Source organism: Falco cherrug, chromosome 7 (assembly GCF_023634085.1).
Source record: "Falco cherrug isolate bFalChe1 chromosome 7, bFalChe1.pri, whole genome shotgun sequence".
NCBI lineage: Eukaryota > Metazoa > Chordata > Aves > Falconiformes > Falconidae > Falco > Falco cherrug.
The window spans coordinates 73,509,623-73,581,711 of record NC_073703.1 but is presented as its reverse complement, the minus strand read 5'-3'; positions in this window follow the sequence as shown (position 1 = coordinate 73,581,711).

Genomic DNA, 72,089 nt, shown 5'->3' with positions numbered 1-72,089 from the left:
AAACACACCCCATGCACAACTCCACCGGGGAAGGTGCCAGACAGGAGTTCTCCTGGTAGTTTTTACACTACCTTGGTAGGCACCTGAAAGGCACCACAAAAGTTGTTCTACCTGCTTTCTGGGCTGAGATGGGGAACCGCTGAATTTTTGGACTCGGCTGGTGACAAAATGTTCCGAACACACCCCATGCACAACTCCACCGGGGAAGGTGCCAGACAGGAGTTCTCCTGGTAGTTTTTACATTGCTCCGGTAGGCATCTGAAAGACACCACAAAAGTTGTTCTACCTGCTTTCTGGGCTGAGATGGGGAACCGCTGAATTTTGGACTCGGCCGGTGACAAAATGTTCCAAACACACCCCATGCACAACTCCACCGGGGAAGGTGCCAGACAGGAGTTCTCTTAATAGTTTTTACACTACCTTGGTAGGCACCTGAAAGGCACCACAAAAGTTGTTCTACCTGCTTTCTGGGCTGAGATGGGGAACCGCTGAATTTTGGACTCGGCTGGTGACAAAATGTTCCAAACACACCCCATGCACAACTCCACCGGGGAAGGTGCCAGACAGGAGTTCTCCTGGTAGTTTTTACACTACCTTGGTAGGCATCTGAAAGACACCACAAAAGTTGTTCTACCTGCTTTCTGGGCTGAGATGGGGAACCGCTGAATTTTGGAGTCGGCTGGTGACAAAATGTTCCAAACACACCCCATGCACAACTCCACCGGGGAAGGTGCCAGACAGGAGTTCTCCTGGTAGTTTTTACATTGCTCCGGTAGGCATCTGAAAGACACCACAAAAGTTGTTCTACCTGCTTTCTGGGCTGAGATGGGGAACCGCTGAATTTTGGACTCGGCTGGTGACAAAATATTCCAAACACACCCCCTGCACAACTCCACCGGGGAAGGTGCCAGACAGGAGTTCTCCTGGTAGTTTTTAAATTGCTCCGGTAGGCATCTGAAAGACACCACAAAAGTTGTTCTACCTGCTTTCTGGGCTGAGATGGGGAATCGCTGAATTTTGGAGTCGGCCGGTGACAATATGTTCCAAACACACCCCCTGCACAACTCCACCGGGGAAGGTTCCAGACAGGAGTTCTCTTAGTAGTTTTTACACTACCTTGGTAGGCAGCTGAAAGGCACCACAAAAGTTGTTCTACCTGCTTTCTGGGCTGAGATGGGGAACCGCTGAATTTTGGACTCTGCTGGTGACAAAATGTTCCAAAGACACCCCATGCACAACTCCACTAGCGAAGGTGCCAGGGACGAGCTCTGTTGGTAGTTTTTACATTGCTCCGGTAGGCATCAAAAGGACACCACAGAAGTTGTTCTACCTGCTTTCTGGCCTGAGATGGGGAATCGCTGAATTTTGGACTCGGCCGGTGACAAAATGTTCCAAAGACACCCCCTGCACAACTCCACCGGGGAAGGTGCCAGGCAGGAGTTCTCTTGGTAGTTTTTACACTACCTTGGTAGGCATTTGAAAGGCACCACAAAAGTTGTTCTACCTGCTTTCTGGGCTGAGATGGGGAACCGCTGAATTTTGGACTCGGCCAGTGACAAAATGTTCCAAACACACCCCATGCACAACTCCACCGGGGAAGGTGCCAGGCAGGAGTTCTCTTGGTAGTTTTTACACTACCTTGGTAGGCAGCTGAAAGACACCACAAAAGTTGTTCTACCTGCTTTCTGGGCTGAGATGGGGAACCGCTGAATTTTTGGACTCGGCTGGTGACAAAATATTCCGAACACACCCCATGCACAACTCCACCGGGGAAGGTGCCAGACAGGAGTTCTCCTGGTAGTTTTTACATTGCTCCGGTAGGCATCTGAAAGACACCACAAAAGTTGTTCTACCTGCTTTCTGGGCTGAGATGGGGAACCGCTGAATTTTGGACTCGGCCAGTGACAAAATGTTCCAAAGACACCCCATGCACAACTCCACCGGGGAAGGTGCCAGACAGGAGTTCTCTTAGTAGTTTTTACACTACCTTGGTAGGCACCTGAAAGGCACCACAAAAGTTGTTCTACCTGCTTTCTGGGCTGAGATGGGGAAACGCTGAATTTTGGACTCGGCCGGTGACAAAATGTTCCAAACACACCCCATGCACAACTCCACCGGGGAAGGTGCCAGGCAGGAGTTCTCTTGGTAGTTTTTACACTACCTTGGTAGGCAGCTGAAAGACACCACAAAAGTTGTTCTACCTGCTTTCTGGGCTGAGATGGGGAACCGCTGAATTTTTGGACTCGGCTGGTGACAAAATGTTCCGAACACACCCCATGCACAACTCCACCGGGGAAGGTGCCAGACAGGAGTTCTCCTGGTAGTTTTTACATTGCTCCGGTAGGCATCTGAAAGGCACCACAAAAGTTGTTCTACCTGCTTTCTGGGCTGAGATGGGGAACCGCTGAATTTTGGACTCGGCCGGTGACAAAATGTTCCAAACACACCCCATGCACAACTCCACCGGGGAAGGTGCCAGACAGGAGTTCTCTTAATAGTTTTTACACTACCTTGGTAGGCATTTGAAAGGCACCACAAAAGTTGTTCTACCTGCTTTCTGGGCTGAGATGGGGAAACGCTGAATTTTGGAGTCGGCTGGTGACAAAATGTTCCAAACACACCCCCTGCACAACTCCACCGGGGAAGGTGCCAGACAGGAGTTCTCCTGGTAGTTTTTACATTGCTCCGGTAGGCATCTGAAAGACACTACAAAAGTTGTTCTACCTGCTTTCTGGGCTGAGATGGGGAACCGCTGAATTTTGGACTCGGCTGGTGACAAAATGTTCCAAACACACCCCCTGCACAACTCCACCGGGGAAGGTGCCAGACAGGAGTTCTCCTGGTAGTTTTTAAATTGCTCCGGTAGGCATCTGAAAGACACCACAAAAGTTGTTCTACCTGCTTTCTGGGCTGAGATGGGGAATCGCTGAATTTTGGAGTCGGCCGGTGACAAAATGTTCCAAACACACCCCATGCACAACTCCACTAGCGAAGGTGCCAGGGACGAGCTCTGTTGGTAGTTTTTACATTGCTCCGGTAGGCAGCTGAAAGACACCACAAAAGTTGTTCTACCTGCTTTCTGGGCTGAGATGGGGAACCGCTGAATTTTGGACTCGGCCGGTGACAAAATGTTCCAAAGACACCCCATGCACAACTCCACCGGGGAAGGTGCCAGACAGGAGTTCTCTTAGTAGTTTTTACACTACATTGGTAGGCACCTGAAAGGCACCACAAAAGTTGTTCTACCTGCTTTCTGGGCTGAGATGGGGAACCGCTGAATTTTGGACTCGGCCGGTGACAAAATGTTCCAAAGACACCCCATGCACAACTCCACCGGGGAAGGTGCCAGGCAGGAGTTCTCTTGGTAGTTTTTACACTACCTTGGTAGGCAGCTGAAAGACACCACAAAAGTTGTTCTACCTGCTTTCTGGGCTGAGATGGGGAACCGCTGAATTTTTGGACTCGGCTGGTGACAAAATGTTCCGAACACACCCCATGCACAACTCCACCGGGGAAGGTGCCAGACAGGAGTTCTCCTGGTAGTTTTTACATTGCTCCGGTAGGCATCTGAAAGACACCACAAAAGTTGTTCTACCTGCTTTCTGGGCTGAGATGGGGAACCGCTGAATTTTGGACTCGGCCGGTGACAAAATGTTCCAAACACACCCCATGCACAACTCCACCGGGGAAGGTGCCAGACAGGAGTTCTCTTAATAGTTTTTACACTACCTTGGTAGGCAGCTGAAAGGCACCACAAAAGTTGTTCTACCTGCTTTCTGGGCTGAGATGGGGAATCGCTGAATTTTGGAGTCGGCTGGTGACAAAATGTTCCAAACACACCCCCTGCACAACTCCACCGGGGAAGGTGCCAGACAGGAGTTCTCCTGGTAGTTTTTACATTGCTCCGGTAGGCATCTGAAAGACACCACAAAAGTTGTTCTATCTGCTTTCTGGGCTGAGATGGGGAATCGCTGAATTTTGGACTCGGCCGGTGACAAAATGTTCCAAAGACACCCCATGCACAACTCCACCGGGGAATGTGCCAGACAAGCGTTCTCTTGATAGTTTTTACACTACCTTGGTAGGCATCTGAAAGACACCACAAAAGTTGTTCTACCTGCTTTCTGGGCTGAGATGGGGAAACGCTGAATTTTGGAGTCGGCTGGTGACAAAATGTTCCAAACACACCCCATGCACAACTCCACCGGGGAAGGTGCCAGACAGGAGTTCTCCTGGTAGTTTTTACATTGCTCCGGTAGGCATCTGAAAGACACTACAAAAGTTGTTCTACCTGCTTTCTGGGCTGAGATGGGGAACCGCTGAATTTTGGACTCGGCTGGTGACAAAATGTTCCAAACACACCCCCTGCACAACTCCACCGGGGAAGGTGCCAGACAGGAGTTCTCCTGGTAGTTTTTAAATTGCTCCGGTAGGCATCTGAAAGACACCACAAAAGTTGTTCTACCTGCTTTCTGGGCTGAGATGGGGAACCGCTGAATTTTGGAGTCGGCTGGTGACAAAATGTTCCAAACACACCCCATGCACAACTCCACTAGCGAAGGTGCCAGCGACGAGCTCTGCTGGTAGTTTTTACATTGCTCCGGTAGGCAGCTGAAAGACACCACAAAAGTTGTTCTACCTGCTTTCTGGGCTGAGATGGGGAACCGCTGAATTTTGGACTCGGCCGGTGACAAAATGTTCCAAACACACCCCCTGCACAACTCCACCGGGGAAGGTGCCAGACAGGAGTTCTCCTGGTAGTTTTTAAATTGCTCCGGTAGGCATCTGAAAGACACCACAAAAGTTGTTCTACCTGCTTTCTGGGCTGAGATGGGGAACCGCTGAATTTTGGAGTCGGCCGGTGACAAAATGTTCCAAACACACCCCATGCACAACTCCACTAGCGAAGGTGCCAGGGACGAGCTCTGCTGGTAGTTTTTACATTGCTCCGGTAGGCAGCTGAAAGACACCACAAAAGTTGTTCTACCTGCTTTGTGGGCTGAGATGGGGAATCGCTGAATTTTGGACTCGGCCGGTGACAAAATGTTCCAAACACACCCCCTGCACAACTCCACCGGGGAAGGTGCCAGACAGGAGTTCTCTTGGTAGTTTTTACACTACCTTGGTAGGCATTTGAAAGGCACCACAAAAGTTGTTCTACCTGCTTTCTGGGCTGAGATGGGGATCCGCTGAATTTTGGAGTCGGCTGGTGACAAAATGTTCCAAACACACCCCATGCACAACTCCACCGGGGAAGGTGCCAGACAGGAGTTCTCCTGGTAGTTTTTACATTGCTCCGGTAGGCATCTGAAAGACACCACAAAAGTTGTTCTATCTGCTTTCTGGGCTGAGATGGGGAACCGCTGAATTTTGGAGTCGGCCGGTGACAAAATGTTCCAAACACACCCCCTGCACAACTCCACCGGGGAAGGTTCCAGACAGGAGTTCTCTTAGTAGTTTTTACACTACCTTGGTAGGCATCTGAAAGACACCACAAAAGTTGTTCTACCTGCTTTCTGGGCTGAGATGGGGAAACGCTGAATTTTGGAGTCGGCTGGTGACAAAATGTTCCAAACACACCCCATGCACAACTCCACCGGGGAAGGTGCCAGACAGGAGTTCTCCTGGTAGTTTTTACATTGCTCCGGTAGGCATCTGAAAGACACTACAAAAGTTGTTCTACCTGCTTTCTGGGCTGAGATGGGGAACCGCTGAATTTTGGACTCGGCTGGTGACAAAATGTTCCAAACACACCCCCTGCACAACTCCACCGGGGAAGGTGCCAGACAGGAGTTCTCCTGGTAGTTTTTAAATTGCTCCGGTAGGCATCTGAAAGACACCACAAAAGTTGTTCTACCTGCTTTCTGGGCTGAGATGGGGAACCGCTGAATTTTGGAGTCGGCTGGTGACAAAATGTTCCAAACACACCCCATGCACAACTCCACTAGCGAAGGTGCCAGGGACGAGCTCTGCTGGTAGTTTTTACATTGCTCCGGTAGGCAGCTGAAAGACACCACAAAAGTTGTTCTACCTGCTTTCTGGGCTGAGATGGGGAACCGCTGAATTTTGGACTCGGCCGGTGACAAAATGTTCCAAACACACCCCCTGCACAACTCCACCGGGGAAGGTGCCAGACAGGAGTTCTCCTGGTAGTTTTTAAATTGCTCCGGTAGGCATCTGAAAGACACCACAAAAGTTGTTCTACCTGCTTTCTGGGCTGAGATGGGGAACCGCTGAATTTTGGAGTCGGCCGGTGACAAAATGTTCCAAACACACCCCATGCACAACTCCACTAGCGAAGGTGCCAGACAGGAGTTCTCCTGGTAGTTTTTACATTGCTCCGGTAGGCAGCTGAAAGACACCACAAAAGTTGTTCTACCTGCTTTGTGGGCTGAGATGGGGAATCGCTGAATTTTGGACTCGGCCGGTGACAAAATGTTCCAAACACACCCCCTGCACAACTCCACCGGGGAAGGTGCCAGACAGGAGTTCTCTTGGTAGTTTTTACACTACCTTGGTAGGCATTTGAAAGGCACCACAAAAGTTGTTCTACCTGCTTTCTGGGCTGAGATGGGGATCCGCTGAATTTTGGAGTCGGCTGGTGACAAAATGTTCCAAACACACCCCATGCACAACTCCACCGGGGAAGGTGCCAGACAGGAGTTCTCCTGGTAGTTTTTACATTGCTCCGGTAGGCATCTGAAAGACACCACAAAAGTTGTTCTATCTGCTTTCTGGGCTGAGATGGGGAACCGCTGAATTTTGGACTGGGCCAGTGACAAAATGTTCCAAAGACACCCCATGCACAACTCCACCGGGGAAGGTGCCAGACAGGAGTTCTCTTAGTAGTTTTTACACTACCTTGGTAGGCACCTGAAAGGCACCACAAAAGTTGTTCTACCTGCTTTCTGGGCTGAGATGGGGAACCGCTGAATTTTGGAGTCGCCCGGTGACAAAATGTTCCAAACACACCCCCTGCACAACTCCACCGGGGAAGGTGCCAGGCAGGAGTTCTCTTGGTAGTTTTTACACTACCTTGGTAGGCAGCTGAAAGGCACCACAAAAGTTGTTCTACCTGCTTTCTGGGCTGAGATGGGGAAACGCTGAATTTTGGACTCGGCTGGTGACAAAATGTTCCAAACACACCCCCTGCACAACTCCACCGGGGAAGGTGCCAGACAGGAGTTCTCCTGGTAGTTTTTACATTGCTCCGGTAGGCAGCTGAAAGACACTACAAAAGTTGTTCTACCTGCTTTCTGGGCTGAGATGGGGAACAGCTGAATTTTGGACTCGGCCGGTGACAAAATGTTCCAAACACACCCCCTGCACAACTCCACCGGGGAAGGTGCCAGACAGGAGTTCTCCTGGTAGTTTTTACATTGCTCCGGTAGGCATCTGAAAGGCACCACAAAAGTTGTTCTACCTGCTTTCTGGGCTGAGATGGGGAACCGCTGAATTTTGGACTCGGGCGGTGACAAAATGTTCCAAACAGACCCCATGCACAACTCCACCGGGGAAGGTGCCAGACAGGAGTTCTCCTGGTAGTTTTTACATTGCTCCGGTAGGCATCTGAAAGACACCACAAAAGTTGTTCTACCTGCTTTCTGGGCTGAGATGGGGAATCGCTGAATTTTGGACTCGGCTGGTGAAAAAATGTTCCAAAGACACCCCATGCACAACTCCACCGGGGAAGGTGCCAGACAGGAGTTCTCTTAGTATTTTTTACACTACCTTGGTAGGCATCTAAAAGACACCACAAAAGTTGTTCTACCTGCTTTCTGGGCTGAGATGGGGAAACGCTGAATTTTGGACTCGGCTGGTGACAAAATGTTCCAAACACATCCCCTGCACAACTCCACCGGGGAAGGTGCCAGACAGGAGTTCTCCTGGTAGTTTTTACATTGCTCCGGTAGGCATCTGAAAGACACCACAAAAGTTGTTCTACCTGCTTTCTGGGCTGAGATGGGGAACCGCTGAATTTTGGACTCGGCTGGTGACAAAATGTTCCAAACACACCCCCTGCACAACTCCACCGGGGAAGGTGCCAGACAGGAGTTCTCCTGGTAGATTTTACACTACCTTGGTAGGGAGCTGAAAGGCAGCACAAAAGTTGTTCTACCTGCTTTCTGGGCTGAGATGGGGAATCGCTGAATTTTGGACTCGGCCGGTGACAAAATGTTCCAAACACACCCCATGCACAACTCCACCGGGGAAGGTGCCAGACAGGAGTTCTCCTGGTAGTTTTTACACTACCTTGGTAGGCACCTGAAAGGCACCACAAAAGTTGTTCTACCTGCTTTCTGGGCTGAGATGGGGAATCGCTGAATTTTGGACTCGGCCGGTGACAAAATGTTCCAAAGACACCCCATGCACAACTCCACCGGGGAAGGTGCCAGACAGGAGTTCTCCTGGTAGTTTTTACATTGCTCCGCTAGGCATCTGAAAGACACCACAAAAGTTGTTCTACCTGCTTTCTGGGCTGAGATGGGGAACCGCTGAATTTTGGAGTCGGCCGGTGACAAAATGTTCCAAACACACCCCATGCACAACTCCACTAGCGAAGGTGCCAGACAGGAGTTCTCCTGGTAGTTTTTACACTACCTTGGTAGGCACCTGAAAGGCACCACAAAAGTTGTTCTACCTGCTTTCTGGGCTGAGATGGGGAACCGCTGAATTTTGGACTCGGCCGGTGACAAAATGTTCCAAACACACCCCATGCACAACTCCACCGGGGAAGGTGCCAGGCAGGAGTTCTCTTGGTAGTTTTTACACTACCTTGGTAGGCATTTGAAAGGCACCACAAAAGTTGTTCTACCTGCTTTCTGGGCTGAGATGGGGAACCGCTGAATTTTGGACTCGGCCAGAGACAAAATGTTCCAAACACACCCCCTGCACAACTCCACCGGGGAAGGTGCCAGACAGGAGTTCTCCTGGTAGTTTTTACATTGCTCCGGTAGGCATCTGAAAGACACCACAAAAGTTGTTCTACCTGCTTTCTGGGCTGAGATGGGGAACCGCTGAATTTTGGACTCGGCCGGTGACAAAATGTTCCAAACACACCCCCTGCAAAACTCCACCGGGGAAGGTGCCAGACAAGCGTTCTCTTGATAGTTTTTACACTACCTTGGTAGGCATCTAAAAGACACCACAAAAGTTGTTCTACCTGCTTTCTGGGCTGAGATGGGGAACAGCTGAATTTTGGACTCGGCCGGTGACAAAATGTTCCAAAGACACCCCCTGCACAACTATACCGGGGAAGGTGCCAGACAGGAGTTCTCCTGGTAGTTTTTACATTGCTCCGGTAGGCATCTAAAAGACACCACAAAAGATGTTCTACCTGCTTTCTGGGCTGAGATGGGGAACAGCTGAATTTTGGACTCGGCCGGTGACAAAATGTTCCAAACACACCCCCTGCACAACTCCACCGGGGAAGGTGCCAGACAGGAGTTCTCCTGGTAGTTTTTACACTACCTTGGTAGGCACCTGAAAGGCACCACAAAAGTTGTTCTACCTGCTTTCTGGGCTGAGATGGGGAATCGCTGAATTTTGGACTCGGCCGGTGACAAAATGTTCCAAAGACACCCCATGCACAACTCCACCGGGGAAGGTGCCAGGCAGGAGTTCTCCTGGTAGTTTTTACATTGCTCCGGTAGGCATCTGAAAGACACCACAAAAGTTGTTCTACCTGCTTTCTGGGCTGAGATGGGGAACCGCTGAATTTTGGACTCGGCCGGTGACAAAATGTTCCAAACACACCCCCTGCACAACTCCACCGGGGAAGGTGCCAGACAGGAGTTCTCTTAGTAGTTTTTACACTACCTTGGTAGGCATTTGAAAGGCACCACAAAAGTTGTTCTACCTGCTTTCTGGGCTGAGATGGGGAACCGCTGAATTTTGGACTCGGCCGGTGACAAAATGTTCCAAACACACCCCATGCACAACTCCACTAGCGAAGGTGCCAGACAGGAGTTCTCCTGGTAGTTTTTACACTACCTTGGTAGGCACCTGAAAGGCACCACAAAAGTTGTTCTACCTGCTTTCTGGGCTGAGATGGGGAACCGCTGAATTTTGGACTCGGCCGGTGACAAAATGTTCCAAACACACCCCATGCACAACTCCACCGGGGAAGGTGCCAGGCAGGAGTTCTCTTGGTAGTTTTTACACTACCTTGGTAGGCATTTGAAAGACACCAAAAAAGTTGTTCTACCTGCTTTCTGGGCTGAGATGGGGAACCGCTGAATTTTTGGACTCGGCTGGTGACAAAATATTCCGAACACACCCCATGCACAACTCCACCGGGGAAGGTGCCAGACAGGAGTTCTCCTGGTAGTTTTTACATTGCTCCGGTAGGCAGCTGAAAGACACCACAAAAGTTGTTCTACCTGCTTTCTGGGCTGAGATGGGGAAACGCTGAATTTTGGAGTCGCCCGGTGACAAAATGTTCCAAAGACACCCCCTGCACAACTATACCGGGGAAGGTGCCAGACAGGAGTTCTCCTGGTAGTTTTTATATTGCTCCGGTAGGCATCTAAAAGACACCACAAAAGATGTTCTACCTGCTTTCTGGGCTGAGATGGGGAACCGCTGAATTTTGGACTCGGCCGGTGACAAAATGTTCCAAACACACCCCCTGCACAACTCCACCGGGGAAGGTGCCAGACAGGAGTTCTCTTAGTAGTTTTTACACTACCTTGGTAGGCAGCTGAAAGGCACCACAAAAGTTGTTCTACCTGCTTTCTGGGCTGAGATGGGGAATCGCTGAATTTTGGACTCGGCCGGTGACAAAATGTTCCAAAGACACCCCCTGCACAACTCCACCGGGGAAGGTGCCAGGCAGGAGTTCTCCTGGTAGTTTTTACATTGCTCCGGTAGGCATCTGAAAGACACCACAAAAGTTGTTCTACCTGCTTTCTGGGCTGAGATGGGGAACCGCTGAATTTTGGACTCGGCCGTGGTGACAAAATGTTCCAAACACCACCCCCTGCACAACTCACCGGGGAAGGTGCCAGACAGGAGTTCTCTTAGTAGTTTTTACACTACCTTTGGTAGGCACCTGAAAGGCACCACAAAAGTTGTTCTACCTGCTTTCTGGGCTGAGATGGGGAACCGCTGAATTTTGGACTCGGCCGGTGACAAAATGTTCCAAACACACCCCATGCACAACTCCACCGGGGAAGGTGCCAGGCAGGAGTTCTCTTGGTAGTTTTTACACTACCTTGGTAGGCATTTGAAAGGCACCACAAAAGTTGTTCTACCTGCTTTCTGGGCTGAGATGGGGAACCGCTGAATTTTTGGGCTCGGCTGGTGACAAAATATTCCGAACACACCCCATGCACAACTCCACCGGGGAAGGTGCCAGACAGGAGTTCTCCTGTAGTTTTTACATTGCTCCGGTAGGCAGCTGAAAGACACCACAAAAGTTTGTTCTACCTGCTTTCTGGGCTGAGATGGGGAAACGCTGAATTTTGGACTCGGCCGGTGACAAAATGTTCCAAACACACCCCATGCACAACTCCACCGGGGAAGGTGCCAGACAGGAGTTCTCTTAATAGTTTTTACACTACCTTTGGTAGGCAGCTAAAAGGCACCACAAAAGTTGTTCTACCTCTTTCTGGGCTGAGATGGGGAAACGCTGAATTTTGGACTCGGCCGGTGACAAAATGTTCCAAAACACACCCCATGCACAACTCCACTAGCGAAGGTGCCAGGGACGAGCTCTGTTGGTAGTTTTTACATTGCTCCGGTAGGCATCAAAAGGACACCACAAAAGTTGTTCTACCTGCTTTCTGGGCTGAGATGGGGAACCGCTGAATTTTGGACTCGGCCGGTGACAAAATGTTCCAAACACACCCCATGCACAACTCCACCGGGGAAGGTGCCAGACAGGAGTTCTCTTTGTAGTTTTTACACTACCTTGGTAGGCAGCTGAAAGACACCACAAAAGTTGTTCTACCTCTTTCTGGGCTGAGATGGGGAACCGCTGAATTCTTGGACTCGGCTGGTGACAAAATGTTCCGAACACACCCCATGCACAAACTCCACCGGGGGGAAGGTGCCAGACAGGAGTTCTCCTGGTAGTTTTTACATTGCTCCGGTAGGCATCTGAAAGACACCACAAAAGTTGTTCTACCTGCTTTCTGGGCTGAGATGGGGAACCGCTGAATTTTGACTCGGCCGGTGACAAAAATGTTCCAAACACACCCCCTGCACAACTCCACCGGGGAAGGTGCCAGACAGGAGTTCTCTTAATAGTTTTTACACTACCTTGGTAGGCATTTGAAAGGCACCACAAAAGTTGTTCTACCTGCTTTCTGGGCTGAGATGGGGAACCGCTGAATTTTGGACTCGGCCGGTGACAAAATGTTCCAAACACACCCCATGCACAACTCCACTAGCGAAGGTGCCAGGCAGGAGTTCTCTTGGTAGTTTTTACACTACCTTGGTAGGCACCTGAAAGGCACCACAAAAGTTGTTCTACCTGCTTTCTGGGCTGAGATGGGGAACCGCTGAATTTTGGACTCGGCCCGGTGACAAAATGTTCCAAACACACCCCATGCACAACTCCACCGGGGAAGGGTGCCAGGCAGGAGTTCTCTTGGTAGTTTTTACACTACCTTGGTAGGCATTTGAAAGGCACCACAAAAGTTGTTCTACCTGCTTTCTGGGCTGAGATGGGGAACCGCTGAATTTTTGGGCTCGGCTGGTGACAAAATGTTCCAAACACACCCCATGCACAACTCCACCGGGAAGGTGCCAGACAGGAGTTCTCCTGGTAGTTTTTACATTGCTCCGGTAGGCATCTGGAAAGACACCACAAAAGTTGTTCTACCTGCTTTCTGGGCTGAGATGGGGAACCGCTTGAATTTTGGACTCGGCCAGTGACAAAATGTTCCAAAGACACCCCATGCACAACTCCACCGGGGAAGGTGCCAGACAGGAGTTCTCTTAGTAGTTTTTACACTACCTTGGTAGGCACCTGAAAGGCACCACAAAAGTTGTTTCTACCTGCTTTCTGGGCTGAGATGGGAAACGCTGAATTTTGGACTCGGCTGGTGACAAAATGTTCCAAACACACCCCCTGCACAACTCCACCGGGGAAGGTGCCCAGACAGGAGTTCTCTTGGTAGTTTTTACACTACCTTGGTAGGCATTTGAAAGGCACCACAAAAGTTGTTCTACCTGCTTTCTGGGCTGAGATGGGGAACCGCTGAATTTTGACTCGGCCGGTGACAAAATGTTCCAAACACACCCCATGCACAACTCCACCGGGGAAGGTGCCAGACAGGAGTTCTCTTAATAGTTTTTTACACTACCTTGGTAGGCAGCTAAAAGGCACCACAAAAGTTGTTCTACCTGCTTTCTGGGCTGAGATGGGGAACCGCTGAATTTTGGAGTCGGCCTGGTGACAAAATGTTCCAAACACACCCCATGCACAACTCCACTAGCGAAGGTGCCAGGGACGAGCTCTGTTGGTAGTTTTTACATTGCTCCGGTAGGCATCAAAAGGACACCACAAAAGTTGTTCTACCTGCTTTCTGGGCTGAGATGGGGAATCGCTGAATTTTGGACTCGGCCGGTGACAAAATGTTCCAAACACACCCCATGCACAACTCCACCGGGGAAGGTGCCAGGCAGGAGTTTCTCTTGGTAGTTTTTACACTACCTTGGTAGGCATTTGAAAGGCACCACAAAAGTTGTTTCTACCTGCTTTCTGGGCTGAGATGGGGAACCGCTGAATTTTGGACTCGGCTGGTGACAAAATGTTCCAAAGGACACCCCATGCACAACTCCACCGGGGAAGGTGCCAGACAGGAGTTCTCCTGGTAGTTTTTACATTGCTCCGGTAGGCATCTGAAAGACACCACAAAAGTTGTTCTACCTGCTTTCTGGGCTGAGATGGGGAACCGCTGAATTTTGGACTCGGCCAGTGACAAAATGTTCCAAAGACACCCCATGCACAACTCCACCGGGGAAGGTGCCAGACAGGAGTTCTCTTAGTAGTTTTTACACTACCTTGGTAGGCACCTGAAAGGCACCACAAAAGTTGTTCTACCTGCTTTCTGGGCTGAGATGGGGAACCGCTGAATTTTGGACTCGGCTGGTGACAAAATGTTCCAAACACACCCCATGCACAACTCCACCGGGGAAGGTGCCAGGCAGGAGTTCTCTTCGTAATTTTACACTACCTTGGTAGGCATTTGAAAGGCACCACAAAAGTTGTTCTACCTGCTTTCTGGGCTGAGATGGGGAACCGCTGAATTTTGGACTCGGCCAGAGACAAAATGTTCCAAACACACCCCCCTGCACAACTCCACCGGGGAAGGTGCCAGACAGGAGTTCTCCTGGTAGTTTTTACATTGCTCCGGTAGGCATCTGAAAGACACCACAAAAGTTGTTCTACCTGCTTTCTGGGCTGAGATGGGGAATCGCTGAATTTTGGACTCGGCCGGTGACAAAATGTTCCAAAGACACCCCCTGCACAACTCCACCGGGGAAGGTGCCAGACAAGCGTTCTCTTGATAGTTTTTACCCTACCTTGGTAGGCATCTAAAAGACACCACAAAAGTTGTTCTACCTGCTTTCTGGGCTGAGATGGGGAACAGCTGAATTTTGGAGTCGGCCGGTGACAAAATGTTCCAAACACACCCCATGCACAACTCCACCGGGGAAGGTGCCAGACAGGAGTTCTCCTGGTAGTTTTTACATTGCTCCGGTAGGCATCTAAAAGACACCACAAAAGATGTTCTACCTGCTTTCTGGGCTGAGATGGGGAACCGCTGAATTTTGGACTCGGCCGGTGACAAAATGTTCCAAACACACCCCCTGCACAACTCCACCGGGGAAGGTGCCAGACAGGAGTTCTCCTGGTAGTTTTTACATTACCTTGGTAGGCACCTGAAAGGCACCACAAAAGTTGTTCTACCTGCTTTCTGGGCTAGAGATGGGGAATCGCTGAATTTTGGACTCGGCCGGTGACAAAATGTTCCAAAGACACCCCATGCACAACTCCACCGGGGAAGGTGCCAGACAGGAGTTCTCCTGGTAGTTTTTACATTGCTCCGGTAGGCATCTGAAAGACACCACAAAAGTTGTTCTACCTGCTTTCTGGGCTGAGATGGGGAACCGCTGAATTTTGGACTCGGCCGGTGACAAAATGTTCCAAACACACCCCATGCACAACTCCACCGGGGAAGGTGCCAGGCAGGAGTTCTCTTGGTAGTTTTTACACTACCTTGGTAGGCATTTGAAAGGCACCACAAAAGTTGTTCTACCTGCTTTCTGGGCTGAGATGGGGAACCGCTGAATTTTTGGGCTCGGCTGGTGACAAAATATTCCGAACACACCCCATGCACAACTCCACCGGGGAAGGTGCCAGACAGGAGTTCTCCTGTAGTTTTTACATTGCTCCGGTAGGCATCTGAAAGACACCACAAAAGTTGTTCTACCTGCTTTCTGGGCTGAGATGGGGAACCGCTGAATTTTGGAGTCGGCCGGTGACAAAATGTTCCAAAGACACCCCCTGCACAACTATACCGGGGAAGGTGCCAGACAGGAGTTCTCCTGGTAGTTTTTACATTGCTCCGGTAGGCATCTAAAAGACACCACAAAAGATGTTCTACCTGCTTTCTGGGCTGAGATGGGGAACCGCTGAATTTTGGACTCGGCCGGTGACAAAATGTTCCAAACACACCCCCTGCACAACTCCACCGGGGAAGGTGCCAGACAGGAGTTCTCCTGGTAGTTTTTACACTACCTTGGTAGGCAGCTGAAAGGCACCACAAAAGTTGTTCTACCTGCTTTCTGGGCTGAGATGGGGAATCGCTGAATTTTGGACTCGGCCGGTGACAAAATGTTCCAAAGACACCCCATGCACAACTCCACCGGGGAAGGTGCCAGGCAGGAGTTCTCCTGGTAGTTTTTACACTACCTTGGTAGGCAGCTGAAAGGCACCACAAAAGTTGTTCTACCTGCTTTCTGGGCTGAGATGGGGAACCGCTGAATTTTGGACTCGGCCGGTGACAAAATGTTCCAAACACACCCCATGCACAACTCCACCGGGGAAGGTGCCAGGCAGGAGTTCTCTTGGTAGTTTTTACACGACCTTGGTAGGCATTTGAAAGGCACCACAAAAGTTGTTCTACCTGCTTTCTGGGCTGAGATGGGGAACCGCTGAATTTTTGGACTCGGCTGGTGACAAAATGTTCCGAACACACCCCATGCACAACTCCACCGGGGAAGGTGCCAGACAGGAGTTCTCCTGTAGTTTTTACATTGCTCTGGTAGGCAGCTGAAAGGCACCACAAAAGTTGTTCTACCTGCTTTCTGGGCTGAGATGGGGAAACGCTGAATTTTGGACTCGGCCGGTGACAAAATGTTCCAAACACACCCCATGCACAACTCCACCGGGGAAGGTGCCAGACAGGAGTTCTCTTAATAGTTTTTACACTACCTTGGTAGGCAGCTAAAAGGCACCACAAAAGTTGTTCTACCTGCTTTCTGGGCTGAGATGGGGAACCGCTGAATTTTGGAGTCGGCCGGTGACAAAATGTTCCAAACACACCCCATGCACAACTCCACTAGCGAAGGTGCCAGGGACGAGCTCTGTTGGTAGTTTTTACATTGCTCCGGTAGGCATCAAAAGGACACCACAAAAGTTGTTCTACCTGCTTTCTGGGCTGAGATGGGGAATCGCTGAATTTTGGACTCGGCCGGTGACAAAATGTTCCAAACACACCCCATGCACAACTCCACCGGGGAAGGTGCCAGGCAGGAGTTCTCTTGGTAGTTTTTACACTACCTTGGTAGGCATTTGAAAGGCACCACAAAAGTTGTTCTACCTGCTTTCTGGGCTGAGATAGGGAACCGCTGAATTTTGGACTCGGCTGGTGACAAAATGTTCCAAACACACCCCCTGCACAACTCCACCGGGGAAGGTGCCAGACAGGAGTTCTCCTGGTAGTTTTTACATTGCTCCGGTAGGCATCTGAAAGACACCACAAAAGTTGTTCTACCTGCTTTCTGGGCTGAGATGGGGAACCGCTGAATTTTGGACTCGGCCAGTGACAAAATGTTCCAAAGACACCCCATGCACAACTCCACCGGGGAAGGTGCCAGACAGGAGTTCTCTTAGTAGTTTTTACACTACCTTGGTAGGCACCTGAAAGGCACCACAAAAGTTGTTCTACCTGCTTTCTGGGCTGAGATGGGGAACCGCTGAATTTTGGAGTCGCCCGGTGACAAAATGTTCCAAAGACACCCCATGCACAACTCCACCGGGGAAGGTGCCAGGCAGGAGTTCTCTTGGTAGTTTTTACACTACCTTGGTAGGCAGCTGAAAGGCACCACAAAAGTTGTTCTACCTGCTTTCTGGGCTGAGATGGGGAACCGCTGAATTTTTGGACTCGGCTGGTGACAAAATGTTCCGAACACACCCCATGCACAACTCCACCGGGGAAGGTGCCAGACAGGAGTTCTCTTGGTAGTTTTTACATTGCTCCGGTAGGCATCTGAAAGACACCACAAAAGTTGTTCTATCTGCTTTCTGGGCTGAGATGGGGAATCGCTGAATTTTGGAGTCGGCTGGTGACAAAATGTTCCAAAGACACCCCATGCACAACTCCACCGGGGAATGTGCCAGACAAGCGTTCTCTTGATAGTTTTTACACTACCTTGGTAGGCATCTGAAAGACACCACAAAAGTTGTTCTACCTGCTTTCTGGGCTGAGATGGGGAAACGCTGAATTTTGGACTCGGCTGGTGACAAAATGTTCCAAACACACCCCCTGCACAACTCCACCGGGGAAGGTGCCAGACAGGAGTTCTCCTGGTAGTTTTTACATTGCTCCGGTAGGCATCTGAAAGACACCACAAAAGTTGTTCTACCTGCTTTCTGGGCTGAGATGGGGAACAGCTGAATTTTGGAGTCGGCTGGTGACAAAATGTTCCAAACACACCCCATGCACAACTCCACCGGGGAAGGTGCCAGGCAGGAGTTCTCCTGGTAGTTTTTACATTGCTCTGGTAGGCATCTGAAAGACACCACAAAAGTTGTTCCCACAAAAGTTGTTCTACCTGCTTTCTGGGCTGAGATGGGGAACCGCTGAATTTTGGACTCGGCCGGTGACAAAATGTTCCAAACACACCCCATGCACAACTCCACCGGGGAAGGTGCCAGACAGGAGTTCTCTTAGTAGTTTTTACACTACCTTGGTAGGCATCTGAAAGACACCACAAAAGTTGTTCTACCTGCTTTCTGGGCTGAGATGGGGAACCGCTGAATTTTGGACTCGGCCGGTGACAAAATGTTCCAAACACACCCCATGCACAACTCCACCGGGGAAGGTGCCAGACAGGAGTTCTCTTAGTAGTTTTTACACTACCTTGGTAGGCATCTGAAAGACACCACAAAAGTTGTTCTACCTGCTTTCTGGGCTGAGATGGGGAACAGCTGAATTTTGGAGTCGGCCGGTGACAAAATGTTCCAAAGACACCCCCTGCACAACTATACCGGGGAAGGTGCCAGACAGGAGTTCTCCTGGTAGTTTTTACATTGCTCCGGTAGGCATCTAAAAGACACCACAAAAGATGTTCTACCTGCTTTCTGGGCTGAGATGGGGAACCGCTGAATTTTGGAGTCGGCCGGTGACAAAATGTTCCAAACACACCCCATGCACAACTCCACCGGGGAAGGTGCCAGACAGGAGTTCTCCTGGTAGTTTTTACACTACCTTGGTAGGCACCTGAAAGGCACCACAAAAGTTGTTCTACCTGCTTTCTGGGCTGAGATGGGGAATCGCTGAATTTTGGACTCGGCCGGCGACAAAATGTTCCAAAGACACCCCATGCACAACTCCACCGGGGAAGGTGCCAGGCAGGAGTTCTCCTGGTAGTTTTTACATTGCTCCGGTAGGCATCTGAAAGACACCACAAAAGTTGTTCTACCTGCTTTCTGGGCTGAGATGGGGAACCGCTGAATTTTGGACTCGGCCGGTGACAAAATGTTCCAAACACACCCCCTGCACAACTCCACCGGGGAAGGTGCCAGACAGGAGTTCTCTTAGTAGTTTTTACACTACCTTGGTAGGCAGCTGAAAGGCACCACAAAAGTTGTTCTACCTGCTTTCTGGGCTGAGATGGGGAACCGCTGAATTTTGGACTCGGCCGGTGACAAAATGTTCCAAACACACCCCCTGCACAACTCCACCGGGGAAGGTGCCAGACAGGAGTTCTCTTAGTAGTTTTTACACTACCTTGGTAGGCATCTGAAAGACACCAAAAAAGTTGTTCTACCTGCTTTCTGGGCTGAGATGGGGAACCGCTGAATTTTGGACTCGGCTGGTGACAAAATGTTCCAAACACACCCCATGCACAACTCCACCGGGGAAGGTGCCAGACGGGAGTTCTCCTGGTAGTTTTTACATTGCTCCGGTAGGCATCTGAAAGACACCACAAAAGTTGTTCTATCTGCTTTCTGGGCTGAGATGGGGAATCGCTGAATTTTGGACTCGGCCGGTGAAAAAATGTTCCAAGGACACCCCATGCACAACTCCACCGGGGAAGGTGCCAGACAGGAGTTCTCCTGTAGTTTTTACATTGCTCTGGTAGGCATCTAAAAGACACCACAAAAGATGTTCTACCTGCTTTCTGGGCTGAGATGGGGAACCGCTGAATTTTGGACTCGGCCGGTGACAAAATGTTCCAAACACACCCCCTGCACAACTCCACCGGGGAAGGTGCCAGACAGGAGTTCTCCTGGTAGTTTTTACATTGCTCCGGTAGGCATCTGAAAGACACCACAAAAGTTGTTCTACCTGCTTTCTGGGCTGAGATGGGGAACAGCTGAATTTTGGAGTCGGCTGGTGACAAAATGTTCCAAACACACCCCATGCACAACTCCACCGGGGAAGGTGCCAGGCAGGAGTTCTCCTGGTAGTTTTTACATTGCTCTGGTAGGCATCTGAAAGACACCACAAAAGTTGTTCTACCTGCTTTCTGGGCTGAGATGGGGAACCCCTGAATTTTGGAGTCGGCTGGTGACAAAATGTTCCAAAGACACCCCCTGCACAACTCCACCGGGGAAGGTGCCAGACAAGAGTTCTCTTGAGAGTTTTTACACTACCTTGGTAGGCATCTGAAAGACACCACAAAAGTTGTTCTACCTGCTTTCTGGGCTGAGATGGGGAACCGCTGAATTTTGGACTCGGCCGGTGACAAAATGTTCCAAACACACCCCATGCACAACTCCACCGGGGAAGGTGCCAGACAGGAGTTCTCTTAGTAGTTTTTACACTACCTTGGTAGGCATCTGAAAGACACCACAAAAGTTGTTCTACCTGCTTTCTGGGCTGAGATGGGGAAACGCTGAATTTTGGACTCGGCTGGTGACAAAATGTTCCAAACACACCCCCTGCACAACTCCACCGGGGAAGGTGCCAGACGGGAGTTCTCCTGGTAGTTTTTACATTGCTCCGGTAGGCATCTGAAAGACACCACAAAAGTTGTTCTACCTGCTTTCTGGGCTGAGATGGGGAACCGCTGAATTTTGGAGTCGCCCGGTGACAAAATGTTCCAAACACACCCCCTGCACAACTCCACCGGGGAAGGTGCCAGACAGGAGTTCTCTTAGTAGTTTTTACACTACCTTGGTAGGCATCTGAAAGACACCAAAAAAGTTGTTCTACCTGCTTTCTGGGCTGAGATGGGGAACCGCTGAATTTTGGACTCGGCCGGTGACAAAATGTTCCAAACACACCCCATGCACAACTCCACTAGCGAAGGTGCCAGACGGGAGTTCTCCTGGTAGTTTTTACATTGCTCCGGTAGGCATCTGAAAGACACCACAAAAGTTGTTCTATCTGCTTTCTGGGCTGAGATGGGGAATCACTGAATTTTGGACTCGGCCGGTGAAAAAATGTTCCAAAGACACCCCATGCACAACTCCACCGGGGAAGGTGCCAGACAGGAGTTCTCTTAATAGTTTTTACACTACCTTGGTAGGCATCTAAAAGACACCACAAAAGTTGTTCTACCTGCTTTCTGGGCTGAGATGGGGAACCGCTGAATTTTGGACTCGGCCGGTGACAAAATGTTCCAAACACACCCCCTGCACAACTCCACCGGGGAAGGTGCCAGACAGGAGTTCTCTTGGTAGTTTTTACACTACCTTGGTAGGCACCTGAAAGGCACCACAAAAGTTGTTCTACCTGCTTTCTGGGCTGAGATGGGGAACCGCTGAATTTTGGACTCGGCCGGTGACAAAATGTTCCAAACACACCCCATGCACAACTCCACCGGGGAAGGTGCCAGGCAGGAGTTCTCTTGGTAGTTTTTACACTACCTTGGTAGGCATTTGAAAGGCACCACAAAAGTTGTTCTACCTGCTTTCTGGGCTGAGATGGGGAACCGCTGAATTTTGGACTCGGCCAGAGACAAAATGTTCCAAACACACCCCCTGCACAACTCCACCGGGGAAGGTGCCAGACAGGAGTTCTCCTGGTAGTTTTTACATTGCTCCGGTAGGCATCTGAAAGACACCACAAAAGTTGTTCTACCTGCTTTCTGGGCTGAGATGGGGAATCGCTGAATTTTGGACTCGGCCGGTGACAAAATGTTCCAAACACACCCCCTGCAAAACTCCACCGGGGAAGGTGCCAGACAAGCGTTCTCTTGATAGTTTTTACACTACCTTGGTAGGCATCTAAAAGACACCACAAAAGTTGTTCTACCTGCTTTCTGGGCTGAGATGGGGAACAGCTGAATTTTGGAGTCGGCCGGTGACAAAATGTTCCAAAGACACCCCCTGCACAACTATACCGGGGAAGGTGCCAGACAGGAGTTCTCCTGGTAGTTTTTACATTGCTCCGGTAGGCATCTAAAAGACACCACAAAAGATGTTCTACCTGCTTTCTGGGCTGAGATGGGGAACCGCTGAATTTTGGAGTCGGCCGGTGACAAAATGTTCCAAACACACCCCATGCACAACTCCACCGGGGAAGGTGCCAGACAGGAGTTCTCCTGGTAGTTTTTACACTACCTTGGTAGGCACCTGAAAGGCACCACAAAAGTTGTTCTACCTGCTTTCTGGGCTGAGATGGGGAATCGCTGAATTTTGGACTCGGCCGGCGACAAAATGTTCCAAAGACACCCCATGCACAACTCCACCGGGGAAGGTGCCAGGCAGGAGTTCTCCTGGTAGTTTTTACATTGCTCCGGTAGGCATCTGAAAGACACCACAAAAGTTGTTCTACCTGCTTTCTGGGCTGAGATGGGGAACCGCTGAATTTTGGACTCGGCCGGTGACAAAATGTTCCAAACACACCCCATGCACAACTCCACCGGGGAAGGTGCCAGACAGGAGTTCTCTTAGTAGTTTTTACACTACCTTGGTAGGCAGCTGAAAGGCACCACAAAAGTTGTTCTACCTGCTTTCTGGGCTGAGATGGGGAACCGCTGAATTTTGGACTCGGCCGGTGACAAAATGTTCCAAACACACCCCCTGCACAACTCCACCGGGGAAGGTGCCAGACAGGAGTTCTCTTAGTAGTTTTTACACTACCTTGGTAGGCATCTGAAAGACACCAAAAAAGTTGTTCTACCTGCTTTCTGGGCTGAGATGGGGAACCGCTGAATTTTGGACTCGGCTGGTGACAAAATGTTCCAAACACACCCCATGCACAACTCCACCGGGGAAGGTGCCAGACGGGAGTTCTCCTGGTAGTTTTTACATTGCTCCGGTAGGCATCTGAAAGACACCACAAAAGTTGTTCTATCTGCTTTCTGGGCTGAGATGGGGAATCGCTGAATTTTGGACTCGGCCGGTGAAAAAATGTTCCAAGGACACCCCATGCACAACTCCACCGGGGAAGGTGCCAGACAGGAGTTCTCCTGTAGTTTTTACATTGCTCTGGTAGGCATCTAAAAGACACCACAAAAGTTGTTCTACCTGCTTTCTGGGCTGAGATGGGGAACCGCTGAATTTTGGAGTCGGCCGGTGACAAAATGTTCCAAACACACCCCCTGCACAACTCCACCGGGGAAGGTGCCAGACAGGAGTTCTCTTAGTAGTTTTTACACTACCTTGGTAGGCACCTGAAAGGCACCACAAAAGTTGTTCTACCTGCTTTCTGGGCTGAGACGGGGAACCGCTGAATTTTGGACTCGGCCGGTGACAAAATGTTCCAAACACACCCCATGCACAACTCCACCGGGGAAGGTGCCAGGCAGGAGTTCTCTTGGTAGTTTTTACACTACCTTGGTAGGCATTTGAAAGGCACCACAAAAGTTGTTCTACCTGCTTTCTGGGCTGAGATGGGGAACCGCTGAATTTTGGACTCGGCCAGAGACAAAATGTTCCAAACACACCCCCTGCACAACTCCACCGGGGAAGGTGCCAGACAGGAGTTCTCCTGGTAGTTTTTACATTGCTCCGGTAGGCATCTGAAAGACACCACAAAAGTTGTTCTACCTGCTTTCTGGGCTGAGATGGGGAATCGCTGAATTTTGGACTCGGCCGGTGACAAAATGTTCCAAACACACCCCCTGCAAAACTCCACCGGGGAAGGTGCCAGACAAGCGTTCTCTTGATAGTTTTTACACTACCTTGGTAGGCATCTAAAAGACACCACAAAAGTTGTTCTACCTGCTTTCTGGGCTGAGATGGGGAACAGCTGAATTTTGGAGTCGGCCGGTGACAAAATGTTCCAAAGACACCCCCTGCACAACTATACCGGGGAAGGTGCCAGACAGGAGTTCTCCTGGTAGTTTTTACATTGCTCCGGTAGGCATCTAAAAGACACCACAAAAGATGTTCTACCTGCTTTCTGGGCTGAGATGGGGAACCGCTGAATTTTGGAGTCGGCCGGTGACAAAATGTTCCAAACACACCCCATGCACAACTCCACCGGGGAAGGTGCCAGACAGGAGTTCTCCTGGTAGTTTTTACACTACCTTGGTAGGCACCTGAAAGGCACCACAAAAGTTGTTCTACCTGCTTTCTGGGCTGAGATGGGGAATCGCTGAATTTTGGACTCGGCCGGCGACAAAATGTTCCAAAGACACCCCATGCACAACTCCACCGGGGAAGGTGCCAGGCAGGAGTTCTCCTGGTAGTTTTTACATTGCTCCGGTAGGCATCTGAAAGACACCACAAAAGTTGTTCTACCTGCTTTCTGGGCTGAGATGGGGAACCGCTGAATTTTGGACTCGGCCGGTGACAAAATGTTCCAAACACACCCCCTGCACAACTCCACCGGGGAAGGTGCCAGACAGGAGTTCTCTTAGTAGTTTTTACACTACCTTGGTAGGCAGCTGAAAGGCACCACAAAAGTTGTTCTACCTGCTTTCTGGGCTGAGATGGGGAACCGCTGAATTTTGGACTCGGCCGGTGACAAAATGTTCCAAACACACCCCCTGCAAAACTCCACCGGGGAAGGTGCCAGACAAGCGTTCTCTTGATAGTTTTTACACTACCTTGGTAGGCATCTAAAAGACACCACAAAAGTTGTTCTACCTGCTTTCTGGGCTGAGATGGGGAACAGCTGAATTTTGGAGTCGGCCGGTGACAAAATGTTCCAAAGACACCCCCTGCACAACTATACCGGGGAAGGTGCCAGACAGGAGTTCTCCTGGTAGTTTTTACATTGCTCCGGTAGGCATCTAAAAGACACCACAAAAGATGTTCTACCTGCTTTCTGGGCTGAGATGGGGAACCGCTGAATTTTGGAGTCGGCCGGTGACAAAATGTTCCAAACACACCCCATGCACAACTCCACCGGGGAAGGTGCCAGACAGGAGTTCTCCTGGTAGTTTTTACACTACCTTGGTAGGCACCTGAAAGGCACCACAAAAGTTGTTCTACCTGCTTTCTGGGCTGAGATGGGGAATCGCTGAATTTTGGACTCGGCCGGCGACAAAATGTTCCAAAGACACCCCATGCACAACTCCACCGGGGAAGGTGCCAGGCAGGAGTTCTCCTGGTAGTTTTTACATTGCTCCGGTAGGCATCTGAAAGACACCACAAAAGTTGTTCTACCTGCTTTCTGGGCTGAGATGGGGAACCGCTGAATTTTGGACTCGGCCGGTGACAAAATGTTCCAAACACACCCCCTGCACAACTCCACCGGGGAAGGTGCCAGACAGGAGTTCTCTTAGTAGTTTTTACACTACCTTGGTAGGCAGCTGAAAGGCACCACAAAAGTTGTTCTACCTGCTTTCTGGGCTGAGATGGGGAACCGCTGAATTTTGGACTCGGCCGGTGACAAAATGTTCCAAACACACCCCCTGCACAACTCCACCGGGGAAGGTGCCAGACAGGAGTTCTCTTAGTAGTTTTTACACTACCTTGGTAGGCATCTGAAAGACACCAAAAAAGTTGTTCTACCTGCTTTCTGGGCTGAGATGGGGAACCGCTGAATTTTGGACTCGGCTGGTGACAAAATGTTCCAAACACACCCCATGCACAACTCCACCGGGGAAGGTGCCAGACGGGAGTTCTCCTGGTAGTTTTTACATTGCTCCGGTAGGCATCTGAAAGACACCACAAAAGTTGTTCTATCTGCTTTCTGGGCTGAGATGGGGAATCGCTGAATTTTGGACTCGGCCGGTGAAAAAATGTTCCAAGGACACCCCATGCACAACTCCACCGGGGAAGGTGCCAGACAGGAGTTCTCCTGTAGTTTTTACATTGCTCTGGTAGGCATCTAAAAGACACCACAAAAGTTGTTCTACCTGCTTTCTGGGCTGAGATGGGGAACCGCTGAATTTTGGACTCGGCCGGTGACAAAATGTTCCAAACACACCCCCTGCACAACTCCACCGGGGAAGGTGCCAGACAGGAGTTCTCCTGGTAGTTTTTACACTACCTTGGTAGGCACCTGAAAGGCACCACAAAAGTTGTTCTACCTGCTTTCTGGGCTGAGACGGGGAACCGCTGAATTTTGGACTCGGCCGGTGACAAAATGTTCCAAACACACCCCATGCACAACTCCACCGGGGAATGTGCCAGACAAGCGTTCTCTTGATAGTTTTTACACTACCTTGGTAGGCATCTGAAAGACACCACAAAAGTTGTTCTACCTGCTTTCTGGGCTGAGATGGGGAAACGCTGAATTTTGGAGTCGGCTGGTGACAAAATGTTCCAAACACACCCCATGCACAACTCCACCGGGGAAGGTGCCAGGCAGGAGTTCTCTTGGTAGTTTTTACACTACCTTGGTAGGCATTTGAAAGGCACCACAAAAGTTGTTCTACCTGCTTTCTGGGCTGAGATGGGGAACCGCTGAATTTTGGACTCGGCCAGAGACAAAATGTTCCAAACACACCCCCTGCACAACTCCACCGGGGAAGGTGCCAGACAGGAGTTCTCCTGGTAGTTTTTACATTGCTCCGGTAGGCATCTGAAAGACACCACAAAAGTTGTTCTACCTGCTTTCTGGGCTGAGATGGGGAATCGCTGAATTTTGGACTCGGCCGGTGACAAAATGTTCCAAAGACACCCCCTGCAAAACTCCACCGGGGAAGGTGCCAGACAAGCGTTCTCTTGATAGTTTTTACACTACCTTGGTAGGCATCTAAAAGACACCACAAAAGTTGTTCTACCTGCTTTCTGGGCTGAGATGGGGAACAGCTGAATTTTGGAGTCGGCCGGTGACAAAATGTTCCAAAGACACCCCCTGCACAACTATACCGGGGAAGGTGCCAGACAGGAGTTCTCCTGGTAGTTTTTACATTGCTCCGGTAGGCATCTAAAAGACACCACAAAAGATGTTCTACCTGCTTTCTGGGCTGAGATGGGGAACCGCTGAATTTTGGAGTCGGCCGGTGACAAAATGTTCCAAACACACCCCATGCACAACTCCACCGGGGAAGGTGCCAGACAGGAGTTCTCCTGGTAGTTTTTACACTACCTTGGTAGGCACCTGAAAGGCACCACAAAAGTTGTTCTACCTGCTTTCTGGGCTGAGATGGGGAATCGCTGAATTTTGGACTCGGCCGGCGACAAAATGTTCCAAAGACACCCCATGCACAACTCCACCGGGGAAGGTCCAGGCAGGAGTTCTCCTGGTAGTTTTTACATTGCTCCGGTAGGCATCTGAAAGACACCACAAAAGTTGTTCTACCTGCTTTCTGGGCTGAGATGGGGAACCGCTGAATTTTGGACTCGGCCGGTGACAAAATGTTCCAAACACACCCCCTGCACAACTCCACCGGGGAAGGTGCCAGACAGGAGTTCTCTTAGTAGTTTTTACACTACCTTGGTAGGCAGCTGAAAGGCACCACAAAAGTTGTTCTACCTGCTTTCTGGGCTGAGATGGGGAACCGCTGATTTTTGGACTCGGCCGGTGACAAAATGTTCCAAACACACCCCCTGCACAACTCCACCGGGGAAGGTGCCAGACAGGAGTTCTCTTAGTAGTTTTTACACTACCTTGGTAGGCATCTGAAAGACACCACAAAAGTTGTTCTACCTGCTTTCTGGGCTGAGATGGGGAACCGCTGAATTTTGGACTCGGCTGGTGACAAAATGTTCCAAACACACCCCATGCACAACTCCACCGGGGAAGGTGCCAGACGGGAGTTCTCCTGGTAGTTTTTACATTGCTCCGGTAGGCATCTGAAAGACACCACAAAAGTTGTTCTATCTGCTTTCTGGGCTGAGATGGGGAATCGCTGAATTTTGGACTCGGCCGGTGAAAAAATGTTCCAAGGACACCCCATGCACAACTCCACCGGGGAAGGTGCCAGACAGGAGTTCTCCTGTAGTTTTTACATTGCTCTGGTAGGCATCTAAAAGACACCACAAAAGTTGTTCTACCTGCTTTCTGGGCTGAGATGGGGAACCGCTGAATTTTGGACTCGGCCGGTGACAAAATGTTCCAAACACACCCCCTGCACAACTCCACCGGGGAAGGTGCCAGACAGGAGTTCTCCTGGTAGTTTTTACACTACCTTGGTAGGCACCTGAAAGGCACCACAAAAGTTGTTCTACCTGCTTTCTGGGCTGAGATGGGGAACCGCTGAATTTTGGACTCGGCCGGTGACAAAATGTTCCAAACACACCCCCTGCACAACTCCACCGGGGAAGGTGCCAGACAGGAGTTCTCCTGGTAGTTTTTACATTGCTCCGGTAGGCATCTGAAAGACACCACAAAAGTTGTTCTACCTGCTTTCTGGGCTGAGATGGGGAATCGCTGAATTTTGGACTCGGCCGGTGACAAAATGTTCCAAACACACCCCCTGCAAAACTCCACCGGGGAAGGTGCCAGACAAGCGTTCTCTTGATAGTTTTTACACTACCTTGGTAGGCATCTAAAAGACACCACAAAAGTTGTTCTACCTGCTTTCTGGGCTGAGATGGGGAACAGCTGAATTTTGGAGTCGGCCGGTGACAAAATGTTCCAAAGACACCCCCTGCACAACTATACCGGGGAAGGTGCCAGACAGGAGTTCTTCTGGTAGTTTTTACATTGCTCCGGTAGGCATCTAAAAGACACCACAAAAGATGTTCTACCTGCTTTCTGGGCTGAGATGGGGAACCGCTGAATTTTGGACTCGGCCGGTGACAAAATGTTCCAAACACACCCCATGCACAACTCCACCGGGGAAGGTGCCAGACAGGAGTTCTCCTGGTAGTTTTTACACTACCTTGGTAGGCACCTGAAAGGCACCACAAAAGTTGTTCTACCTGCTTTCTGGGCTGAGATGGGGAATCGCTGAATTTTGGAGTCGGCCGGTGACAAAATGTTCCAAAGACACCCCATGCACAACTCCACCGGGGAAGGTGCCAGACAGGAGTTCCCTTAGTAGTTTTTACATTGCTCCGGTAGGCATCTGAAAGACACCACAAAAGTTGTTCTACCTGCTTTCTGGGCTGAGATGGGGAACCGCTGAATTTTGGAGTCGGCCGGTGACAAAATGTTCCAAACACACCCCCTGCACAACTCCACCGGGGAAGGTGCCAGACAGGAGTTCTCTTGATAGTTTTTACACTACCTTGGTAGGCAGCTGAAAGGCACCACAAAAGTTGTTCTACCTGCTTTCTGGGCTGAGATGGGGAACCGCTGAATTTTGGAGTCGGCCGGTGACAAAATGTTCCAAACATACCCCATGCACAACTCCACTAGCGAAGGCGCCAGACAGGAGTTCTCCTGGTAGTTTTTACACTACCTTGGTAGGCACCTGAAAGGCACCACAAAAGTTGTTCTACCTGCTTTCTGGGCTGAGATGGGGAACCGCTGAATTTTGGAGTCGCCCGGTGACAAAATGTTCCAAACACACCCCATGCACAACTCCACCGGGGAAGGTGCCAGGCAGGAGTTCTCTTGGTAGTTTTTACACTACCTTGGTAGGCATTTGAAAGGCACCACAAAAGTTGTTCTACCTGCTTTCTGGGCTGAGATGGGGAACCGCTGAATTTTTGGACTCGGCTGGTGACAAAATATTCCGAACACACCCCATGCACAACTCCACCGGGGAAGGTGCCAGACAGGAGTTCTCCTGTAGTTTTTACATTGCTCCGGTAGGCAGCTGAAAGACACCACAAAAGTTGTTCTACCTGCTTTCTGGGCTGAGATGGGGAACCGCTGAATTTTGGACTCGGCCGGTGACAAAATGTTCCAAACACACCCCATGCACAACTCCACCGGGGAAGGTGCCAGACAGGAGTTCTCTTAATAGTTTTTACACTACCTTGGTAGGCAGCTAAAAGGCACCACAAAAGTTGTTCTACCTGCTTTCTGGGCTGAGATGGGGAACCGCTGAATTTTGGAGTCGGCCGGTGACAAAATGTTCCAAACACACCCCCTGCACAACTCCACTAGCGAAGGTGCCAGGGACGAGCTCTGTTGGTAGTTTTTACATTGCTCCGGTAGGCATCAAAAGGACACCACAAAAGTTGTTCTACCTGCTTTCTGGGCTGAGATGGGGAATCGCTGAATTTTGGACTCGGCCGGTGACAAAATGTTCCAAAGACACCCCATGCACAACTCCACCGGGGAAGGTGCCAGGCAGGAGTTCTCTTGGTAGTTTTTACACTACCTTGGTAGGCATTTGAAAGGCACCACAAAAGTTGTTCTACCTGCTTTCTGGGCTGAGATGGGGAACCGCTGAATTTTGGACTCGGCTGGTGACAAAATGTTCCAAACACACCCCATGCACAACTCCACCGGGGAAGGTGCCAGACAGGAGTTCTCCTGGTAGTTTTTACATTGCTCCGGTAGGCATCTGAAAGACACCACAAAAGTTGTTCTACCTGCTTTCTGGGCTGAGATGGGGAACCGCTGAATTTTGGACTCGGCCAGTGACAAAATGTTCCAAAGACACCCCATGCACAACTCCACCGGGGAAGGTGCCAGACAGGAGTTCTCTTAGTAGTTTTTACACTACCTTGGTAGGCAGCTGAAAGGCACCACAAAAGTTGTTCTACCTGCTTTCTGGGCTGAGATGGGGAACCGCTGAATTTTGGAGTCGCCCGGTGACAAAATGTTCCAAAGACACCCCATGCACAACTCCACCGGGGAAGGTGCCAGACAGGAGTTCTCCTGGTAGTTTTTACACGACCTTGGTAGGCACCTGAAAGGCACCACAAAAGTTGTTCTACCTGCTTTCTGGGCTGAGATGGGGAATCGCTGAATTTTGGACTCGGCCGGTGACAAAATGTTCCAAACACACCCCATGCACAACTCCACCGGGGAAGGTGCCAGACAGGAGTTCTCCTGGTAGTTTTTACATTGCTCCGGTAGGCATCTGAAAGACACCACAAAAGTTGTTCTACCTGCTTTCTGGGCTGAGATGGGGAACAGCTGAATTTTGGACTCGGCCGGTGACAAAATGTTCCAAACACACCCCATGCACAACTCCACTAGCGAAGGTGCCAGACAGGAGTTCTCCTGGTAGTTTTTACACTACCTTGGTAGGCACCTGAAAGGCACCACAAAAGTTGTTCTACCTGCTTTCTGGGCTGAGATGGGGAACCGCTGAATTTTGGAGTCGCCCGGTGACAAAATGTTCCAAACACACCCCATGCACAACTCCACCGGGGAAGGTGCCAGGCAGGAGTTCTCTTGGTAGTTTTTACACTACCTTGGTAGGCAGCTAAAAGGCACCACAAAAGTTGTTCTACCTGCTTTCTGGGCTGAGATGGGGAACCGCTGAATTTTTGGACTCGGCTGGTGACAAAATATTCCGAACACACCCCATGCACAACTCCACCGGGGAAGGTGCCAGACAGGAGTTCTCCTGTAGTTTTTACATTGCTCCGGTAGGCAGCTGAAAGACACCACAAAAGTTGTTCTACCTGCTTTCTGGGCTGAGATGGGGAACCGCTGAATTTTGGACTCGGCCGGTGACAAAATGTTCCAAACACACCCCATGCACAACTCCACCGGGGAAGGTGCCAGACAGGAGTTCTCTTAATAGTTTTTACACTACCTTGGTAGGCAGCTAAAAGGCACCACAAAAGTTGTTCTACCTGCTTTCTGGGCTGAGATGGGGAACCGCTGAATTTTGGAGTCGGCCGGTGACAAAATGTTCCAAACACACCCCCTGCACAACTCCACTAGCGAAGGTGCCAGGGACGAGCTCTGTTGGTAGTTTTTACATTGCTCCGGTAGGCATCAAAAGGACACCACAAAAGTTGTTCTACCTGCTTTCTGGGCTGAGATGGGGAATCGCTGAATTTTGGACTCGGCCGGTGACAAAATGTTCCAAAGACACCCCATGCACAACTCCACCGGGGAAGGTGCCAGGCAGGAGTTCTCTTGGTAGTTTTTACACTACCTTGGTAGGCATTTGAAAGGCACCACAAAAGTTGTTCTACCTGCTTTCTGGGCTGAGATGGGGAACCGCTGAATTTTGGAGTCGCCCGGTGACAAAATGTTCCAAAGACACCCCATGCACAACTCCACCGGGGAAGGTGCCAGACAGGAGTTCTCCTGGTAGTTTTTACACGACCTTGGTAGGCACCTGAAAGGCACCACAAAAGTTGTTCTACCTGCTTTCTGGGCTGAGATGGGGAATCGCTGAATTTTGGACTCGGCCGGTGACAAAATGTTCCAAACACACCCCATGCACAACTCCACCGGGGAAGGTGCCAGACAGGAGTTCTCCTGGTAGTTTTTACATTGCTCCGGTAGGCATCTGAAAGACACCACAAAAGTTGTTCTACCTGCTTTCTGGGCTGAGATGGGGAACCGCTGAATTTTGGACTCGGCCGGTGACAAAATGTTCCAAACACACCCCATGCACAACTCCACTAGCGAAGGTGCCAGACAGGAGTTCTCCTGGTAGTTTTTACACTACCTTGGTAGGCACCTGAAAGGCACCACAAAAGTTGTTCTACCTGCTTTCTGGGCTGAGATGGGGAACCGCTGAATTTTGGAGTCGCCCGGTGACAAAATGTTCCAAACACACCCCATGCACAACTCCACCGGGGAAGGTGCCAGGCAGGAGTTCTCTTGATAGTTTTTACACTACCTTGGTAGGCATTTGAAAGGCACCACAAAAGTTGTTCTACCTGCTTTCTGGGCTGAGATGGGGAACCGCTGAATTTTGGACTCGGCCAGAGACAAAATGTTCCAAACACACCCCCTGCACAACTCCACCGGGGAAGGTGCCAGACAGGAGTTCTCCTGGTAGTTTTTACATTGCTCCGGTAGGCATCTGAAAGACACCACAAAAGTTGTTCTACCTGCTTTCTGGGCTGAGATGGGGAATCGCTGAATTTTGGAGTCGGCCGGTGACAAAATGTTCCAAACACACCCCCTGCAAAACTCCACCGGGGAAGGTGCCAGACAAGCGTTCTCTTGATAGTTTTTACACTACCTTGGTAGGCAACTAAAAGACACCACAAAAGTTGTTCTACCTGCTTTCTGGGCTGAGATGGGGAACAGCTGAATTTTGGAGTCGGCCGGTGACAAAATGTTCCAAAGACACCCCCTGCACAACTATACCGGGGAAGGTGCCAGACAGGAGTTCTCCTGGTAGTTTTTACATTGCTCCGGTAGGCATCTAAAAGACACCACAAAAGATGTTCTACCTGCTTTCTGGGCTGAGATGGGGAACCGCTGAATTTTGGACTCGGCCGGTGACAAAATGTTCCAAACACACCCCCTGCACAACTCCACCGGGGAAGGTGCCAGACAGGAGTTCTCCTGGTAGTTTTTACACTACCTTGGTAGGCACCTGAAAGGCACCACAAAAGTTGTTCTACCTGCTTTCTGGGCTGAGATGGGGAATCGCTGAATTTTGGAGTCGGCCGGTGACAAAATGTTCCAAAGACACCCCATGCACAACTCCACCACGGAAGGTGCCAGACAGGAGTTCTCCTGGTAGTTTTTACATTGCTCCGGTAGGCATCTGAAAGACACCACAAAAGTTGTTCTACCTGCTTTCTGGGCTGAGATGGGGAACCGCTGAATTTTGGAGTCGCCCGGTGACAAAATGTTCCAAACACACCCCATGCACAACTCCACCGGGGAAGGTGCCAGGCAGGAGTTCTCCTGGTAGTTTTTACACGACCTTGGTAGGCACCTGAAAGGCACCACAAAAGTTGTTCTACCTGCTTTCTGGGCTGAGATGGGGAATCGCTGAATTTTGGACTCGGCCGGTGACAAAATGTTCCAAACACACCCCATGCACAACTCCACCGGGGAAGGTGCCAGACAGGAGTTCTCCTGGTAGTTTTTACATTGCTCCGGTAGGCATCTGAAAGACACCACAAAAGTTGTTCTACCTGCTTTCTGGGCTGAGATGGGGAACCGCTGAATTTTGGACTCGGCCGGTGACAAAATGTTCCAAACACACCCCATGCACAACTCCACTAGCGAAGGTGCCAGACAGGAGTTCTCCTGGTAGTTTTTACACTACCTTGGTAGGCACCTGAAAGGCACCACAAAAGTTGTTCTACCTGCTTTCTGGGCTGAGATGGGGAACCGCTGAATTTTGGAGTCGCCCGGTGACAAAATGTTCCAAACACACCCCATGCACAACTCCACCGGGGAAGGTGCCAGGCAGGAGTTCTCTTGATAGTTTTTACACTACCTTGGTAGGCATTTGAAAGGCACCACAAAAGTTGTTCTACCTGCTTTCTGGGCTGAGATGGGGAACCGCTGAATTTTGGACTCGGCCAGAGACAAAATGTTCCAAACACACCCCCTGCACAACTCCACCGGGGAAGGTGCCAGACAGGAGTTCTCCTGGTAGTTTTTACATTGCTCCGGTAGGCATCTGAAAGACACCACAAAAGTTGTTCTACCTGCTTTCTGGGCTGAGATGGGGAATCGCTGAATTTTGGAGTCGGCCGGTGACAAAATGTTCCAAACACACCCCCTGCAAAACTCCACCGGGGAAGGTGCCAGACAAGCGTTCTCTTGATAGTTTTTACACTACCTTGGTAGGCATCTAAAAGACACCACAAAAGTTGTTCTACCTGCTTTCTGGGCTGAGATGGGGAACAGCTGAATTTTGGAGTCGGCCGGTGACAAAATGTTCCAAAGACACCCCCTGCACAACTATACCGGGGAAGGTGCCAGACAGGAGTTCTCCTGGTAGTTTTTACATTGCTCCGGTAGGCATCTAAAAGACACCACAAAAGATGTTCTACCTGCTTTCTGGGCTGAGATGGGGAACCGCTGAATTTTGGACTCGGCCGGTGACAAAATGTTCCAAACACACCCCCTGCACAACTCCACCGGGGAAGGTGCCAGACAGGAGTTCTCCTGGTAGTTTTTACACTACCTTGGTAGGCACCTGAAAGGCACCACAAAAGTTGTTCTACCTGCTTTCTGGGCTGAGATGGGGAATCGCTGAATTTTGGAGTCGGCCGGTGACAAAATGTTCCAAAGACACCCCATGCACAACTCCACCACGGAAGGTGCCAGACAGGAGTTCTCCTGGTAGTTTTTACATTGCTCCGGTAGGCATCTGAAAGACACCACAAAAGTTGTTCTACCTGCTTTCTGGGCTGAGATGGGGAACCGCTGAATTTTGGAGTCGCCCGGTGACAAAATGTTCCAAAGACACCCCATGCACAACTCCACCGGGGAAGGTGCCAGACAGGAGTTCTCCTGGTAGTTTTTACACGACCTTGGTAGGCACCTGAAAGGCACCACAAAAGTTGTTCTACCTGCTTTCTGGGCTGAGATGGGGAATCGCTGAATTTTGGACTCGGCCGGTGACAAAATGTTCCAAACACACCCCATGCACAACTCCACCGGGGAAGGTGCCAGACAGGAGTTCTCCTGGTAGTTTTTACATTGCTCCGGTAGGCATCTGAAAGACACCACAAAAGTTGTTCTACCTGCTTTCTGGGCTGAGATGGGGAACCGCTGAATTTTGGAGTCGGCCGGTGACAAAATGTTCCAAACACACCCCATGCACAACTATACCGGGGAAGGTGCCAGACAGGAGTTCTCCTGGTAGTTTTTACACTACCTTGGTAGGCACCTGAAAGGCACCACAAAAGTTGTTCTACCTGCTTTCTGGGCTGAGATGGGGAACCGCTGAATTTTGGAGTCGCCCGGTGACAAAATGTTCCAAACACACCCCATGCACAACTCCACCGGGGAAGGTGCCAGGCAGGAGTTCTCTTGATAGTTTTTACACTACCTTGGTAGGCATTTGAAAGGCACCACAAAAGTTGTTCTACCTGCTTTCTGGGCTGAGATGGGGAACCGCTGAATTTTGGACTCGGCCAGAGACAAAATGTTCCAAACACACCCCCTGCACAACTCCACCGGGGAAGGTGCCAGACAGGAGTTCTCCTGGTAGTTTTTACATTGCTCCGGTAGGCATCTGAAAGACACCACAAAAGTTGTTCTACCTGCTTTCTGGGCTGAGATGGGGAATCGCTGAATTTTGGAGTCGGCCGGTGACAAAATGTTCCAAACACACCCCCTGCAAAACTCCACCGGGGAAGGTGCCAGACAAGCGTTCTCTTGATAGTTTTTACACTACCTTGGTAGGCATCTAAAAGACACCACAAAAGTTGTTCTACCTGCTTTCTGGGCTGAGATGGGGAACAGCTGAATTTTGGAGTCGGCCGGTGACAAAATGTTCCAAAGACACCCCCTGCACAACTATACCGGGGAAGGTTCCAGACAGGAGTTCTCCTGGTAGTTTTTACATTGCTCCGGTAGGCATCTAAAAGACACCACAAAAGATGTTCTACCTGCTTTCTGGGCTGAGATGGGGAACCGCTGAATTTTGGACTCGGCCGGTGACAAAATGTTCCAAACACACCCCCTGCACAACTCCACCGGGGAAGGTGCCAGACAGGAGTTCTCCTGGTAGTTTTTACACTACCTTGGTAGGCACCTGAAAGGCACCACAAAAGTTGTTCTACCTGCTTTCTGGGCTGAGATGGGGAATCGCTGAATTTTGGAGTCGGCCGGTGACAAAATGTTCCAAAGACACCCCATGCACAACTCCACCGGGGAAGGTGCCAGGCAGGAGTTCTCCTGGTAGTTTTTACATTGCTCCGGTAGGCATCTGAAAGACACCACAAAAGTTGTTCTACCTGCTTTCTGGGCTGAGATGGGGAACCGCTGAATTTTGTAGTCAGCCGGTGACAAAATGTTCCAAACACACCCCCTGCACAACTCCACCGGGGAAGGTGCCAGACAGGAGTTCTCTTAGTAGTTTTTACACTACCTTGGTAGGCAGCTGAAAGGCACCACAAAAGTTGTTCTACCTGCTTTCTGGGCTGAGATGGGGAACCGCTGAATTTTGGAGTCGGCCGGTGACAAAATGTTCCAAACACACCCCATGCACAACTCCACTAGCGAAGGTGCCAGACAGGAGTTCTCCTGGTAGTTTTTACACTACCTTGGTAGGCACCTGAAAGGCACCACAAAAGTTGTTCTACCTGCTTTCTGGGCTGAGATGGGGAACCGCTGAATTTTGGACTCGGCCGGTGACAAAATGTTCCAAACACACCCCATGCACAACTCCACCGGGGAAGGTGCCAGGCAGGAGTTCTCCTGTAGTTTTTACATTGCTCTGGTAGGCAGCTGAAAGACACCACAAAAGTTGTTCTACCTGCTTTCTGGGCTGAGATGGGGAACCGCTGAATTTTGGACTCGGCCGGTGACAAAATGTTCCAAACACACCCCATGCACAACTCCACCGGGGAAGGTGCCAGACAGGAGTTCTCTTAATAGTTTTTACACTACCTTGGTAGGCAGCTAAAAGGCACCACAAAAGTTGTTCTACCTGCTTTCTGGGCTGAGATGGGGAACCGCTGAATTTTGGAGTCGGCCGGTGACAAAATGTTCCAAACACACCCCATGCACAACTCCACTAGCGAAGGTGCCAGGGACGAGCTCTGTTGGTAGTTTTTACATTGCTCCGGTAGGCATCAAAAGGACACCACAAAAGTTGTTCTACCTGCTTTCTGGGCTGAGATGGGGAATCGCTGAATTTTGGACTCGGCCGGTGACAAAATGTTCCAAACACACCCCATGCACAACTCCACCGGGGAAGGTGCCAGGCAGGAGTTCTCTTGGTAGTTTTTACACTACCTTGGTAGGCATTTGAAAGGCACCACAAAAGTTGTTCTACCTGCTTTCTGGGCTGAGATGGGGAACCGCTGAATTTTGGACTCGGCTGGTGACAAAATGTTCCAAACACACCCCATGCACAACTCCACCGGGGAAGGTGCCAGACAGGAGTTCTCCTGGTAGTTTTTACATTGCTCCGGTAGGCATCTGAAAGACACCACAAAAGTTGTTCTACCTGCTTTCTGGGCTGAGATGGGGAACCGCTGAATTTTGGACTCGGCCAGTGACAAAATGTTCCAAAGACACCCCATGCACAACTCCACCGGGGAAGGTGCCAGACAGGAGTTCTCTTAGTAGTTTTTACACTACCTTGGTAGGCAGCTGAAAGGCACCACAAAAGTTGTTCTACCTGCTTTCTGGGCTGAGATGGGGAACCGCTGAATTTTGGACTCGGCCGGTGACAAAATGTTCCAAACACACCCCCTGCACAACTCCACCGGGGAAGGTGCCAGGCAGGAGTTCTCTTGGTAGTTTTTACACTACCTTGGTAGGCAGCTGAAAGGCACCACAAAAGTTGTTCTACCTGCTTTCTGGGCTGAGATGGGGAACCGCTGAATTTTTGGACTCGGCTGGTGACAAAATGTTCCGAACACACCCCATGCACAACTCCACCGGGGAAGGTGCCAGACAGGAGTTCTCCTGGTAGTTTTTACATTGCTCCGGTAGGCAGCTGAAAGACACCACAAAAGTTGTTCTACCTGCTTTCTGGGCTGAGATGGGGAACCGCTGAATTTTGGAGTCGGCCGGTGACAAAATGTTCCAAACACACCCCATGCACAACTCCACCGGGGAAGGTGCCAGACAGGAGTTCTCTTGGTAGTTTTTACACTACCTTGGTAGGCATCTGAAAGACACCACAAAAGTTGTTCTACCTGCTTTCTGGGCTGAGATGGGGAACCGCTGAATTTTGGAGTCGGCTGGTGACAAAATGTTCCAAAGACACCCCATGCACAACTCCACCGGGGAAGGTGCCAGACAAGAGTTCTCTTGAGAGTTTTTACACTACCTTGGTAGGCATCTGAAAGACACCACAAAAGTTGTTCTACCTGCTTTCTGGGCTGAGATGGGGAACCGCTGAATTTTGGACTCGGCCGGTGACAAAATGTTCCAAACACACCCCCTGCACAACTCCACCGGGGAAGGTGCCAGACAGGAGTTCTCTTAGTAGTTTTTACACTACCTTGGTAGGCATCTGAAAGACACCACAAAAGTTGTTCTACCTGCTTTCTGGGCTGAGATGGGGAAACGCTGAATTTTGGACTCGGCTGGTGACAAAATGTTCCTAACACACCCCCTGCACAACTCCACCGGGGAAGGTGCCAGACGGGAGTTCTCCTGGTAGTTTTTACATTGCTCCGGTAGGCATCTGAAAGACACCACAAAAGTTGTTCTATCTGCTTTCTGGGCTGAGATGGGGAATCGCTGAATTTTGGAGTCGGCCGGTGACAAAATGTTCCAAAGACACCCCATGCACAACTCCACCGGGGAAGGTGCCAGACAGGAGTTCTCTTAGTAGTTTTTACACTACCTTGGTAGGCAGCTGAAAGGCACCACAAAAGTTGTTCTACCTGCTTTCTGGGCTGAGATGGGGAACCGCTGAATTTTGGACTCGGCCGGTGAAAAAATGTTCCGAACACACCCCATGCACAACTCCACCGGGGAAGGTGCCAGGCAGGAGTTCTCTTGGTAGTTTTTACACTACCTTGGTAGGCATTTGAAAGGCACCACAAAAGTTGTTCTACCTGCTTTCTGGGCTGAGATGGGGAACCGCTGAATTTTTGGACTCGGCTGGTGACAAAATATTCCGAACACAGCCCATGCACAACTCCACCGGGGAAGGTGCCAGACAGGAGTTCTCCTGTAGTTTTTACATTGCTCCGGTAGGCAGCTGAAAGACACCACAAAAGTTGTTCTACCTGCTTTCTGGGCTGAGATGGGGAACCGCTGAATTTTGGACTCGGCTGGTGACAAAATGTTCCAAAGACACCCCCTGCACAACTCCACCGGGGAAGGTGCCAGACAGGAGTTCTCCTGGTAGTTTTTACATTGCTCCGGTAGGCATCTGAAAGACACCACAAAAGTTGTTCTACCTGCTTTCTGGGCTGAGATGGGGAACCGCTGAATTTTGGACTCGGCCAGTGACAAAATGTTCCAAAGACACCCCATGCACAACTCCACCGGGGAAGGTGCCAGGCAGGAGTTCTCTTAGTAGTTTTTACACTACCTTGGTAGGCACCTGAAAGGCACCACAAAAGTTGTTCTACCTGCTTTCTGGGCTGAGATGGGGAACCGCTGAATTTTGGAGTCGCCCGGTGACAAAATGTTCCAAACACACCCCATGCACAACTCCACCGGGGAAGGTGCCAGGCAGGAGTTCTCTTGGTAGTTTTTACACTACCTTGGTAGGCATTTGAAAGGCACCACAAAAGTTGTTCTACCTGCTTTCTGGGCTGAGATGGGGAACCGCTGAATTTTGGAGTCGGCTGGTGACAAAATGTTCCAAACACACCCCCTGCACAACTCCACCGGGGAAGGTGCCAGACAGGAGTTCTCCTGGTAGTTTTTACATTGCTCCGGTAGGCATCTAAAAGACACCACAAAAGTTGTTCTACCTGCTTTCTGGGCTGAGATGGGGAACCGCTGAATTTTGGACTCGGCCAGTGACAAAATGTTCCAAAGACACCCCATGCACAACTCCACCGGGGAAGGTGCCAGACAGGAGTTCTCTTAGTAGTTTTTACACTACCTTGGTAGGCAGCTGAAAGGCACCACAAAAGTTGTTCTACCTGCTTTCTGGGCTGAGATGGGGAACCGCTGAATTTTGGACTCGGCCGGTGACAAAATGTTCCAAAGACACCCCATGCACAACTCCACCGGGGAATGTGCCAGGCAGGAGTTCTCTTGGTAGTTTTTACACTACCTTGGTAGGCAGCTGAAAGGCACCACAAAAGTTGTTCTACCTGCTTTCTGGGCTGAGATGGGGAACCGCTGAATTTTTGGACTCGGCCGGTGACAAAATGTTCCAAACACACCCCATGCACAACTCCACCGGGGAAGGTGCCAGACAGGAGTTCTCCTGGTAGTTTTTACATTGCTCCGGTAGGCAGCTGAAAGACACCACAAAAGTTGTTCTACCTGCTTTCTGGGCTGAGATGGGGAACCGCTGAATTTTGGAGTCGGCCGGTGACAAAATGTTCCAAACACACCCCCTGCACAACTCCACCGGGGAAGGTGCCAGACAGGAGTTCTCTTGGTAGTTTTTACACTACCTTGGTAGGCATCTGAAAGACACCACAAAAGTTGTTCTACCTGCTTTCTGGGCTGAGATGGGGAATCGCTGAATTTTGGACTCGGCTGGTGACAAAATGTTCCAAACACACCCCCTGCACAACTCCACCGGGGAAGGTGCCAGACAGGAGTTCTCCTGGTAGTTTTTACATTGCTCCGGTAGGCATCTGAAAGACACCACAAAAGTTGTTCTACCTGCTTTCTGGGCTGAGATGGGGAATCGCTGAATTTTGGAGTCGGCCGGTGACAAAATGTTCCAAAGACACCCCCTGCACAACTCCACCGGGGAAGGTGCCAGGCAGGAGTTCTCCTGGTAGTTTTTACATTGCTCTGGTAGGCATCTAAAAGACACCACAAAAGTTGTTCTACCTGCTTTCTGGGCTGAGATGGGGAACCGCTGAATTTTGGACTCGGCTGGTGACAAAATGTTCCAAACACACCCCATGCACAACTCCACCGGGGAAGGTGCCAGACAGGAGTTCTCCTGGTAGTTTTTACACTACCTTGGTAGGCAGCTGAAAGGCACCACAAAAGTTGTTCTACCTGCTTTCTGGGCTGAGATGGGGAACCGCTGAATTTTGGACTCGGCCGGTGACAAAATGTTCCAAACACACCCCATGCACAACTCCACCGGGGAAGGTGCCAGACAGGAGTTCTCTTAGTAGTTTTTACAGTACCTTGGTAGGCATCTGAAAGACACCACAAAAGTTGTTCTACCTGCTTTCTGGGCTGATGGGGAAACGCTGAATTTTGGACTCGGCTGGTGACAAAATGTTCCAAACACACCCCCTGCACAACTCCACCGGGGAAGGTGCCAGACGGGAGTTCTCCTGGTAGTTTTTACATTGCTCCGGTAGGCATCTGAAAGACACCACAAAAGTTGTTCTACCTGCTTTCTGGGCTGAGATGGGGAACCGCTGAATTTTGGAGTCGGCCGGTGACAAAATGTTCCTAACACACCCCCTGCACAACTCCACCGGGGAAGGTGCCAGACGGGAGTTCTCCTGGTAGTTTTTACATTGCTCCGGTAGGCATCTGAAAGACACCACAAAAGTTGTTCTACCTGCTTTCTGGGCTGAGATGGGGAACCGCTGAATTTTGGAGTCGGCTGGTGACAAAATGTTCCAAACACACCCCCTGCACAACTCCACCGGGGAAGGTGCCAGACAGGAGTTCTCCTGGTAGTTTTTACATTGCTCCGGTAGGCATCTGAAAGACACCACAAAAGTTGTTCTACCTGCTTTCTGGGCTGAGATGGGGAACCGCTGAATTTTGGACTCGGCCAGTGACAAAATGTTCCAAAGACACCCCATGCACAACTCCACCGGGGAAGGTGCCAGACAGGAGTTCTCTTAGTAGTTTTTACACTACCTTGGTAGGCACCTGAAAGGCACCACAAAAGTTGTTCTACCTGCTTTCTGGGCTGAGATGGGGAACCGCTGAATTTTGGAGTCGCCCGGTGACAAAATGTTCCAAACACACCCCATGCACAACTCCACCGGGGAAGGTGCCAGGCAGGAGTTCTCTTGGTAGTTTTTACACTACCTTGGTAGGCATTTGAAAGGCACCACAAAAGTTGTTCTACCTGCTTTCTGGGCTGAGATGGGGAACCGCTGAATTTTGGACTCGGCTGGTGAAAAAATGTTCCAAACACACCCCATGCACAACTCCACCGGGGAAGGTGCCAGACAGGAGTTCTCCTGGTAGTTTTTACATTGCTCCGGTAGGCATCTGAAAGACACCACAAAAGTTGTTCTACCTGCTTTCTGGGCTGAGATGGGGAACCGCTGAATTTTGGACTCGGCCAGTGACAAAATGTTCCAAAGACACCCCATGCACAACTCCACCGGGGAAGGTGCCAGACAGGAGTTCTCTTAGTAGTTTTTACACTACCTTGGTAGGCAGCTGAAAGGCACCACAAAAGTTGTTCTACCTGCTTTCTGGGCTGAGATGGGGAACCGCTGAATTTTGGAGTCGCCCGGTGACAAAATGTTCCAAAGACACCCCATGCACAACTCCACCGGGGAAGGTGCCAGACAGGAGTTCTCCTGGTAGTTTTTACACTACCTTGGTAGGCACCTGAAAGGCACCACAAAAGTTGTTCTACCTGCTTTCTGGGCTGAGATGGGGAATCGCTGAATTTTGGACTCGGCCGGTGACAAAATGTTCCAAACACACCCCATGCACAACTCCACCGGGGAAGGTGCCAGACAGGAGTTCTCCTGGTAGTTTTTACATTGCTCCGGTAGGCATCTGAAAGACACCACAAAAGTTGTTCTACCTGCTTTCTGGGCTGAGATGGGGAACCGCTGAATTTTGGACTCGGCCGGTGACAAAATGTTCCAAACACACCCCATGCACAACTCCACTAGCGAAGGTGCCAGACAGGAGTTCTCCTTGTAGTTTTTACACTACCTTGGTAGGCACCTGAAAGGCACCACAAAAGTTGTTCTACCTGCTTTCTGGGCTGAGATGGGGAACCGCTGAATTTTGGAGTCGGCTGGTGACAAAATGTTCCAAAGACACCCCATGCACAACTCCACCGGGGAAGGTGCCAGGCAGGAGTTCTCTTGGTAGTTTTTACACTACCTTGGTAGGCATTTGAAAGGCACCACAAAAGTTGTTCTACCTGCTTTCTGGGCTGAGATGGGGAACCGCTGAATTTTGGACTCGGCCAGAGACAAAATGTTCCAAACACACCCCCTGCACAACTCCACCGGGGAAGGTGCCAGACAGGAGTTCTCCTGGTAGTTTTTACATTGCTCCGGTAGGCATCTGAAAGACACCACAAAAGTTGTTCTACCTGCTTTCTGGGCTGAGATGGGGAATCGCTGAATTTTGGAGTCGGCCGGTGACAAAATGTTCCAAACACACCCCCTGCAAAACTCCACCGGGGAAGGTGCCAGACAAGCGTTCTCTTGATAGTTTTTACACTACCTTGGTAGGCATCTAAAAGACACCACAAAAGTTGTTCTACCTGCTTTCTGGGCTGAGATGGGGAACAGCTGAATTTTGGAGTCGGCCGGTGACAAAATGTTCCAAAGACACCCCCTGCACAACTATACCGGGGAAGGTGCCAGACAGGAGTTCTCCTGGTAGTTTTTACATTGCTCCGGTAGGCATCTAAAAGACACCACAAAAGTTGTTCTACCTGCTTTCTGGGCTGAGATGGGGAACCGCTGAATTTTGGACTCGGCCGGTGACAAAATGTTCCAAACACACCCCCTGCACAACTCCACCGGGGAAGGTGCCAGACAGGAGTTCTCCTGGTAGTTTTTACACTACCTTGGTAGGCACCTGAAAGGCACCACAAAAGTTGTTCTACCTGCTTTCTGGGCTGAGATGGGGAATCGCTGAATTTTGGACTCGGCCGGTGACAAAATGTTCCAAAGACACCCCATGCACAACTCCACCGGGGAAGGTGCCAGGCAGGAGTTCTCCTGGTAGTTTTTACATTGCTCCGGTAGGCATCTGAAAGACACCACAAAAGTTGTTCTACCTGCTTTCTGGGCTGAGATGGGGAACCGCTGAATTTTGGACTCGGCCGGTGACAAAATGTTCCAAACACACCCCCTGCACAACTCCACCGGGGAAGGTGCCAGACAGGAGTTCTCTTAGTAGTTTTTACACTACCTTGGTAGGGAGCTGAAAGGCACCACAAAAGTTGTTCTACCTGCTTTCTGGGCTGAGATGGGGAACCGCTGAATTTTGGAGTCGGCCGGTGACAAAATGTTCCAAACACACCCCATGCACAACTCCACTAGCGAAGGTGCCAGACAGGAGTTCTCCTGGTAGTTTTTACACTACCTTGGTAGGCACCTGAAAGGCACCACAAAAGTTGTTCTACCTGCTTTCTGGGCTGAGATGGGGAACCGCTGAATTTTGGACTCGGCCGGTGACAAAATGTTCCAAACACACCCCATGCACAACTCCACCGGGGAAGGTGCCAGACAGGAGTTCTCTTAATAGTTTTTACACGACCTTGGTAGGCACCTGAAAGGCACCACAAAAGTTGTTCTACCTGCTTTCTGGGCTGAGATGGGGAATCGCTGAATTTTGGACTCGGCCGGTGACAAAATGTTCCAAACACACCCCCTGCACAACTCCACCGGGGAAGGTGCCAGACAGGAGTTCTCCTGGTAGTTTTTACATTGCTCCGGTAGGCATCTGAAAGACACCACAAAAGTTGTTCTACCTGCTTTCTGGGCTGAGATGGGGAACCGCTGAATTTTGGAGTCGGCCGGTGACAAAATGTTCCAAACACACCCCATGCACAACTCCACTAGCGAAGGTGCCAGACAGGAGTTCTCCTTGTAGTTTTTACACTACCTTGGTAGGCACCTGAAAGGCACCACAAAAGTTGTTCTACCTGCTTTCTGGGCTGAGATGGGGAACCGCTGAATTTTGGAGTCGCCCGGTGACAAAATGTTCCAAAGACACCCCATGCACAACTCCACCGGGGAAGGTGCCAGGCAGGAGTTCTCTTGGTAGTTTTTACACTACCTTGGTAGGCATTTGAAAGGCACCACAAAAGTTGTTCTACCTGCTTTCTGGGCTGAGATGGGGAACCGCTGAATTTTGGACTCGGCCAGAGACAAAATGTTCCAAACACACCCCCTGCACAACTCCACCGGGGAAGGTGCCAGACAGGAGTTCTCCTGGTAGTTTTTACATTGCTCCGGTAGGCATCTGAAAGACACCACAAAAGTTGTTCTACCTGCTTTCTGGGCTGAGATGGGGAATCGCTGAATTTTGGAGTCGGCCGGTGACAAAATGTTCCAAACACACCCCCTGCAAAACTCCACCGGGGAAGGTGCCAGACAAGCGTTCTCTTGATAGTTTTTACACTACCTTGGTAGGCATCTAAAAGACACCACAAAAGTTGTTCTACCTGCTTTCTGGGCTGAGATGGGGAACAGCTGAATTTTGGAGTCGGCCGGTGACAAAATGTTCCAAAGACACCCCCTGCACAACTATACCGGGGAAGGTGCCAGACAGGAGTTCTCCTGGTAGTTTTTACATTGCTCCGGTAGGCATCTAAAAGACACCACAAAAGTTGTTCTACCTGCTTTCTGGGCTGAGATGGGGAACCGCTGAATTTTGGACTCGGCCGGTGACAAAATGTTCCAAACACACCCCCTGCACAACTCCACCGGGGAAGGTGCCAGACAGGAGTTCTCCTGGTAGTTTTTACACTACCTTGGTAGGCACCTGAAAGGCACCACAAAAGTTGTTCTACCTGCTTTCTGGGCTGAGATGGGGAATCGCTGAATTTTGGACTCGGCCGGTGACAAAATGTTCCAAAGACACCCCATGCACAACTCCACCGGGGAAGGTGCCAGGCAGGAGTTCTCCTGGTAGTTTTTACATTGCTCCGGTAGGCATCTGAAAGACACCACAAAAGTTGTTCTACCTGCTTTCTGGGCTGAGATGGGGAACCGCTGAATTTTGGACTCGGCCGGTGACAAAATGTTCCAAACACACCCCCTGCACAACTCCACCGGGGAAGGTGCCAGACAGGAGTTCTCCTGGTAGTTTTTACATTGCTCCGCTAGGCACCTGAAAGACACCACAAAAGTTGTTCTACCTGCTTTCTGGGCTGAGATGGGGAACCGCTGAATTTTGGACTCGGCCGGTGACAAAATGTTCCAAACACACCCCCTGCACAACTCCACCGGGGAAGGTGCCAGACAGGAGTTCTCCTGGTAGTTTTTACACTACCTTGGTAGGCACCTGAAAGGCACCACAAAAGTTGTTCTACCTGCTTTCTGGGCTGAGATGGGGAACCGCTGAATTTTGGAGTCGGCCGGTGACAAAATGTTCCAAACACACCCCATGCACAACTCCACCGGGGAAGGTGCCAGGCAGGAGTTCTCTTGGTAGTTTTTACACTACCTTGGTAGGCATTTGAAAGGCACCACAAAAGTTGTTCTACCTGCTTTCTGGGCTGAGATGGGGAACCGCTGAATTTTTGGACTCGGCTGGTGACAAAATATTCCGAACACAGCCCATGCACAACTCCACCGGGGAAGGTGCCAGACAGGAGTTCTCCTGTAGTTTTTACATTGCTCTGGTAGGCAGCTGAAAGACACCACAAAAGTTGTTCTACCTGCTTTCTGGGCTGAGATGGGGAACCGCTGAATTTTGGACTCGGCCGGTGACAAAATGTTCCAAACACACCCCATGCACAACTCCACCGGGGAAGGTGCCAGACAGGAGTTCTCTTAATAGTTTTTACACTACCTTGGTAGGCAGCTAAAAGGCAGCACAAAAGTTGTTCTACCTGCTTTCTGGGCTGAGATGGGGAACCGCTGAATTTTGGACTCGGCCGGTGACAAAATGTTCCAAACACACCCCATGCACAACTCCACTAGCGAAGGTGCCAGGGACGAGCTCTGTTGGTAGTTTTTACATTGCTCCGGTAGGCATCAAAAGGACACCACAAAAGTTGTTCTACCTGCTTTCTGGGCTGAGATGGGGAATCGCTGAATTTTGGACTCGGCCGGTGACAAAATGTTCCAAACACACCCCATGCACAACTCCACCGGGGAAGGTGCCAGGCAGGAGTTCTCTTGGTAGTTTTTACACTACCTTGGTAGGCATTTGAAAGGCACCACAAAAGTTGTTCTACCTGCTTTCTGGGCTGAGATGGGGAACCGCTGAATTTTGGACTCGGCTGGTGACAAAATGTTCCAAACACACCCCATGCACAACTCCACCGGGGAAGGTGCCAGACAGGAGTTCTCCTGGTAGTTTTTACATTGCTCCGGTAGGCATCTGAAAGACACCACAAAAGTTGTTCTACCTGCTTTCTGGGCTGAGATGGGGAACCGCTGAATTTTGGACTGGGCCAGTGACAAAATGTTCCAAAGACACCCCATGCACAACTCCACCGGGGAAGGTGCCAGACAGGAGTTCTCTTAGTAGTTTTTACACTACCTTGGTAGGCACCTGAAAGGCACCACAAAAGTTGTTCTACCTGCTTTCTGGGCTGAGATGGGGAACCGCTGAATTTTGGAGTCGCCCGGTGACAAAATGTTCCAAAGACACCCCATGCACAACTCCACCGGGGAAGGTGCCAGGCAGGAGTTCTCTTGGTAGTTTTTACACTACCTTGGTAGGCAGCTGAAAGGCACCACAAAAGTTGTTCTACCTGCTTTCTGGGCTGAGATGGGGAACCGCTGAATTTTTGGACTCGGCTGGTGACAAAATGTTCCGAACACACCCCATGCACAACTCCACCGGGGAAGGTGCCAGACAGGAGTTCTCCTGGTAGTTTTTACATTGCTCCGGTAGGCATCTGAAAGACACCACAAAAGTTGTTCTACCTGCTTTCTGGGCTGAGATGGGGAACCGCTGAATTTTGGAGTCGGCCGGTGACAAAATGTTCCAAACACACCCCATGCACAACTCCACCGGGGAAGGTGCCAGACAGGAGTTCTCTTGGTAGTTTTTACACTACCTTGGTAGGCATCTGAAAGACACCACAAAAGTTGTTCTACCTGCTTTCTGGGCTGAGATGGGGAACCGCTGAATTTTGGAGTCGGCTGGTGACAAAATGTTCCAAAGACACCCCATGCACAACTCCACCGGGGAAGGTGCCAGACAAGAGTTCTCTTGAGAGTTTTTACACTACCTTGGTAGGCATCTGAAAGACACCACAAAAGTTGTTCTACCTGCTTTCTGGGCTGAGATGGGGAACCGCTGAATTTTGGACTCGGCCGGTGACAAAATGTTCCAAACACACCCCATGCACAACTCCACCGGGGAAGGTGCCAGACAGGAGTTCTCTTAATAGTTTTTACACTACCTTGGTAGGCAGCTAAAAGGCACCACAAAAGTTGTTCTACCTGCTTTCTGGGCTGAGATGGGGAACCGCTGAATTTTGGACTCGGCTGGTGACAAAATGTTCCTAACACACCCCCTGCACAACTCCACCGGGGAAGGTGCCAGACGGGAGTTCTCCTGGTAGTTTTTACATTGCTCCGGTAGGCATCTGAAAGACACCACAAAAGTTGTTCTATCTGCTTTCTGGGCTGAGATGGGGAATCGCTGAATTTTGGACTCGGCCGGTGACAAAATGTTCCAAAGACACCCCATGCACAACTCCACCGGGGAAGGTGCCAGACAGGAGTTCTCTTAGTAGTTTTTACACTACCTTGGTAGGCAGCTGAAAGGCACCACAAAAGTTGTTCTACCTGCTTTCTGGGCTGAGATGGGGAACCGCTGAATTTTGGACTCGGCCGGTGACAAAATGTTCCGAACACACCCCATGCACAACTCCACCGGGGAAGGTGCCAGGCAGGAGTTCTCTTGGTAGTTTTTACACTACCTTGGTAGGCATTTGAAAGGCACCACAAAAGTTGTTCTACCTGCTTTCTGGGCTGAGATGGGGAACCGCTGAATTTTTGGACTCGGCTGGTGACAAAATATTCCGAACACAGCCCATGCACAACTCCACCGGGGAAGGTGCCAGACAGGAGTTCTCCTGTAGTTTTTACATTGCTCCGGTAGGCAGCTGAAAGACACCACAAAAGTTGCTCTACCTGCTTTCTGGGCTGAGATGGGGAACCGCTGAATTTTGGACTCGGCTGGTGACAAAATGTTCCAAACACACCCCCTGCACAACTCCACCGGGGAAGGTGCCAGACAGGAGTTCTCCTGGTAGTTTTTACACTACCTTGGTAGGCAGCTGAAAGGCACCACAAAAGTTGTTCTACCTGCTTTCTGGGCTGAGATGGGGAACCGCTGAATTTTGGAGTCGCCCGGTGAAAAAATGTTCCAAAGACACCCCATGCACAACTCCACCGGGGAAGGTGCCAGGCAGGAGTTCTCTTGGTAGTTTTTACACTACCTTGGTAGGCAGCTGAAAGGCACCACAAAAGTTGTTCTACCTGCTTTCTGGGCTGAGATGGGGAACCGCTGAATTTTTGGACTCGGCCGGTGACAAAATGTTCCGAACACACCCCATGCACAACTCCACCGGGGAAGGTGCCAGACAGGAGTTCTCCTGGTAGTTTTTACATTGCTCCGGTAGGCAGCTGAAAGACACCACAAAAGTTGTTCTACCTGCTTTCTGGGCTGAGATGGGGAACCGCTGAATTTTGGAGTCGGCCGGTGACAAAATGTTCCAAACACACCCCCTGCACAACTCCACCGGGGAAGGTGCCAGGCAGGAGTTCTCTTGGTAGTTTTTACACTACCTTGGTAGGCATCTAAAAGACACCACAAAAGTTGTTCTACCTGCTTTCTGGGCTGAGATGGGGAATCGCTGAATTTTGGACTCGGCTGGTGACAAAATGTTCCAAACACACCCCCTGCACAACTCCACCGGGGAAGGTGCCAGACAGGAGTTCTCCTGGTAGTTTTTACATTGCTCCGGTAGGCATCTGAAAGACACCACAAAAGTTGTTCTACCTGCTTTCTGGGCTGAGATGGGAACAGCTGAATTTTGGAGTCGGCTGGTGACAAAATGTTCCAAAGACACCCCCTGCACAACTCCACCGGGGAAGGTGCCAGGCAGGAGTTCTCCTGGTAGTTTTTACATTGCTCTGGTAGGCATCTAAAAGACACCACAAAAGTTGTTCTACCTGCTTTCTGGGCTGAGATGGGGAACCGCTGAATTTTGGAGTCGGCTGGTGACAAAATGTTCCAAAGACACCCCATGCACAACTCCACCGGGGAAGGTGCCAGACAGGAGTTCTCCTGGTAGTTTTTACACTACCTTGGTAGGCACCTGAAAGGCACCACAAAAGTTGTTCTACCTGCTTTCTGGGCTGAGATGGGGAACCGCTGAATTTTGGACTCGGCCGGTGACAAAATGTTCCAAACACACCCCCTGCACAACTCCACCGGGGAAGGTGCCAGACAGGAGTTCTCTTAGTAGTTTTTACAGTACCTTGGTAGGCATCTGAAAGACACCACAAAAGTTGTTCTACCTGCTTTCTGGGCTGAGATGGGGAAACGCTGAATTTTGGACTCGGCTGGTGACAAAATGTTCCAAACACACCCCCTGCACAACTCCACCGGGGAAGGTGCCAGACGGGAGTTCTCCTGGTAGTTTTTACATTGCTCCGGTAGGCATCTGAAAGACACCACAAAAGTTGTTCTATCTGCTTTCTGGGCTGAGATGGGGAATCGCTGAATTTTGGAGTCGGCCGGTGACAAAATGTTCCAAAGACACCCCATGCACAACTCCACCGGGGAAGGTGCCAGGCAGGAGTTCTCCTGGTAGTTTTTACATTGCTCCGGTAGGCATCTGAAAGACACCACAAAAGTTGTTCTACCTGCTTTCTGGGCTGAGATGGGGAACCGCTGAATTTTGGACTCGGCTGGTGACAAAATGTTCCAAACACACCCCCTGCACAACTCCACCGGGGAAGGTGCCAGACAGGAGTTCTCCTGGTAGTTTTTACATTGCTCCGGTAGGCATCTGAAAGACACCACAAAAGTTGTTCTACCTGCTTTCTGGGCTGAGATGGGGAACCGCTGAATTTTGGACTCGGCCAGTGACAAAATGTTCCAAAGACACCCCATGCACAACTCCACCGGGGAAGGTGCCAGACAGGAGTTCTCTTAGTAGTTTTTACACTACCTTGGTAGGCACCTGAAAGGCACCACAAAAGTTGTTCTACCTGCTTTCTGGGCTGAGATGGGGAACCGCTGAATTTTGGAGTCGCCCGGTGACAAAATGTTCCAAACACACCCCATGCACAACTCCACCGGGGAAGGTGCCAGGCAGGAGTTCTCTTAGTAGTTTTTACACTACCTTGGTAGGCAGCTGAAAGACACCACAAAAGTTGTTCTACCTGCTTTCTGGGCTGAGATGGGGAACCGCTGAATTTTTGGACTCGGCTGGTGACAAAATGTTCCGAACACACCCCATGCACAACTCCACCGGGGAAGGTGCCAGACAGGAGTTCTCTTGGTAGTTTTTACATTGCTCCGGTAGGCAGCTGAAAGACACCACAAAAGTTGTTCTACCTGCTTTCTGGGCTGAGATGGGGAACCGCTGAATTTTGGACTCGGCCGGTGACAAAATGTTCCAAACACACCCCCTGCACAACTCCACCGGGGAAGGTGCCAGACAGGAGTTCTCTTAATAGTTTTTACACTACCTTGGTAGGCAGCTGAAAGGCACCACAAAAGTTGTTCTACCTGCTTTCTGGGCTGAGATGGGGAATCGCTGAATTTTGGAGTCGGCCGGTGACAAAATGTTCCAAAGACACCCCATGCACAACTCCACCGGGGAATGTGCCAGACAAGCGTTCTCTTGATAGTTTTTACACTACCTTGGTAGGCAGCTGAAAGACACCACAAAAGTTGTTCTACCTGCTTTCTGGGCTGAGATGGGGAACCGCTGAATTTTGGACTCGGCCGGTGACAAAATGTTCCAAACACACCCCCTGCACAACTCCACCGGGGAAGGTGCCAGACAGGAGTTCTCCTGGTAGTTTTTACATTGCTCCGGTAGGCATCTGAAAGACACTACAAAAGTTGTTCTACCTGCTTTCTTGGCTGAGATGGGGAACCGCTGAATTTTGGACTCGGCTGGTGACAAAATGTTCCAAACACACCCCCTGCACAACTCCACCGGGGAAGGTGCCAGACAGGAGTTCTCCTGCTAGTTTTTACATTGCTCCGGTAGGCATCTGAAAGACACCACAAAAGTTGTTCTATCTGCTTTCTGGGCTGAGATGGGGAACAGCTGAATTTTGGAGTCGGCCGGTGACAAAATGTTCCAAACACACCCCCTGCACAACTCCACCGGGGAAGGTGCCAGGGACGAGCTCTGTTGGTAGTTTTTACATTGCTCCGGTAGGCATCAAAAGGATACCACAAAAGTTGTTCTACCTGCTTTCTGGGCTGAGATGGGGAATCGCTGAATTTTGGACTCGGCCGGTGACAAAATGTTCCAAAGACACCCCATGCACAACTCCACCGGGGAAGGTGCCAGGCAGGAGTTCTCTTGGTAGTTTTTACACTACCTTGGTAGGCATTTGAAAGGCACCACAAAAGTTGTTCTACCTGCTTTCTGGGCTGAGATGGGGATCCGCTGAATTTTGGAGTCGGCTGGTGACAAAATGTTCCAAACACACCCCATGCACAACTCCACCGGGGAAGGTGCCAGACAGGAGTTCTCCTGGTAGTTTTTACATTGCTCCGGTAGGCATCTGAAAGACACCACAAAAGTTGTTCTACCTGCTTTCTGGGCTGAGATGGGGAACCGCTGAATTTTGGACTCGGCCAGTGACAAAATGTTCCAAAGACACCCCATGCACAACTCCACCGGGGAAGGTGCCAGGCAGGAGTTCTCCTGGTAGTTTTTACATTGCTCTGGTAGGCATCTGAAAGACACCACAAAAGTTGTTCTACCTGCTTTCTGGGCTGAGATGGGGAACCGCTGAATTTTGGAGTCGGCTGGTGACAAAATGTTCCAAAGACACCCCATGCACAACTCCACCGGGGAAGGTGCCAGACAGGAGTTCTCCTGGTAGTTTTTACACTACCTTGGTAGGCAGCTGAAAGGCACCACAAAAGTTGTTCTACCTGCTTTCTGGGCTGAGATGGGGAACCGCTGAATTTTGGACTCGGCCGGTGACAAAATGTTCCAAACACACCCCATGCACAACTCCACCGGGGAAGGTGCCAGACAGGAGTTCTCTTAGTAGTTTTTACAGTACCTTGGTAGGCATCTGAAAGACACCACAAAAGTTGTTCTACCTGCTTTCTGGGCTGAGATGGGGAACCGCTGAATTTTGGAGTCGGCTGGTGACAAAATGTTCCAAACACACCCCCTGCACAACTCCACCGGGGAAGGTGCCAGACGGGAGTTCTCCTGGTAGTTTTTACATTGCTCCGGTAGACATCTGAAAGACACCACAAAAGTTGTTCTATCTGCTTTCTGGGCTGAGATGGGGAACCGCTGAATTTTGGACTCGGCTGGTGACAAAATGTTCCAAACACACCCCCTGCACAACTCCACCGGGGAAGGTGCCAGACAGGAGTTCTCCTGGTAGTTTTTACACTACCTTGGTAGGCAGCTGAAAGACACCACAAAAGTTGTTCTACCTGCTTTCTGGGCTGAGATGGGGAACCCCTGAATTTTTGGACTCGGCTGGTGACAAAATGTTCCGAACACACCCCATGCACAACTCCACTAGCGAAGGTGCCAGGGACGAGCTCTGTTGGTAGTTTTTACATTGCTCCGGTAGGCATCAAAAGGACACCACAAAAGTTGTTCTACCTGCTTTCTGGGCTGAGATGGGGAATCGCTGAATTTTGGACTCGGCCGGTGACAAAATGTTCCAAAGACACCCCATGCACAACTCCACCGGGGAAGGTGCCAGACAGGAGTTCTCCTGGTAGTTTTTACATTGCTCCGGTAGGCATCTGAAAGACACCACAAAAGTTGTTCTACCTGCTTTCTGGGCTGAGATGGGGAACCGCTGAATTTTGGACTCGGCCGGTGACAAAATGTTCCAAAGACACCCCATGCACAACTCCACCGGGGAAGGTGCCAGACAGGAGTTCTCTTAGTAGTTTTTACACTACCTTGGTAGGCACCTGAAAGGCACCACAAAAGTTGTTCTACCTGCTTTCTGGGCTGAGATGGGGAACCGCTGAATTTTGGAGTCGCCCGGTGACAAAATGTTCCAAACACACCCCATGCACAACTCCACCGGGGAAGGTGCCAGGCAGGAGTTCTCTTGGTAGTTTTTACACTACCTTGGTAGGCACCTGAAAGACACCACAAAAGTTGTTCTACCTGCTTTCTGGGCTGAGATGGGGAACCGCTGAATTTTTGGACTCGGCTGGTGACAAAATGTTCCGAACACACCCCATGCACAACTCCACCGGGGAAGGTGCCAGACAGGAGTTCTCCTGGTAGTTTTTACATTGCTCCGGTAGGCATCTGAAAGACACCACAAAAGTTGTTCTACCTGCTTTCTGGGCTGAGATGGGGAACCGCTGAATTTTGGAGTCGGCCGGTGACAAAATGTTCCAAACACACCCCATGCACAACTCCACCGGGGAATGTGCCAGACAAGCGTTCTCTTGATAGTTTTTACACTACCTTGGTAGGGAGCTGAAAGGCAGCACAAAAGTTGTTCTACCTGCTTTCTGGGCTGAGATGGGGAACCGCTGAATTTTGGACTCGGCCGGTGACAAAATGTTCCAAACACACCCCCTGCACAACTCCACCGGGGAAGGTGCCAGACAGGAGTTCTCTTAGTAGTTTTTACACTACCTTGGTAGGCATCTGAAAGACACCAAAAAAGTTGTTCTACCTGCTTTCTGGGCTGAGATGGGGAACCGCTGAATTTTGGACTCGGCTGGTGACAAAATGTTCCAAACACACCCCATGCACAACTCCACCGGGGAAGGTGCCAGACGGGAGTTCTCCTGGTAGTTTTTACATTGCTCCGGTAGGCATCTGAAAGACACCACAAAAGTTGTTCTACCTGCTTTCTGGGCTGAGATGGGGAACCGCTGAATTTTGGACTCGGCCAGTGACAAAATGTTCCAAAGACACCCCCTGCACAACTATACCGGGGAAGGTGCCAGACAGGAGTTCTCCTGGTAGTTTTTACATTGCTCCGGTAGGCATCTAAAAGACACCACAAAAGATGTTCTACCTGCTTTCTGGGCTGAGATGGGGAACCGCTGAATTTTGGAGTCGGCCGGTGACAAAATGTTCCAAACACACCCCCTGCACAACTCCACCGGGGAAGGTGCCAGACAGGAGTTCTCCTGGTAGTTTTTACACTACCTTGGTAGGCACCTGAAAGGCACCACAAAAGTTGTTCTACCTGCTTTCTGGGCTGAGATGGGGAATCGCTGAATTTTGGACTCGGCCGGTGACAAAATGTTCCAAAGACACCCCATGCACAACTCCACCGGGGAAGGTGCCAGGCAGGAGTTCTCCTGGTAGTTTTTACATTGCTCCGGTAGGCATCTGAAAGACACCACAAAAGTTGTTCTACCTGCTTTCTGGGCTGAGATGGGGAACCGCTGAATTTTGGACTCGGCCGGTGACAAAATGTTCCAAACACACCCCCTGCACAACTCCACCGGGGAAGGTGCCAGACAGGAGTTCTCTTGGTAGTTTTTACACTACCTTGGTAGGCAGCTGAAAGGCACCACAAAAGTTGTTCTACCTGCTTTCTGGGCTGAGATGGGGAACCGCTGAATTTTGGAGTCGGCCGGTGACAAAATGTTCCAAACACACCCCATGCACAACTCCACCGGGGAAGGTGCCAGACAGGAGTTCTCCTGGTAGTTTTTACACTACCTTGGTAGGCACCTGAAAGGCACCACAAAAGTTGTTCTACCTGCTTTCTGGGCTGAGATGGGGAACCGCTGAATTTTGGACTCGGCCGGTGACAAAATGTTCCAAACACACCCCATGCACAACTCCACCGGGGAAGGTGCCAGGCAGGAGTTCTCTTGGTAGTTTTTACACTACCTTGGTAGGCATTTGAAAGGCACCACAAAAGTTGTTCTACCTGCTTTCTGGGCTGAGATGGGGAACCGCTGAATTTTTGGACTCGGCTGGTGACAAAATATTACGAACACACCCCATGCACAACTCCACCGGGGAAGGTGCCAGACAGGAGTTCTCCTGTAGTTTTTACATTGCTCCGGTAGGCATCTGAAAGACACCACAAAAGTTGTTCTACCTGCTTTCTGGGCTGAGATGGGGAAACGCTGAATTTTGGACTCGGCCGGTGACAAAATGTTCCAAAGACACCCCATGCACAACTCCACCGGGGAAGGTGCCAGGCAGGAGTTCTCTTAATAGTTTTTACACTACCTTGGTAGGCAGCTAAAAGGCACCACAAAAGTTGTTCTACCTGCTTTCTGGGCTGAGATGGGGAACCGCTGAATTTTGGAGTCGGCCGGTGACAAAATGTTCCAAACACACCCCATGCACAACTCCACTAGCGAAGGTGCCAGGGACGAGCTCTGTTGGTAGTTTTTACATTGCTCCAGTAGGCATCAAAAGGACACCACAAAAGTTGTTCTACCTGCTTTCTGGGCTGAGATGGGGAACCGCTGAATTTTGGAGTCGCCCGGTGACAAAATGTTCCAAAGACACCCCATGCACAACTCCACCGGGGAAGGTGCCAGGCAGGAGTTCTCTTGGTAGTTTTTACACTACCTTGGTAGGCAGCTGAAAGGCACCACAAAAGTTGTTCTACCTGCTTTCTGGGCTAGAGATGGGGAACCGCTGAATTTTTGGACTCGGCTGGTGACAAAATGTTCCTAACACACCCCATGCACAACTCCACCGGGGAAGGTGCCAGACAGGAGTTCTCCTGGTAGTTTTTACATTGCTCCGGTAGGCAGCTGAAAGACACCACAAAAGTTGTTCTACCTGCTTTCTGGGCTGAGATGGGGAACCGCTGAATTTTGGAGTCGGCCGGTGACAAAATGTTCCAAACACACCCCCTGCACAACTCCACCGGGGAAGGTGCCAGACAGGAGTTCTCTTGGTAGTTTTTACACTACCTTGGTAGGCATCTAAAAGACACCACAAAAGTTGTTCTACCTGCTTTCTGGGCTGAGATGGGGAATCGCTGAATTTTGGACTCGGCTGGTGACAAAATGTTCCAAACACACCCCCTGCACAACTCCACCGGGGAAGGTGCCAGACAGGAGTTCTCCTGGTAGTTTTTACATTGCTCCGGTAGGCATCTAAAAGACACCACAAAAGTTGTTCTACCTGCTTTCTGGGCTGAGATGGGGAACCGCTGAATTTTGGAGTCGGCTGGTGACAAAATGTTCCAAACACACCCCCTGCACAACTCCACCGGGGAAGGTGCCAGACAGGAGTTCTCCTGGTAGTTTTTACATTGCTCTGGTAGGCATCTGAAAGACACCACAAAAGTTGTTCTACCTGCTTTCTGGGCTGAGATGGGGAACCGCTGAATTTTGGAGTCGGCCGGTGACAAAATGTTCCAAACACACCCCATGCACAACTCCACCAGCGAAGGTGCCAGGGACGAGCTCTGTTGGTAGTTTTTACATTGCTCCGGTAGGCATCAAAAGGACACCACAAAAGTTGTTCTACCTGCTTTCTGGGCTGAGATGGGGAATCGCTGAATTTTGGACTCGGCCGGTGACAAAATGTTCCAAAGACACCCCATGCACAACTCCACCGGGGAAGGTGCCAGGCAGGAGTTCTCTTGGTAGTTTTTACACTACCTTGGTAGGCATTTGAAAGGCACCACAAAAGTTGTTCTACCTGCTTTCTGGGCTGAGATGGGGAACCGCTGAATTTTGGACTCGGCTGGTGACAAAATGTTCCAAACACACCCCCTGCACAACTCCACCGGGGAAGGTGCCAGACAGGAGTTCTCCTGGTAGTTTTTACATTGCTCCGGTAGGCATCTGAAAGACACCACAAAAGTTGTTCTATCTGCTTTCTGGGCTGAGATGGGGAACCGCTGAATTTTGGACTCGGCCAGTGACAAAATGTTCCAAAGACACCCCATGCACAACTCCACCGGGGAAGGTGCCAGACAGGAGTTCTCTTAGTAGTTTTTACACTACCTTGGTAGGCACCTGAAAGGCACCACAAAAGTTGTTCTACCTGCTTTCTGGGCTGAGATGGGGAATCGCTGAATTTTGGACTCGGCCGGTGACAAAATGTTCCAAAGACACCCCATGCACAACTCCACCGGGGAAGGTGCCAGACAGGAGTTCTCTTAGTAGTTTTTACACTACCTTGGTAGGCAGCTGAAAGACACCACAAAAGTTGTTCTACCTGCTTTCTGGGCTGAGATGGGGAAACGCTGAATTTTGGACTCGGCTGGTGACAAAATGTTCCAAACACACCCCCTGCACAACTCCACCGGGGAAGGTGCCAGACAGGAGTTCTCCTGGTAGATTTTACACTACCTTGGTAGGGAGCTGAAAGGCAGCACAAAAGTTGTTCTACCTGCTTTCTGGGCTGAGATGGGGAATCGCTGAATTTTGGACTCGGCCGGTGACAAAATGTTCCAAACACACCCCCTGCACAACTCCACCGGGGAAGGTGCCAGACAGGAGTTCTCCTGGTAGTTTTTACACTACCTTTGTAGGCATCTAAAAGACACCACAAAAGTTGTTCTACCTGCTTTCTGGGCTGAGATGGGGAACAGCTGAATTTTGGACTCGGCTGGTGACAAAATGTTCCAAAGACACCCCATGCACAACTCCACCGGGGAAGGTGCCAGACAGGAGTTCTCCTGGTAGTTTTTACATTGCTCCGGTAGGCATCTAAAAGACACCACAAAAGATGTTCTACCTGCTTTCTGGGCTGAGATGGGGAACCGCTGAATTTTGGAGTCGGCCGGTGACAAAATGTTCCAAACACACCCCATGCACAACTCCACCGGGGAAGGTGCCAGACAGGAGTTCTCCTGGTAGTTTTTACACTACCTTGGTAGGCACCTGAAAGACACCACAAAAGTTGTTCTACCTGCTTTCTGGGCTGAGATGGGGAATCGCTGAATTTTGGAGTCGGCTGGTGACAAAATGTTCCAAACACACCCCCTGCACAACTCCACCGGGGAAGGTGCCAGACAGGAGTTCTCCTGGTAGATTTTACACTACCTTGGTAGGGAGCTGAAAGGCAGCACAAAAGTTGTTCTACCTGCTTTCTGGGCTGAGATGGGGAATCGCTGAATTTTGGACTCGGCCGGTGACAAAATTTTCCAAACACACCCCCTGCACAACTCCACCGGGGAAGGTGCCAGACAGGAGTTCTCCTGGTAGTTTTTACACTACCTTGGTAGGCATCTAAAAGACACCACAAAAGTTGTTCTACCTGCTTTCTGGGCTGAGATGGGGAACAGCTGAATTTTGGACTCGGCTTGTGACAAAATGTTCCAAAGACACCCCCTGCACAACTATACCGGGGAAGGTGCCAGACAGGAGTTCTCCTGGTAGTTTTTACATTGCTCCGGTAGGCATCTAAAAGACACCACAAAAGATGTTCTACCTGCTTTCTGGGCTGAGATGGGGAACCGCTGAATTTTGGAGTCGGCCGGTGACAAAATGTTCCAAACACAGCCCCTGCACAACTCCACCGGGGAAGGTGCCAGGCAGGAGTTCTCTTGGTAGATTTTACACTACCTTGGTAGGGAGCTGAAAGGCAGCACAAAAGTTGTTCTACCTGCTTTCTGGGCTGAGATGGGGAATCGCTGAATTTTGGACTCGGCCGGTGACAAAATGTTCCAAACACACCCCATGCACAACTCCACCGGGGAAGGTGCCAGACAGGAGTTCTCCTGGTAGTTTTTACACTACCTTGGTAGGCACCTGAAAGGCACCACAAAAGTTGTTCTACCTGCTTTCTGGGCTGAGATGGGGAATCGCTGAATTTTGGACTCGGCCGGTGACAAAATGTTCCAAACACACCCCCTGCACAACTCCACCGGGGAAGGTGCCAGACAGGAGTTCTCCTGGTAGTTTTTACATTGCTCCGGTAGGGAGCTGAAAGACACCACAAAAGTTGTTCTACCTGCTTTCTGGGCTGAGATGGGGAACCGCTGAATTTTGGACTCGGCCGGTGACAAAATGTTCCAAAGATACCCCATGCACAACTCCACCGGGGAAGGTGCCAGACAGGAGTTCTCTTAGTAGTTTTTACACTACCTTGGTAGGCACCTGAAAGGCACCACAAAAGTTGTTCTACCTGCTTTCTGGGCTGAGATGGGGAACCGCTGAATTTTGGACTCGGCCGGTGACAAAATGTTCCAAACACACCCCATGCACAACTCCACCGGGGAAGGTGCCAGGCAGGAGTTCTCTTGGTAGTTTTTACACTACCTTGGTAGGCAGCTGAAAGGCACCACAAAAGTTGTTCTACCTGCTTTCTAGGCTGAGATGGGGAACCGCTGAATTTTTGGACTCGGCTGGTGACAAAATGTTCCGAACACACCCCATGCACAACTCCACCGGGGAAGGTGCCAGACAGGAGTTCTCCTGGTAGTTTTTACATTGCTCCGGTAGGCAGCTGAAAGACACCACAAAAGTTGTTCTACCTGCTTTCTGGGCTGAGATGGGGAACCGCTGAATTTTGGAGTCGCCCGGTGACAAAATGTTCCAAACACACCCCCTGCACAACTCCACCGGGGAAGGTGCCAGACAGGAGTTCTCTTAGTAGTTTTTACACTACCTTGGTAGGCATCTGAAAGACACCACAAAAGTTGTTCTACCTGCTTTCTGGGCTGAGATGGGGAAACGCTGAATTTTGGACTCGGCTGGTGACAAAATGTTCCAAACACACCCCCTGCACAACTCCACCGGGGAAGGTGCCAGACGGGAGTTCTCCTGGTAGTTTTTACATTGCTCCGGTAGGCATCTGAAAGACACCACAAAAGTTGTTCTATCTGCTTTCTGGGCTGAGATGGGGAATCGCTGAATTTTGGACTCGGCCGGTGACAAAATGTTCCAAACACACCCCATGCAAAACTCCACCGGGGAAGGTGCCAGACAGGAGTTCTCCTGGTAGTTTTTACACTACCTTGGTAGGCAGCTGAAAGGCACCACAAAAGTTGTTCTACCTGCTTTCTGGGCTGAGATGGGGAACCGCTGAATTTTGGACTCGGCCGGTGACAAAATGTTCCAAACACACCCCCTGCACAACTCCACCGGGGAAGGTGCCAGACAGGAGTTCTCTTAGTAGTTTTTGCACTACCTTGGTAGGCATCTGAAAGACACCACAAAAGTTGTTCTACCTGCTTTCTGGGCTGAGATGGGGAAACGCTGAATTTTGGACTCGGCTGGTGACAAAATGTTCCAAACACACCCCCTGCACAACTCCACCGGGGAAGGTGCCAGACAGGAGTTCTCTTGATAGTTTTTACACTACCTTGGTAGGCATCTGAAAGACACCACAAAAGTTGTTCTATCTGCTTTCTGGGCTGAGATGGGGAATCGCTGAATTTTGGACTCGGCCGGTGACAAAATGTTCCAAAGACACCCCATGCACAACTCCACCGGTGAAGGTGCCAGACAGGAGTTCTCTTAGTAGTTTTTACACTACCTTGGTAGGCATCTGAAAGACACCACAAAAGTTGTTCTACCTGCTTTCTGGGCTGAGATGGGGAACCGCTGAATTTTGGACTCGGCTGGTGACAAAATGTTCCAAACACACCCCCTGCACAACTCCACCGGGGAAGGTGCCAGACAGGAGTTCTCCTGGTAGATTTTACACTACCTTGGTAGGCATCTGAAAGACACCACAAAAGTTGTTCTACCTGCTTTCTGGGCTGAGATGGGGAATCGCTGAATTTTGGACTCGGCCGGTGACAAAATGTTCCAAACACACCCCCTGCACAACTCCACTAGCGAAGGTGCCAGACAGGAGTTCTCCTGGTAGTTTTTACACTACCTTGGTAGGCAGCTGAAAGGCACCACAAAAGTTGTTCTACCTGCTTTCTGGGCTGAGATGGGGAACCGCTGAATTTTGGACTCGGCCGGTGACAAAATGTTCCAAACACACCCCCTGCACAACTCCACCGGGGAAGGTGCCAGACAAGCGTTCTCTTGGTAGTTTTTACACTACCTTGGTAGGCATCTAAAAGACACCACAAAAGTTGTTCTACCTGCTTTCTGGGCTGAGATGGGGAACAGCTGAATTTTGGACTCGGCTGGTGACAAAATGTTCCAAAGACACCCCCTGCACAACTATACCGGGGAAGGTGCCAGACAGGAGTTCTCCTGGTAGTTTTTACATTGCTCCAGTAGGCATCTAAAAGACACCACAAAAGATGTTCTACCTGCTTTCTGGGCTGAGATGGGGAACCGCTGAATTTTGGACTCGGCCGGTGACAAAATGTTCCAAACACACCCCATGCACAACTCCACCGGGGAAGGTGCCAGACAGGAGTTTTCCTGGTAGTTTTTACACTACCTTGGTAGGCAGCTGAAAGACACCACAAAAGTTGTTCTACCTGCTTTCTGGGCTGAGATGGGGAATCGCTGAATTTTGGACTCGGCCGGTGACAAAATGTTCCAAACACACCCCATGCACAACTCCACCGGGGAAGGTGCCAGACAGGAGTTCTCCTGGTAGTTTTTACATTGCTCCGGTAGGCATCTGAAAGACACCACAAAAGTTGTTCTACCTGCTTTCTGAGCTGAGATGGGGAACCGCTGAATTTTGGACTCGGCCGGTGACAAAATGTTCCAAACACACCCCATGCACAACTCCACCGGGGAAGGTGCCAGACAGGAGTTCTCTTAATAGTTTTTACACTACCTTGGTAGGCATTTGGAAGGCACCACAAAAGTTGTTCTACCTGCTTTCTGGGCTGAGATGGGGAATCGCTGAATTTTGGACTCGGCCGGTGACAAAATGTTCCAAACACACCCCCTGCAGAACTCCACCGGGGAAGGTGCCAGACAGGAGTTCTCCTGGTAGTTTTTACATTGCTCCGGTAGGCATCTGAAAGACACCACAAAAGTTGTTCTACCTGCTTTCTGGGCTGAGATGGGGAACCGCTGAATTTTGGACTCGGCCGGTGACAAAATGTTCCAAACACACCCCCTGCACAACTCCACCGGGGAAGGTGCCAGACAGGAGTTCTCTTAGTAGTTTTTACACTACCTTGGTAGGCATCTGAAAGACACCAAAAAAGTTGTTCTACCTGCTTTCTGGGCTGAGATGGGGAACCGCTGAATTTTGGACTCGGCTGGTGACAAAATGTTCCAAACACACCCCATGCACAACTCCACCGGGGAAGGTGCCAGACGGGAGTTCTCCTGGTAGTTTTTACATTGCTCCGGTAGGCATCTGAAAGACACCACAAAAGATGTTCTACCTGCTTTCTGGGCTGAGATGGGGAACCGCTGAATTTTGGAGTCGGCCGGTGACAAAATGTTCCAAACACACCCCCTGCACAACTCCACCGGGGAAGGTGCCAGACAGGAGTTCTCCTGGTAGTTTTTACACTACCTTGGTAGGCACCTGAAAGGCACCACAAAAGTTGTTCTACCTGCTTTCTGGGCTGAGATGGGGAATCGCTGAATTTTGGACTCGGCCGGTGACAAAATGTTCCAAAGACACCCCATGCACAACTCCACCGGGGAAGGTGCCAGGCAGGAGTTCTCCTGGTAGTTTTTACATTGCTCCGGTAGGCATCTGAAAGACACCACAAAAGTTGTTCTACCTGCTTTCTGGGCTGAGATGGGGAACCGCTGAATTTTGGACTCGGCCGGTGACAAAATGTTCCAAACACACCCCCTGCACAACTCCACCGGGGAAGGTGCCAGACAGGAGTTCTCTTGGTAGTTTTTACACTACCTTGGTAGGCAGCTGAAAGGCACCACAAAAGTTGTTCTACCTGCTTTCTGGGCTGAGATGGGGAACCGCTGAATTTTGGAGTCGGCCGGTGACAAAATGTTCCAAACACACCCCATGCACAACTCCACCGGGGAAGGTGCCAGACAGGAGTTCTCCTGGTAGTTTTTACACTACCTTGGTAGGCACCTGAAAGGCACCACAAAAGTTGTTCTACCTGCTTTCTGGGCTGAGATGGGGAACCGCTGAATTTTGGACTCGGCCGGTGACAAAATGTTCCAAACACACCCCATGCACAACTCCACCGGGGAAGGTGCCAGGCAGGAGTTCTCTTGGTAGTTTTTACACTACCTTGGTAGGCATTTGAAAGGCACCACAAAAGTTGTTCTACCTGCTTTCTGGGCTGAGATGGGGAACCGCTGAATTTTTGGACTCGGCTGGTGACAAAATATTACGAACACACCCCATGCACAACTCCACCGGGGAAGGTGCCAGACAGGAGTTCTCCTGTAGTTTTTACATTGCTCCGGTAGGCATCTGAAAGACACCACAAAAGTTGTTCTACCTGCTTTCTGGGCTGAGATGGGGAAACGCTGAATTTTGGACTCGGCCGGTGACAAAATGTTCCAAAGACACCCCATGCACAACTCCACCGGGGAAGGTGCCAGGCAGGAGTTCTCTTAATAGTTTTTACACTACCTTGGTAGGCAGCTAAAAGGCACCACAAAAGTTGTTCTACCTGCTTTCTGGGCTGAGATGGGGAACCGCTGAATTTTGGAGTCGGCCGGTGACAAAATGTTCCAAACACACCCCATGCACAACTCCACTAGCGAAGGTGCCAGGGACGAGCTCTGTTGGTAGTTTTTACATTGCTCCAGTAGGCATCAAAAGGACACCACAAAAGTTGTTCTACCTGCTTTCTGGGCTGAGATGGGGAACCGCTGAATTTTGGAGTCGCCCGGTGACAAAATGTTCCAAAGACACCCCATGCACAACTCCACCGGGGAAGGTGCCAGGCAGGAGTTCTCTTGGTAGTTTTTACACTACCTTGGTAGGCAGCTGAAAGGCACCACAAAAGTTGTTCTACCTGCTTTCTGGGCTAGAGATGGGGAACCGCTGAATTTTTGGACTCGGCTGGTGACAAAATGTTCCTAACACACCCCATGCACAACTCCACCGGGGAAGGTGCCAGACAGGAGTTCTCCTGGTAGTTTTTACATTGCTCCGGTAGGCAGCTGAAAGACACCACAAAAGTTGTTCTACCTGCTTTCTGGGCTGAGATGGGGAACCGCTGAATTTTGGAGTCGGCCGGTGACAAAATGTTCCAAACACACCCCCTGCACAACTCCACCGGGGAAGGTGCCAGACAGGAGTTCTCTTGGTAGTTTTTACACTACCTTGGTAGGCATCTAAAAGACACCACAAAAGTTGTTCTACCTGCTTTCTGGGCTGAGATGGGGAATCGCTGAATTTTGGACTCGGCTGGTGACAAAATGTTCCAAACACACCCCCTGCACAACTCCACCGGGGAAGGTGCCAGACAGGAGTTCTCCTGGTAGTTTTTACATTGCTCCGGTAGGCATCTGAAAGACACCACAAAAGTTGTTCTACCTGCTTTCTGGGCTGAGATGGGGAACCGCTGAATTTTGGAGTCGGCTGGTGACAAAATGTTCCAAACACACCCCCTGCACAACTCCACCGGGGAAGGTGCCAGACAGGAGTTCTCCTGGTAGTTTTTACATTGCTCTGGTAGGCATCTGAAAGACACCACAAAAGTTGTTCTACCTGCTTTCTGGGCTGAGATGGGGAACCGCTGAATTTTGGAGTCGGCCGGTGACAAAATGTTCCAAACACACCCCATGCACAACTCCACCAGCGAAGGTGCCAGGGACGAGCTCTGTTGGTAGTTTTTACATTGCTCCGGTAGGCATCAAAAGGACACCACAAAAGTTGTTCTACCTGCTTTCTGGGCTGAGATGGGGAATCGCTGAATTTTGGACTCGGCCGGTGACAAAATGTTCCAAAGACACCCCATGCACAACTCCACCGGGGAAGGTGCCAGGCAGGAGTTCTCTTGGTAGTTTTTACACTACCTTGGTAGGCATTTGAAAGGCACCACAAAAGTTGTTCTACCTGCTTTCTGGGCTGAGATGGGGAACCGCTGAATTTTGGACTCGGCTGGTGACAAAATGTTCCAAACACACCCCCTGCACAACTCCACCGGGGAAGGTGCCAGACAGGAGTTCTCCTGGTAGTTTTTACATTGCTCCGGTAGGCATCTGAAAGACACCACAAAAGTTGTTCTATCTGCTTTCTGGGCTGAGATGGGGAACCGCTGAATTTTGGACTCGGCCAGTGACAAAATGTTCCAAAGACACCCCATGCACAACTCCACCGGGGAAGGTGCCAGACAGGAGTTCTCTTAGTAGTTTTTACACTACCTTGGTAGGCACCTGAAAGGCACCACAAAAGTTGTTCTACCTGCTTTCTGGGCTGAGATGGGGAATCGCTGAATTTTGGACTCGGCCGGTGACAAAATGTTCCAAAGACACCCCATGCACAACTCCACCGGGGAAGGTGCCAGACAGGAGTTCTCTTAGTAGTTTTTACACTACCTTGGTAGGCAGCTGAAAGACACCACAAAAGTTGTTCTACCTGCTTTCTGGGCTGAGATGGGGAAACGCTGAATTTTGGACTCGGCTGGTGACAAAATGTTCCAAACACACCCCCTGCACAACTCCACCGGGGAAGGTGCCAGACAGGAGTTCTCCTGGTAGATTTTACACTACCTTGGTAGGGAGCTGAAAGGCAGCACAAAAGTTGTTCTACCTGCTTTCTGGGCTGAGATGGGGAATCGCTGAATTTTGGACTCGGCCGGTGACAAAATGTTCCAAACACACCCCCTGCACAACTCCACCGGGGAAGGTGCCAGACAGGAGTTCTCCTGGTAGTTTTTACACTACCTTTGTAGGCATCTAAAAGACACCACAAAAGTTGTTCTACCTGCTTTCTGGGCTGAGATGGGGAACAGCTGAATTTTGGACTCGGCTGGTGACAAAATGTTCCAAAGACACCCCATGCACAACTCCACCGGGGAAGGTGCCAGACAGGAGTTCTCCTGGTAGTTTTTACATTGCTCCGGTAGGCATCTAAAAGACACCACAAAAGATGTTCTACCTGCTTTCTGGGCTGAGATGGGGAACCGCTGAATTTTGGACTCGGCCGGTGACAAAATGTTCCAAAGACACCCCATGCACAACTCCACCGGGGAAGGTGCCAGACAGGAGTTCTCCTGGTAGTTTTTACATTGCTCTGGTAGGCATCTGAAAGACACCACAAAAGTTGTTCTACCTGCTTTCTGGGCTGAGATGGGGAATCGCTGAATTTTGGAGTCGGCTGGTGACAAAATGTTCCAAACACACCCCCTGCACAACTCCACCGGGGAAGGTGCCAGACAGGAGTTCTCCTGGTAGATTTTACACTACCTTGGTAGGGAGCTGAAAGGCAGCACAAAAGTTGTTCTACCTGCTTTCTGGGCTGAGATGGGGAATCGCTGAATTTTGGACTCGGCCGGTGACAAAATTTTCCAAACACACCCCCTGCACAACTCCACCGGGGAAGGTGCCAGACAGGAGTTCTCCTGGTAGTTTTTACACTACCTTGGTAGGCATCTAAAAGACACCACAAAAGTTGTTCTACCTGCTTTCTGGGCTGAGATGGGGAACAGCTGAATTTTGGACTCGGCTTGTGACAAAATGTTCCAAAGACACCCCCTGCACAACTCCACCGGGGAAGGTGCCAGACAGGAGTTCTCCTGGTAGTTTTTACATTGCTCCGGTAGGCATCTAAAAGACACCACAAAAGATGTTCTACCTGCTTTCTGGGCTGAGATGGGGAACCGCTGAATTTTGGAGTCGGCCGGTGACAAAATGTTCCAAACACAGCCCCTGCACAACTCCACCGGGGAAGGTGCCAGGCAGGAGTTCTCTTGGTAGATTTTACACTACCTTGGTAGGGAGCTGAAAGGAAGCACAAAAGTTGTTCTACCTGCTTTCTGGGCTGAGATGGGGAATCGCTGAATTTTGGACTCGGCCGGTGACAAAATGTTCCAAACACACCCCATGCACAACTCCACCGGGGAAGGTGCCAGACAGGAGTTCTCCTGGTAGTTTTTACACTACCTTGGTAGGCACCTGAAAGGCACCACAAAAGTTGTTCTACCTGCTTTCTGGGCTGAGATGGGGAATCGCTGAATTTTGGACTCGGCCGGTGACAAAATGTTCCAAACACACCCCCTGCACAACTCCACCGGGGAAGGTGCCAGACAGGAGTTCTCCTGGTAGTTTTTACATTGCTCCGGTAGGGAGCTGAAAGACACCACAAAAGTTGTTCTACCTGCTTTCTGGGCTGAGATGGGGAACCGCTGAATTTTGGACTCGGCCGGTGACAAAATGTTCCAAAGATACCCCATGCACAACTCCACCGGGGAAGGTGCCAGACAGGAGTTCTCTTAGTAGTTTTTACACTACCTTGGTAGGCACCTGAAAGGCACCACAAAAGTTGTTCTACCTGCTTTCTGGGCTGAGATGGGGAACCGCTGAATTTTGGACTCGGCCGGTGACAAAATGTTCCAAACACACCCCATGCACAACTCCACCGGGGAAGGTGCCAGGCAGGAGTTCTCTTGGTAGTTTTTACACTACCTTGGTAGGCAGCTGAAAGGCACCACAAAAGTTGTTCTACCTGCTTTCTAGGCTGAGATGGGGAACCGCTGAATTTTTGGACTCGGCTGGTGACAAAATGTTCCGAACACACCCCATGCACAACTCCACCGGGGAAGGTGCCAGACAGGAGTTCTCCTGGTAGTTTTTACATTGCTCCGGTAGGCATCTGAAAGACACCACAAAAGTTGTTCTACCTGCTTTCTGGGCTGAGATGGGGAACCGCTGAATTTTGGACTCGGCCGGTGACAAAATGTTCCAAACACACCCCCTGCACAACTCCACCGGGGAAGGTGCCAGACAGGAGTTCTCTTAGTAGTTTTTACACTACCTTGGTAGGCATCTGAAAGACACCACAAAAGTTGTTCTACCTGCTTTCTGGGCTGAGATGGGGAAACGCTGAATTTTGGACTCGGCTGGTGACAAAATGTTCCAAACACACCCCCTGCACAACTCCACCGGGGAAGGTGCCAGACGGGAGTTCTCCTGGTAGTTTTTACATTGCTCCGGTAGGCATCTGAAAGACACCACAAAAGTTGTTCTATCTGCTTTCTGGGCTGAGATGGGGAATCGCTGAATTTTGGACTCGGCCGGTGACAAAATGTTCCAAACACACCCCATGCACAACTCCACCGGGGAAGGTGCCAGACAGGAGTTCTCCTGGTAGTTTTTACACTACCTTGGTAGGCAGCTGAAAGGCACCACAAAAGTTGTTCTACCTGCTTTCTGGGCTGAGATGGGGAACCGCTGAATTTTGGACTCGGCCGGTGACAAAATGTTCCAAACACACCCCCTGCACAACTCCACCGGGGAAGGTGCCAGACAGGAGTTCTCTTAGTAGTTTTTGCACTACCTTGGTAGGCATCTGAAAGACACCACAAAAGTTGTTCTACCTGCTTTCTGGGCTGAGATGGGGAAACGCTGAATTTTGGACTCGGCTGGTGACAAAATGTTCCAAACACACCCCCTGCACAACTCCACCGGGGAAGGTGCCAGACAGGAGTTCTCTTGATAGTTTTTACACTACCTTGGTAGGCATCTGAAAGACACCACAAAAGTTGTTCTATCTGCTTTCTGGGCTGAGATGGGGAATCGCTGAATTTTGGACTCGGCCGGTGACAAAATGTTCCAAAGACACCCCATGCACAACTCCACCGGGGAAGGTGCCAGACAGGAGTTCTCTTAGTAGTTTTTACACTACCTTGGTAGGCATCTGAAAGACACCACAAAAGTTGTTCTACCTGCTTTCTGGGCTGAGATGGGGAACCGCTGAATTTTGGACTCGGCTGGTGACAAAATGTTCCAAACACACCCCCTGCACAACTCCACCGGGGAAGGTGCCAGACAGGAGTTCTCCTGGTAGATTTTACACTACCTTGGTAGGCATCTGAAAGACACCACAAAAGTTGTTCTACCTGCTTTCTGGGCTGAGATGGGGAACCGCTGAATTTTGGACTCGGCCGGTGACAAAATGTTCCAAACACACCCCATGCACAACTCCACTAGCGAAGGTGCCAGACAGGAGTTCTCCTGGTAGTTTTTACACTACCTTGGTAGGCAGCTGAAAGGCACCACAAAAGTTGTTCTACCTGCTTTCTGGGCTGAGATGGGGAACCGCTGAATTTTGGACTCGGCCGGTGACAAAATGTTCCAAACACACCCCCTGCACAACTCCACCGGGGAAGGTGCCAGACAAGCGTTCTCTTGGTAGTTTTTACACTACCTTGGTAGGCATCTAAAAGACACCACAAAAGTTGTTCTACCTGCTTTCTGGGCTGAGATGGGGAACAGCTGAATTTTGGACTCGGCTGGTGACAAAATGTTCCAAAGACACCCCCTGCACAACTATACCGGGGAAGGTGCCAGACAGGAGTTCTCCTGGTAGTTTTTACATTGCTCCAGTAGGCATCTAAAAGACACCACAAAAGATGTTCTACCTGCTTTCTGGGCTGAGATGGGGAACCGCTGAATTTTGGACTCGGCCGGTGACAAAATGTTCCAAACACACCCCATGCACAACTCCACCGGGGAAGGTGCCAGACAGGAGTTTTCCTGGTAGTTTTTACACTACCTTGGTAGGCAGCTGAAAGACACCACAAAAGTTGTTCTACCTGCTTTCTGGGCTGAGATGGGGAATCGCTGAATTTTGGACTCGGCCGGTGACAAAATGTTCCAAACACACCCCATGCACAACTCCACCGGGGAAGGTGCCAGACAGGAGTTCTCCTGGTAGTTTTTACATTGCTCCGGTAGGCATCTGAAAGACACCACAAAAGTTGTTCTACCTGCTTTCTGAGCTGAGATGGGGAACCGCTGAATTTTGGACTCGGCCGGTGACAAAATGTTCCAAACACACCCCATGCACAACTCCACCGGGGAAGGTGCCAGACAGGAGTTCTCTTAATAGTTTTTACACTACCTTGGTAGGCATTTGGAAGGCACCACAAAAGTTGTTCTACCTGCTTTCTGGGCTGAGATGGGGAATCGCTGAATTTTGGACTCGGCCGGTGACAAAATGTTCCAAACACACCCCCTGCAGAACTCCACCGGGGAAGGTGCCAGACAGGAGTTCTCCTGGTAGTTTTTACATTGCTCCGGTAGGCATCTGAAAGACACCACAAAAGTTGTTCTACCTGCTTTCTGGGCTGAGATGGGGAACCGCTGAATTTTGGACTCGGCCGGTGACAAAATGTTCCAAACACACCCCCTGCACAACTCCACCGGGGAAGGTGCCAGACAGGAGTTCTCTTAGTAGTTTTTACACTACCTTGGTAGGCAGCTGAAAGGCACCACAAAAGTTGTTCTACCTGCTTTCTGGGCTGAGATGGGGAACCGCTGAATTTTGGAGTCGGCCGGTGACAAAATGTTCCAAACACACCCCATGCACAACTCCACCGGGGAAGGTGCCAGACAGGAGTTCTCTTAATAGTTTTTACACTACCTTGGTAGGCACCTGAAAGGCACCGCAAAAGTTGTTCTACCTGCTTTCTGGGCTGAGATGGGGAACCGCTGAATTTTTGGACTCGGCTGGTGACAAAATATTCCGAACACACCCCATGCACAACTCCACCGGGGAAGGTGCCAGACAGGAGTTCTCCTGGTAGTTTTTACATTGCTCCGGTAGGCAGCTGAAAGACACCACAAAAGATGTTCTACCTGCTTTCTGGGCTGAGATGGGGAACCGCTGAATTTTGGAGTCGGCCGGTGACAAAATGTTCCAAACACACC